The sequence below is a fragment of the Amblyomma americanum genome, chromosome 1, assembly GCF_052857255.1.
Source record: "Amblyomma americanum isolate KBUSLIRL-KWMA chromosome 1, ASM5285725v1, whole genome shotgun sequence".
In the NCBI taxonomy this organism is placed as follows: domain Eukaryota; kingdom Metazoa; phylum Arthropoda; class Arachnida; order Ixodida; family Ixodidae; genus Amblyomma; species Amblyomma americanum.
In genome coordinates, this window is record NC_135497.1 from 74,489,979 (window position 1) to 74,561,658 (window position 71,680).

Sequence of the window (71,680 nt, forward strand, 5' to 3'; positions counted from 1 at the left end):
AATTAATCTAAGTCTTCTAATGAGGGCTGCCTGGGCGTCACCATATTGCTCGCTGGGCTTTTGTGCACCGCAGGCTAGCATGGTGGGTGCGGCAGGGGAACCGATTCTCAGCAGCCCCGAGAGGAGGCCCCTCGACGCCTCCGTCGCGTTATCGAAAGGTCTCATGACGGTCACCCGCCGTACACGTACTGCGCTTCTTTTCGGATTGGCGCATAACAAATTATTCAAAAATCAGTTGCAGTGCACTGCAACTCCGGATCAGTAGTCGAGCGCCCTAACCACTGAGCCACCGCGGCGGGTTGATCCGGAGTTCCCGGGTTCAAACCCGATCGCGGCGGCTGCGTTTTTATGGAGGCAAAACGCCTTATAAGGCGCCCGTGTGCTGTGCGATGTCAGTGCACGTTAAAGATCCCCAGCTGGTCGAAATTATTCTGGAGCCCTCCACTACGGCACCACTTTCTTCTTTCACTCTCTCCTTTATCCCTTCCCTTACGGCGCGGTTCAGGTGACCGCCGATATATGAGACCGATACTGCGCCATTTCCTTTCCCCAAAACTAATCATTATTATTATTATCCTCCCTTTGCTGTAGCTGAAGCCTAAACATTGAAGTAAACGCACGCTATAATTAAAGCGAATCGTCTGAATGTACGTGAGCTAACTTCAGTCCGGGTGAAGAAACTGCGACTAATGACAAACTTCGTGCAGACATGAAGCAAACGGACGTGTGGAGGTCGCCCAGGAAGGCGACGGCGGCCTCATTTATTGAGGGCTGCATGAGAGTAGATAGCTGTGGAGCCGCAGCGGCAGAGTCCGGCCCTGGCCAAGGTCCCGAGCGTTCTCACCACCACGTGCTGGGGACACTTCGTCCTTTTCGGCATCACGCGCACTGCCAGCCGCGCGGGTCACTACAGACGTTTCCTAGCGCTCAGCAACGAGGAAGCGAGAGCGATAGTGACCGTCCCTCCCTCCCGCTCCCTCCTTCAACCCTCAAAGTCATGAGAGCACCCGGCCACTGCAAGGCCACCATGCGATTCGCGTGACCATAAGGGCACACTATGGAGAATGCGCAGCCACGGCGTGAAACCGGGCATGAAGTTGTCCTTTAGTCGGATACAACTCAAGAGCGAAGCGGCAAATGCCCCTCAAAGAATCCCCTCAAGCCAACAGCGTCGACCGAGTCTCCTCCTCGACCCACCCCCTTGGACCTGCTAGTGTGAAATCGCGGGGGTGGCAGATGAATGGGGAATAACCACGGCTTAATCGGATTGACCACGGCGTCATGAAAATCGGTCGACGTCATTGGCTGGAGGACCTCATTGAGTGGCATTTGCAGCTTCGTTTTTGAGTTGTATCTCCACTATAGTTTCCGCAGCATTCACTCGGTAGTGTACCGCATGGCGACAAGGGTGGCTTCCATAATGTGTTTTGAAATAAATAAGCAGCACGCCAACGCATATATTTCTTCTTTTTTTTTATCAAGGAACCGATGGAACCGATTCCTTTTTTACCATCGCGTGACCATATCCGAACGATCCACGCATTAAAGAAAATATGGCGAATACACGCGTAGCAATTTCAAAGATGAACGCTAGCCGTGGAGCCTATGGAGGCACAATTTCACGTCTCAGTCCCATTTATTCGTCGTTCATACCACTTATGCAGGCTGCTCCGCACTTCCTCTCCTCACCCCTCTAATGCTCGGACGCGTGGCTCAGCTCACTGTCCTAACTATCCGGAGATCAGGGCAGGTACATAACAGGTTCTGTACTCGTGTAACACTGCCATTACCTCCCTTTATTTCCCTTACCCTGCACCTCCTTCCTGCAGTATAGTGCTAGGCTTCACTGGGGCTCGGCAGATGACCAACGGGTGGGTTCAGACGAGCGGGTCGTATCATTGATGGTCAGGGCGCGTCATCGCTGTACGCGTGCCACGTGACATGAACGCCACTGTTCTATAGGCGGCCTTGAGCGGGCGGCGCGGTGTTTTCCGGGCCCGGACCGCGGACGAGGTGGAAAAGGCGAGCGCGTTATTCAGTCCGGGGGCTTGGAGGTGGACCGGGATTGTTTTTGCCCTTTTTTTTTGCTTTTAGGTCTGTCAACGTCGGCTCGAGCGCTAGTCTGGCTAGCTATCCGCAGTGAACTCGGCTTTGCTTCATGCTGGCGCCTTTCGTTTTGGCGCGCTTTTCGTCGCATCTGCAGCTCGAGTGCTGCATTGTGTGTCCTCCTTTTCGTGTTTCTTTCACTGCGTTGTCCACTCCGTATTTGCTGCACAGCGTCGTTATTGCGTGTTTTACCGTGTGCGCGTGCGTGAGTGTCCGCTTTGTTTTGTTGTTTCTGCTAATATGAGTGATGTTGGAAAGAAGCGATCATCACTTTTTTAGCGCTCTTTGAGAGCTGCCAACCTATATGGAATATTGAACACGCTGACCACCTCAACATGGCGGTAAAGAACAGGCTGTGGCAAAGGATCGCCACGGAAATGAATGCGCGACATCACGCGTCGGCCCTGTACACTGTCGGTACGTGATGTTCTTTTTTTTTTTTTTTACTGAAACCTTCGAGCTAAGTTTGCTTTCGAAATTGCCCTTTCGATGCATTTTATTTACTTTTTCACGATTCCCTACGCGGTATTCTTGAAGGCGCCGTTTTGAAATAACCGTCGGACGTTTTGAAATGAACGTAAAAAATTCAGAGCGATGAAGAGCGCCCAGGGAGCCGCGCAAACAGCGCAAGCACGCTGGCGGAGAGTGTACGCGCGGATTGTCCGCTGCATTGGTGTGTATGCTCGACGTCCGGACCGACTTGCGGATGCTTGGTCACGTGGCGCGGACCAACCGCGATACGGTCCGCTCCGATCCGCAAGCGCTCTTTTTCACTGGACCTTAGTGCTGGCCTTGAATAAAGTTTTTTTTTTTTTTCTCCGCCTCCTCCTCCGCGTTCCCCATCTTCGAAGCATCTCAATTCCGCCAAAGCCAACGCGCGGGCACTGGAGACCGCTACTGTTTTCGAGAGGTTTAGAACGTCTTCTCGAAACGAAGAGAAAGGCGCCGGTGGGGGAGAAAAGAGGGAAGAAGCAGAGGGAGAAAATGGACGGCGCTGTTGCCCACAGAGAGATTGTCAGAAGAGCGAGCGGCGCCCCGCTCGCAATCGGAACCGCGAAAACCATCGGCCACGTGAGCCGGTCTAATATTCGGTTCTGTGTTTCTCTGTGTCCCCCCGAGCTGCTGCAGCTGGGAAGCGAAACTATTTGAGGGAGCTCAGCCAAGATTTCCTCTGCTGGCAGCTGGAAAAACAAAGTAACAAACTGAAAAACCAGCGCACGCGGATGGAGCAGCAGCCGCTGTGCCGCAATGCTATTGGTGCTGTGGGGGGTGGTGGGGGTGGAAAATATCTTTATTGGAGGGGGACTGGGAGTGGAGCCCTTAGTCCGGAGCCCCAACAGCGCTCCTTCGCCGACCCCCCATCTGGAAGCGGAGCTTCCCGACCCGCCGGAGCTAAGCGGCTTATTGGCCGCGGCCACGGTAGCTGCCTGACGTCTGAAAGAATCTAACCAATGGCAAACTATCCCCTTGTCTACGCAGATGCGGCGGACGGAGGAGGGTGCGAGCATGAAAAAGTCGAAGGGAAGGGCTCGCCAACTTTGACGCCTGATTGTGGGTCGTCTGCTGCGTGTAGAAGAGTATTATTTGGCTCCGGTTTTCATGGCAGCACAATGCAGTGATTAAGTGAGTTAATGTGCTCTCCTCGGAAGGCGTTTCAGAGCCCCTTTAAGACTGTTAGTCACGCTATCGCACTGTGGGGAGGCGGTCAATGGCGACTTTTTTTTCATTAAGTTGAAGAGCGAAGTCCCTGGGTAAGGTGGCTAGATTGGGAAGGTGTGAAGACCGTGGCGCTTTCCGTTGGCCGCGCGTGGCCCCTCTGCGCACCGATGCCAACAGGAGGAATGTGGCGCTGCTAGTAGCGGCGCGGTAAGCTCAGCCGCATCGGCCTTGCGCACCCCGTAGCAGTTAGTCAGTTCTGTTCGTTTCGTCGCCTGTATTGGAGTGTCTGTAGCAGCGTTTTCTCATCCGAGGGCGAGATGACTTCGACAACAAAAAAGAAGACGGAGCGTTTGTGCTTTGCGCCTGGGTGCGGAATGGGATACAGAAAAACAAAAAACTCTCTCTTCTGTGCCCCTGCCTGCCAGGGAATGTTTGCCAAGTGGTCTCGAGCGATCCCAAGTGCCGACAAGGCCGTCAGTATCATTTTACAGTATTGTCACCAGCCTTGAAAACCAACTTGCACATGCGTTCAGCCGAACGCGCTTGCATATCGAAGCTGCGGAAGAGGTATTCTACAGTCAATTAGTGATATGCGCCAAAAATTAGTCGTTTTGAGCATTCTGTTGCGCTGACAGCGTAGTTGTACGTTTTTATTGTCTCACAAGGATTATTTTTTTTTCCTTAAGGGCATAAATCAGGAGGATAGTGAGAAGAAACGGAAAACACTCAAGCTTTGTGTGTTGTAGATCAAATTCTGAAAAATTTTCCCCCTCACCTGCTAATAAACGATTTCATTGCCAGATGTGCTGCTTCATTGCTAACATGAGCGTCAAGATGGCATACATGCTACAGGTTCGCAAGCGGCAACAAAAACCGGTTTGTGCGTTGGGGCGCCTGGTTTGTGCTTTGGGGCGCCTTCATCCTACCCGCCGCGGTGGCTACTAGTGGTTAGAGCGCTCGGCTGCTGATCCCGGGTTCAAACCACAGCGGCTGCGTTTTTATGGAGGAAAAACGCTAAGGAACCCGTGTGTTGTGCGATGTCAGTGCACGTTAAAGATCCCCAGGTGGTCGAAATTATTCCGGAGCCCTCCACTGCGGCACCTCTTTCTTCCTTTCTTCTCTTAGTCCCTCCTTACGGCGCGGTTCAGGTGTCCACCGATATATATGTGAGACAGATACTGCGATATTTCCTTTCCCTAAAACAGAGTTTTCAGTTTCGCCTTCAGCGAATGCGACTTCCCGGGTTCGAACCCGACCGCGGCGGCTGCGTTTTTATGGAGGCGAAACGCAAAGGCGCCCGTGTGCTGTGCGCTGTCAGTGCACGTTAAAGATCCCCAGGTGGTCGAAATTATTCCGGAGCCCTCCACTACGGCACCTCTTTCTTCCTTTCTTCTTTCACTCCCTCCTTTATCCCTTCCCTTACGGCGCGATTCAGGTGTCCGCCGATATGTGAGACAGATACTGCGCCATTTCCTTTCCTCAAAAACCAATTATTATTATTATTGGCGGCCGCCATTGTCAGCAAGAATGCAGAGTTTATTTCCCATTATGCCTTAAAGTCAGCAAACATGCAGAGTTTATTTCCCATTATGCCTTAAATTTATGCACCTTATTTATATTTATTCTTACACTTTAATGCAATGCATGAAGTGCATGCTGCCTATGGCATCAAAAATGATTTTGTTGCAGCCAGACTAAAATAAAATGACTAGAGTGCCAACTCAGCCTTCAAACCTTCACTCTAAGAAAAAAAGGAGTGGTCTTACTCCTTTAAGGGGGTAAATCCACTGACGCTGTGGCGACCCCCTTTGGGTGCAAAGTTACTCCTTCGTCGGGGGAGTAAGTGCGTACGGAGTAATGTTTAGGCTGTTATCGGGGTAATGTTACTCCGTTTGGTCAAGTGTAAGTATACGCCTTTGATGACTAACGTTACCCTTCCTCAGAAAGAGTAACGCTTAGGCCATGAAGGTGCAAACATACGTTTTATTTTCTGGTGCATATTTGCACCCACTCGGAATAAGCTTATGCTCAATCTCAGAGCGTAAACTTATCCTTGCAAGGGTTATGGTGAAGCCTATCTAATGAGCTTACTACAACACTGCTAGAGTACAACTTTGCACCTTATCAATGGGTGTAACATTGCTCGGCGAAAGCATATGGTTTTGCTCTTTTAGGTGCACCTTTACGCCGTGTTAGGAAGGGTAACCTTAAGCGTAAACTTACCCTCGCAAGGGCTATAGTCAAAACCTACCTAATGAGTTTATTACAACGCTTCTAAGGTACAACTTTGCACCGTGTCAATGGGCATAACATTGCTCTGCAAGTGTGCATGTTTTGCTCTTTTAGGTGCATCCTTACGTCTCTTTTGGAAGGGTAACCTTAAGCGTAAACTTACCCTTCCAAGGACTGTAGTTAAATTTATCTAACGAGCTTATTACAACGCTTCTAAGGTGCAAATTTGCACCGCATGAGAGGGCATAACACTGCTCCGCAAGCGTGTATATTTTGCTCTTTTATATGTATCTTTACGACTCTTGCAGAAGGGTAACGTTACCGTCCAGAGGAATGTACTAAACCCTTATTACAGTGTATTGTTACATATTCTCGAAAGAGACGCACAGGCACGTTCACTGTGATGCGAGGCACCCATTGTTGTTAAAAGCAAGGTCGTTTCTGGGCCTGTTAAGGAAACCACTTCACTTTGTAGGTGCGCGCTAATGGTGCATCTACTGCAATGTATAACTCACATTGCAACTAAACTTAGCATTATCATACACCTGTAGAACGAAGCTGCTTGCCGAAAAGGCATAACCACCTCGATGGCCGGCAGTTCAGCGATGTTTTTCTCTCCCACATTCCTGGTTATGTTAGTGTTAGTGCGATAATCTGTGGCGTGCCGCGCAGCACTTCAGTGTGCACTTCTGCACGCCAGTGATAGAACATCAGTGCGCACGACAGGGTTTATTTTTTTAATGAATTTAAAATTGCAACATAACACAGCAGTCTTCGGCCAACGCCATGATGGCATCCATGCTCCAAGTGAACCTGTGTGAAAAAAAAAGATCGTTGAAACATGACGGACAGTGCACACATTTAACGCATGAATTCACCATTAGCGGAAACCTGTCAGTCATCCTCTCTGTGAGGCTTGTTTTCCAACCAAAATATCTCCAGCCCAAACGACACACTCTCATTCTTCGAGCGAATGAAAACTGCGGATGGTCGCAATCTGCCGGCAGCAGCCTAGGAAGGAAAAGGAGGGAGACCGTATTTTGTCATAGTGCTGTGGGGAGTAGGTTGTTCCTTGTTCTGGCCACGGGTGTAGTGGGGTAAAGGGAAGTTAGCGCGAGGGTGTTGTTCAGCAGGAAGTTTTAAGAAAGTGTAGTATGAGGTAGCTCAATACTGCTGGCACAGGAACAAAGGCCCAGTTTCTTCTAGTTCCTGCCTAGCCTCTACTGCAGTGCTACAGAAGGTTGACCTTGAAGTAAACTGGAGACATTCCTGAGTTTACTCAGAAGGGGGAACTTGACTATTTTCTTTTCCTCAAACAATGCGAGAGCGTCGTCTGGAAACGAGACCGTTTGGTTGGAAAACAAGCCTTGCGGAGAAGCTGATTTACAGATTTCTGCAAATGATCTGTTTCATTTATGAAATCAAAATTTAAGCTTCGGCAGTTTTGGCCAAAAGCGTGAAGGTGTATGTGTGGCGTTTTCGAATCGAGCATACTGTAAGGCGTAATAAACAAAAAAAATGAACCCCCTTTGGACACCAAATCATCGCAGTGGCTCAGTGGTTATGGTGCTCGGCTGCTGACCCGAAAAACGCGGGTTTTATCCCGGCCGCGGCGGCCGAATTTTCCATGGAGGTGAAATGCTAGAGACCCATGTACTGTGCGATGTCGGTGCACGTGGAAGACCCGCAGGTGGTCGAAATTATCCGGAGCTCTTCACTACGGCATCCGTCATAGCCTGAGTCGCTTTGGGATGGCAAGCTTCCATAGAACCAAACATATCTGAAATGCAGTGGAAGTTGGGCGCAGCTCCCACTTCGAAATGGCCTAGTTCTTTATCTACAGTGTTTTTCTGGCTTTGATTCAAAAGGGCATACTATGACCCTGGAACATTTTTACTAACAAAAACAAGCTGAAATAAACATTGTTCAGCTGATGAGCAGTAATGCTTTTGGCACAAGCAAAATACAACTTGCGTAATATCAAGCACCCTCTACAATTTTCCAACCGAAAACCCTCAATCACAGACGGAAATCTGACATTCTTCTTCGAATAGGGAGGGGAGATGTCCCTTTATCTGTTTGAGAGGGAAGTTGTTGGAAGGACACAATAGAGCAGGGCTGCGAACTTAAGGAGCGGGCTAGACAGGTACTCGTCAAGGAATGTATTATTAGACGCCTTTAGCATACCGGGAACACACCGGTTTACCCGACCCCTCCTGCGCACGCGCAGTGGTTCCCCCTAATTCCAACAATGCCACTGCGCGTGGGCAGGAGGGGTCGGGTAAACCGGTATACGTCTCAATTATGCTAAAAATGTCTATAACCTTTCGACGACTTCCGTTTATATCTACAAAGATGGTGATGAGCATCGACTTCAGGTTCTCCCACACTAGGGGGCAGTCCCCCTCACATTTTGGAAGAATACAATGGAGGGCGACTGACTCATCTCCCCTCGCGCTAACTCTTTCATTCAGCAGAGCAGGAAGTGAAAACGCGGTTTGAACTAAAACATCTATGGTCCGCCTGGTCGGGTTATTGAGATAGTTAAGAGAAAACTGACGCCAACCAACCGACTAATGAATTCAGAATCCAACCCCCTCGCCGACCACTCCGACCACCGGATAGCCTTCGAGAAGGTGAGCGTCTTGCACCATGGAACCAAACATGTTCAAGAGGCGACATGTTGAGTCATGGCACATCCGGCTCACAAAAGAGGCGATGAATAGGACTCCAAGAACGCTCCCCTCCGCGTACGTTAGTGGACTGTGCCACGTGCTAACAAAGGGAGAGCGAAGGCAGCAACCCGCTGCTGCGGCTGGCACAGAGTTTTTTTTTATATAGTCACCCCTGAAGAAGGGACCGAGTAGGTCCAGAAACGTTGGGCAAAAATAAAAATATTGGTTGGCGTCAGTTTTCTCTCAACTTTGAAAACGTGGTCTGTGAACAAGGGTTTTTGGTTAGAAAACAACTTCCCGTAAGTCAGCTTGCAATTTTGCAAGTTGTCCATATAAAAGGTTCAACTCCACATCTCACCGCCTGCGTGCAACAAAATCGCATGCGCACTGATTCGTGAGTTTCTTTCTGCAACAACTTGCAAAAGTATATGTTAGCTTCTGCAGCAGGATATTTTCCGACTGAAAGCTCTCGTATACAGACAGCAGTCCCGCATTCTTTTTAGAAAATGAAGGTGGGAGAAGTCCCTTATTGCATCTGGTGACCGACTGACGCATTTTGCATTTTGTGGGCAGGGAGAAGTAAGTGAAAATGCAGACTGCGAAAAATGTCGTCTTTGTTGGAAAATATCTTCTAAGCCAGGGGCAAATTTTGCAAGTTGCCAACTGTCATGAGGACTTAGTGACGTGAAACGGCGATAGAAAATTGTTTGCGGGTGAAGCTGAAGCAAGCCCTTAGGGCTTGGAGGGAATGCTAGAGTACGGGGGGAAAAATACGCCGTATTTTTGCATTAAAAGTGAAAATAATCCTGCGCGCGTATCTCAGCTTCATCTGGAACAAAGGCACCAAATGGATTTAGGCCTCACAAAAAGAGGCCTGCACTACAGTTCAATTAATTTACATTTAAACTATTCCGAACAATCATCGGGGTTCCGAAAAGAAAGTAGGACTCACCATTTGAAGCACAAAGTCAATATTAGCTGCGCTCATGCTAGAGGTTGCATGCATTTTGCAACGTACACCCGCCGTAAAGAGTTTATGAAAGGCGACTCTGTCGAAATTAAACATCTAATCGTTTCGCGTTCAAAACTTACTGCTGGAGATATAAGGGTGCACTGCGCAATTTTCACCGTGAAAATTAGTCTGCGTACGGTGGGCACAGCTGGCAAAGGAAAGGGTTAATTGGAGAGACAGGGGAGATGCCTTTGCCCTGCAGTGGACGTAGTCAGGCTGATGATGATGATGATCTATTCTAATGCATGGGAAGACGATGACAAAATTGGATCATTTTACTAAAAGTGCTATTAAAGTTTGACGACGGGTGTACGTGAGCATAAGTAATTTTTCACCCCCGCCCTACTACCAAATACGAGCAGATAAACGTTGGAAAGTACTTACCAAGATTGATGGCGTCATTGCGACCTATGTTAGCCTGTGGCAGGCTATCAAAACGCGTTATTCGCTCGGCGACTGCGCACCACAGATACAGAATCTGACAGCAGATAGTATGACGCATCGTCCAGAGACGCGAAGTGCAAAGCATAGCTGCCAGTACCAGTCAGTGCTCTCTTGTGGCTACATGGGGGAATGTGCTTGGCTTCTGCCAGGTGCCTCGATGCGCGCCCTCTCCCCACTGAGGGTGGTGCCACTCTTGGAAGGGGTCGTAGCTGCCAAAACCGGTTCTCGGGAGGTGCCGCCGCCATTTTCTTGCATTCCGCTCCCACCGTCCCGCCGACTCCCACGCTAGACACGGAAGGCGGCATTCTTCAAGGATGCTCTCATGGGAACAGCAAGCAATGAATATGCCTCTTTTGACAATTCTCAAGGAGTGTGTGAGTGATGGACGGAACTTGATTTATCCGAGCAGTGAAGTGATCCGCACTCTCAAGAACTAGGAGGAATACTTTACAGGCGCTGCCGCGTGGTGTACAATCAATATACACACGATGAAGTCCCCGACGAAATTGCTTACAGAATACTTTTCGAAGGTAGACCGGCCATGCGCAGATCACAAGGAAGCAATAGGCAAAATGCTGATAGCCACCTACACAAAATTGCGGCTGCGCATCCATCTGCGTCAGTCCCCAGCCACACGTGCTGGTGGTCATGGAAGCAAAACTTGTGCTGGTGTTAGTCTCCTGTAATCTGTGTAATCAGACGCTGTAATCAGTGCGAACTTTTCGTCTACATGCACAAAAGCATGAGACAAATTTAAACGTAAGAATCATAAGCTGCATTATGCTTGCAGTGAATCGTCGTTCGTAATCGTTTTGAAGACATTGTATTTGTGCATTAGGGTATTAAATCATTGTTCTTGCTTGCGCCTAAGTCTGTTTTGATTGCATAGTGTATGCATGACACAGTTTTCCGCCATTGCATAATAGTGTAAGTGGACGTAAGCATGCCATGCGTTCGAACTTGAATATGCAGCTGTTCATTTGGCGTACTTCACTTTCTTTCCGCTATATCACACGTAAGCGCAATGATAGCAAGTTCATGGCGCCGGCATGACAACGACGGCGAGCAGTTGCCCGCCGTGATGGCCTATTGCAAAACAAAGATATCCACTATACTCTCGCTAATCGTCTCGAAATATCTACTGCATCACCGACTCTTTACTCTTACTTTTCATCTAAACTAGAAAAGGAATGATTATCAACGGTAAAGTCCAATTCAAGCTCTCACTGCAGGGGGGGGGGGGGGGCACCTCATTCCAGGCGCGTCACGCAGCAAACGCGCACCTTGCGACCAGCGTATGCAAGAAAATGGCGGTCGCCCTAGCAGACGACGCGGTTGTCTGGCGGAAGGACGAAGGAGCGAACCCACGTGTCCCCTGCACCCTCTCTTCACCACCTCTCACCCTTCGGACCTTGTGCAAGCCGATTCTTTATTCTCTCCGTTTCCTTCTCCGAACCGATGTTGCTGGTTCTAGTAACATTGCCCGTGTATGCTTTCTTGGTATTTACTCACCTCTAACGTTTTACGTACCCTTAAAACAGACAAAATGAGGAAAGACAGATGAATTTGTAAAAATATCTTTCCCTTTTTTCCCCACCTTTTTCGTAATGAGCATAGGTACAAACCGCATTCCGTGGTTAACTATCGGCATTAAAAATCGCCTGTTTTCTTTACTTGCTGAGTGCTAAAAATAGTGAGAAGTAGGCAATATTAGAAATGTACACATGCTCTGCGCTTGTCGTCCCTAACATGGCACCACCTTGCACGCTTGCACCACCATGAAGGTGGTTCAAGAGTGCTTTAACATAAGTTTTCGGAGATATTGCACATAAATTAGAAAATGAGCTAGTCACGCACCTGTAGGGACAAGGCATGTTCTCGGATTGTGTTTCTGCCGCTTCTTACGTGTACCTCAATTGCTTTTACTACTGCTAGAAAGAAAACTAAAAGGTGACATAGCTCCATTAAATATTAGATTTGCACACGTTATAGAAAATAAGCAACCGATTACATTTAAAATGACTCCATCTGAAATGAAACTGATTATCGTGGCGAAGTACAGTCCCAGGAAAGTAACTTGGCAATTACAGAAAGGTAATCGACTACTGTTGCGTCACTTTCTTCCCGACATTTATATTACCATAAAGGGCCAACTCAAAGGGCCCTTCCTGGGCGTACGCGCTCAGCATTGGCGCTCTTGGCGTACGCCAGAATCGGTCTGCGCATGCGCACTGCAGGAGACGCCAGCAAACCTCATCTGACCATGCTAGATATCGGCGCCAGCGCACGGGCGCTCGCGTACGCGTCGAAAGCGGGGTCTGGTTTACAACAATAGGAGAGTCGCGGGGCTCTCGGTGGCTCTTTTCTTCATGGCTTTAAGCTTTTCAGGCCCAGCCCCCCCTCCCACCCCCCCCCCCCCACCCCACACACACACACACACACTTTTCTTCGCGGTTTAAGCTGTCCTTTCATCGCCCCCCAACCCCTTCTCTTCACGGCTTGAAATTTTCTCCGTCGGCTCGAGAGGGGAAGAGAGCCTGCGCCACGAAAATGGAGATGCATGCCTCTTTTCGACGCCCGTTCGGCGTACCCCAAGAGCGCCGACGCTGGGCGCGTACTTCCAGGAAGGGCCCTTGTAGTTTGCACTTAACACAAATTTACTGAGACTGGAGTGAACTACAGCGGCCTGCTTGATAATTTGTCCTACGCTGTTAATTTCCGAGAGGAGTTTGTCGAAGCTGCGGTCGATAGCCTTCCGATGTTTCCTTGTGAAGCGGTCAGCTGCTGCACTGAACACGCCCTCAATTCATGCGCTACACGGAAAAGCCGTACTATAAGTTAACATATGAACACCTTGCGCCGGTGTTGGGTGTAAGGGGGGGGGGGGGGGGGTGTACAGGGCGGTCACATGATATTCTCGGGTGGAGAACTCCCGTCGACGGCGGTGGTAACCCGGATGTGGTCCGGACATGATCATGCGCAATGCTTCTCTGCAGCCGGTTCGTTGTCACTCGATCACAAAGAAAACACGTCCCCTAGCACCAGTGCCGTCAGGAAAGCTGCACCGTTGGTTACAACTAATTTTTGAAAAAAAAAAAAATAGCTGATTACGTGTGATGAACTGCAGAAAAAGTAACTGAATTACCTGAAACATCGTTTGAAAGAAGCAATCGATGCACACAAGTTGGGCTTCTACCGCACGAGCCGGATTTAGGGTTGCTGGACGGCGGAACTTAGCTCTGATCCGCCTTATCTCTGATCCGTCAAGACAGCGGTTTGGCCCAAGACCCTTTTCCCAAGCATCTCACCCTATAAGAGCCGAGCACAAGGCCGGGGAAAATCTTGTAGCCATCAAAAAACAGGCGGGTACCCGGTGGCACTGCGGATCGAACCCAGTACCCCCCGAAAGTTAGGCTGATGCTCTACCACAAGGACACCGCTTCGGTACAAAGAAAGCACATTCCAAAGTAACACGAAAATGCAACTGCTTACAAGTAATCAATTACATGTAACGCGTTACGTACAACTTTGGTACGTATCATCAGTTCTTCCATACTTTACGTAGTCCTCTAAGCGCGATTAATTAACGTCCAAGAGAATGTGACAGATGTCAAAAGAAAGCAAATCTCAGGACAGCGAATCAAGCCAAATGTATTAAAAATGCAGGTACTTGTTTACTCTCAGACACGAAGACTTAAGCACACATACATATATTCGAAAAAAGATGTATGAAGAGATGGTCTAATGGACCACAGGATGTGAGACACACAGAGATATGTGCGCTTATATGGACGCATTGAAATTTGCTCAATCAAATCATATATACATTTATGTCAATACATCCTAGCGGCAACTGCATTTGACGTCATCCTCGCGGAGCAACATGTAATTAGCAAGAACATAGATATAAAACATAAAACAGTTTCACAACGTCTATTTCATGCATTGTTTGCACATGATCTAGTATCCACACTGACTTGCGCTAGCATTACACATCAGTCAAAAAGTTCGTAATGCGGGATAACTTCAAACCCCTGACTGTACTCGTACATGTCCAACGCATGATTGTCTAGTTCTTGTCCTGGACGCAAAAGCAAGTCTGTTCCAGACGGCGACACACCATAGCTTTGACGATGACGTGAAAATCCTTTTGTATGAAATTTCTCCAAGCAAAGAAAAAGGCAATTTCGAAAAATCAGCAACTTTTTCACTTCAGCAAAGACAGGAGCTTCATTTTCCCAGCCTATGTGTAGAACATCTGAACACCTGTACGAGCAAGCGTCGACGCTGGCATTTGCCACAGAGAACATTTTCACTTCCTGATCTGTGATGCCAAGTTCAATGCGCACGAACTCTGGTACATCTGCTGGCTTGACCAAGGACGCATGAGAAGTGCTCAAACTGTCACTGACGACCATAGCTGACTGTTCGTAGCATGCTCGCAGCTGATGCCTTTCGCACAAAGTACGACAGATGTTCCTGAAGTTCCTGCTGCGCGTGCCTATAGTCTTGAAGTAAGCATGCTTTGCTTCAAACCGCATGCTCCAGTACCGGCGTGGAGGACCGAACAATGAAATGAATCTTGGGTAATGGATTAAGTAGTGAATCTTGGGAATGATATGCACATTTGGATATCTGGTTCCAAAATTCTTTAAAAAATAAGAAATTTGGACCTCCAAATAACTGCAGCAATCTTCAGGAATTTCTTCTGCTAAGACTATATTAACTATCTCCCGGAACTGAAGATATATCTCCCAGTCAGGGTCACCTTCTGGCACTATGTCGGCGAAAAACTGCGGCAGTAAACGGAATAAGCACTGCTTCTGGCTTGCTGTGCCTTTGAGCACGATGCCCTTCCGAGAAATGCTGATTGCTACTGGGCGATTTCTCTTATCATTTTGTTGGAAACTATAGTTACAAATGTTCTTCAACTGCTCGGTCTTTAGCACACCAGAAGACAATAAGCCCTGGAGCACATGTTTAACCACGAATCCTATTCCTCCCTCCAGAATATCGTGCATACAGTCGGGAAGCAACTGTTGTGTGACGTCGAAGTCAGGGATTTTCAGGAGGGAAGACTCCTCATTAACGCCATACAGTTGCGCATTGTCTCTGTCAAGCGTTACAGCCGTGAGGTGGCTGCTGTGTGCAGCTGCTGTTCGCACAGTTACATCTGCTTCCGACAGTAGTGTGTTCAACTTCTTTTTGTGAGCAAGGCAAAATCGGCAGACCCTGCCGTTTGCAAAAGATGCGCGGAACCCCCCTATCTTATGCAGTGACAGGTTGTCTCCGGTAAAACCAACTACAAAAACACGGAGTGCAATCTCGGAACTGTTGAAAATAAATGTTAAGCCCTCCTCGTAAAGACGCTTTATGTCATTCACTAGCGGAGCGATTACTTGACATATGCCAAATCTTCGCACATCGGTGTATTTGGCAAGGAGCAGCAGGTGAATAGAGCTCAATTTGCTCCTGTATTTTGGGTGGAGATTCAGGATCGAAAAATACACTGCCAATATTTTGTGCGATCCGGCAGCCGAGCCGAGAGGATTGCAGATTTCGAATTCGTCAGTATACAATAACAGAAGTACTGATTTCGCTGAGCCTTCTATGAGTAAAGCGTGCTCTTTAACAAAAGCGCCGTCAGAAAAATCCCGAAGCTTTTGGCTGGAATCAATTCTTGCCTGATGCAAAACTGCTTCAACTACTTCATGAGACGTCAGCAGAGCTTTAAGGGAACGTTCCAAGGGTACATAAAAGCACACACCACAGACTCTCGGGTCAGTTTCTCCTGAAAGTTTAACTTCCTCTAGCTGAACATAATGAAGCCTTTTCTGCACGTATGCCAGAACGGCATGATCACTTTGAAGGTCAGCCCACAGAAAATCGACAATGTCAACTCCCAAAGTTTCCACTTCATCACACAGACTAGTGCGGCCGTTCTGCCCGGCCTTCAAAGTGCGCCGCAGAACTGCAGATAACAAAAGTTGCACAAACACCTTAATATCATCAAATATGTCATGCGCAACACTCCGTGGCAAACAGCGCGTCTCTGTCGTCTTCAAAAAAAAGAGCATCAAATGGCGCTTAACTTCGTCGAGCTCATATTCAGGGCTGTCGTCAGTAGGTGGATTTCCATTTGCTCGCCGAGTCTCGTCGGACGTGGTCTCGATGGAGTGAGGTGATGGGCCTTCGTCCACGCCGGTATCCGATGCTACGTTGTCACTGCCGCTGCATGGCTTGTAAACTTCGGCGGTCTTGATAAATTCAGAGTGCTTTCTGTTGAGGTGCTGGCGGTATGACTTGTAGGAGCCGTAGACGTTAGGACAGCCTTCTATCCCGCACACTACTTTAAAGTTCGGCTCTTGAGAGTGAACCTTCCCTATGTGGTTCACTACGCTCGCGTAGCTTGACGCATAGTAGGGACATCTCTCACAGCTGAAAACCATGACTACTTTAGCATTCCACAGTGCTCGACTTGTACATGCCTGTATTGACCAAAATGATCGTCTCAGCGAAGGAGAAATACGTTCTCATGAGCAGGGAGTCAGCACAGTGCACGGGCAGCAAGGTAATCGCACGGAGAGTGGAGAGCACGTAGCGGGTATGGGGGGTGAAACTAAAATGGCTCCCGAGCTGCGCGTCCGCGTCTCTCTCCCTCCTGTGCTATTCTTTAGCGATAGAGTGCTTTGAATATTCGTTCGTTCTTTATTCGCCCCATCTTTATCGCTCGTCTTTTCTGGGAGATTTTCGGTGTCACTGAAAACTGCTGTTCCAAATGTGTTTTCTCTGGAAAATGTGTGAAGATTGTGAGAAGTCCTTCATCGTGGCGACCAGTTGTATGTAAGTGATTATTTATTTAAAATAACAAAAGGAAGGTAAAAGATGTTTGCTCACCCCGGCATCTGCCATCACTAATCGGTGGCACCTGAGCTGGGGTAGCGGAAATAAAGGATAGCAGGTAGTTTGAAGAAGTGAAACGAAAGAGGTGAGGGGATAGTAGGAAAGAGATAGGGGTGAGGGCGCCAACGAACTTTGCGACCAGTTCTGGGAACAGAAATTTGGCCCGTTTTGTTTTTTTTCCTGCCTAGCCTTGGCTGCAGAGCCACAAAAAGCTGTCCAGGAGTACAATGGACAGCTCGCAAAACTGCAGGAATGCTGACTTACAGGAAGATATTTTCCAGCCAAAAACCATTGTTCAATTACCGCGTTTTCACTTCCTGCTCTGCTGACTGAAAGAGTTAGCGCGAGGGCAGATGAGTCACCCAGTCGCCCTCCACTGTATTCTTCGTCCAACAGGTGAGGGGAGAAACGGAGAGAATCTGAAGCACGACGCTCGCCGCCAGATTTGGAAATAGAGTGTAAAGGCATACGCCAGAACAGGCGTCGAAAAGGGGTATGCATCTCCATGTTCTTGGTGCTGGCTTGCTTCGGCTCTCGAGCAGACGGAGAGGATTTCAAGCCGGGGAGAGAAGGGTTTGGGGGCATTGAAAGGACAACTTAAACCGCGAAGTTCGTGGAACCTGAAAGAGCTTCAAACTGTGACGAAAAGAGTCATCGAGAGCCTCGCGATCCTTCCATTGCTGTAAACAGGACCCCGCTTCAGTCGCGCTGGCGGTGCGTGTCCCCAGGGAGCGATTAACATTCTTTTGTGTCTATTGAATGTGCCACGCCTCGAGTAGAAGCCTTCTGCGCGGGTTATACCTGTGCTACACAGGCGTTTCGAATGCCTCGAATGCCTTCCAAACGAATGTCATTCGACTCGACTGCCATAGCTGCGCTGCTACACGACGTCTTTTAACGGCATTCGGTTCACATGAAATTCGAGTCGACGGAGCTCCGCGGAGACATTCGAAATTTTGGAATGCCTTCGAGGCGCAAGCGCGACTACTCTCCACCGCAGCGTCTTCGCGCCATAGGTGGCAGCATAAGTTTTGAAGAGCAAATACGTTCGTTAAACAATGAAATTCTAAATACTATTTATATACACTACACGGATCTTTTCCAGACGTTTTGTTAGCAAGCAAATATTTTCCGCATACTCTGGAACCCATCGTAGGAAAGAAAGGCAGCCATTTTGGCCCGGTGCCAGTTTTTTCACTTTGTGCTGTTGCTTATGCTGTGTTTTGTCTTTTTATTTTGCGTGCGTGTGCGTCTGTGTGTACATTTTAAGTGAGCTTTTTTTTATTCAGTGAAGTTTATTGCACTTTTTCGTTTTTTTCGACAAACGCAGGAGATAGAGCCCAACGTAGCCAACAGACCGCACACAAAAAATGGCATGGCTATGGGCTTGGGCCTCTGTTAGAACAGAGGCGTTTAGTAATGAATAAATAGTAAAATTTATTAGAAATGACATATTACTTTTAAAAGTAGCAATTTTATAGCGGACTGTAACTATACAAATTAATTGTTGCTGCTATGTTTGTTTAAAACAAAACTTGACGGCAGCAGCGCCCCTGTAGCTTGGCGGTATAATACTGAAGCTTTCGAATGCTTTTGGAATAGTCGTGTAGCACCGTGCGGGTCCGTTCAGCCGAATGCCATTCGAAGTTTCGAATGGCGTTCGACTCGAATGTCATTTCAACGTACCCGTGTAGCACAGCTTCGGTTTCCAGTACAACAGTGCCGTCAAAGTCAATTCGGTGGTCGCATGCCTCGCAGAGGTCTGCCACAGCTCTACGCTGACGGTGCATTTGTCGGACGTCCTCATTGTGTTCAGTCATTCTTTCCACGAAGTTCTTCGTTTCCTCTGGAAACCGAAGCTAACCCGCGCAGGAGGCGTCTACTCGAGTCGTTGCACATCCAACAGACACGGAAGAATGTTAATCGCTACCTGGGGACACTTCCCTCTTCTTAAATCCATGGTTTGCGGCCACTTACCCGGAAGTCTTCAACACGAGGGCTTAAAAAGCCAAGGTGCGCCTCGCCCATAGTCATACCATGAAGGGACCGAGCCGGTCCCGAAATGTCGTGCTTTTCAAAAATTACCCTGGTTGGCGTCAGTCATCTTTCTACTAAATTAAATTTTCCAACCAGACAGACTTCCGTCAAATGTTTTCTGTTTTTTTCTTCAAAGCTTGTTTTTTCTTGCTTCTTTGGCTTAAAGCTTAGACGCCTACCTGTTACTGTCCGCTTCCTTTAAAAATAGCCCCCTCAGGTAGAGCCACATCATAATGTCGCAAGTTTGTGCACGCACCAAATTCGCATTCGTTCGCAGAAAGAACGTCAGCCTTTTCTTTCCTTCACCTCCAAGAAACCTTCCTGCGGCTATCCACACCAAAAAGGGGAAATATTTCTTTTCTGTTGGTGCATGTTCAGATATTGCTGTTCCTTGAACCTCAACCTACCACCTCTTTTACCTCTTTCGCAGAAAACAGAACAAAGGGTTCAGTCTTTTTTTTCCTTCCTGCTGGAGGGTATCAGAAGACCAACACAGGCCTGCATCAAAATGGAAGAGGACGAAGGAGCGTTCGTCACATAGCTGCTTCGTGCCCTCGCCCTTTTTCTTTATCATGTCAAGAGAGGAGGTACTTGAGAGGCTGAGGAAGAAGGTGCAGGAGAAATATGGTATAAAAAGGCCGGTGTGAACGCGTGGCAGCATTCGTTGTGCGCCTCGCCTCGTTCAACAGCAAAATGTCTACAGTCAGATGTCTTGCGATTTTAAATAACCGCAGAAAAGTCATAAACGTTGGAGGTGCGTTCCGAGAAAGCGACGTACTTCAAGCGCTAATGGAATCTGACCTTCAGCAGTTCATTCCAGTTTCAGCGAGAATACAGGTAAGATAAAATGTTATTCTCGTCTTCTTTTGCTTGCAAACGCAAAATAAATGTTTAGCTGTTTAGCCTCGCATGATAAGTGAAAAGATAATAGTTAAAAGCTTGTTCGTCAACTTTAGATGTAGCATGTATTCTACGTATGTAGGCATATTTTACAAACCGGCTTTTCTGAATTCAGGAAATCGTGATAGCGAGGACGAAATGTATATCAAAAACGTTTGTTTGCTCATCAGTGGTAAAGATGCAAAATTATGTTTTTGCAAAATGATTATTGCCGTGTATACGGCCTCTAGTTCAAATTGAAATGAGAGCATTCTTCACGACACAGCCTATTTCCAGCACAGTCACCTTTGTTTTTATTCTTGTTTTGCCTCCGTGCTCAGCTATATGTTCGCCCCTCAGAGCTATTAAGATTCGTAAGCATGCAAACATCTCAAACATCTCTCGTAATGTAGATAGATTTTTATCAGTGACTCCATGACGACTTGAACTTAAACATACGCTGAGCAACTCGGCTTTCCTTTTAACCTTTCCTGTTGTTCTGTGTGTGGCGGGGACATCACGAACCGTAAAAAAAAACAATGTAAAACGCATCTACCGCAGCTGTACGACAAGGACTTTGAAGAGTTCGTTGACATGGACTCCGAAAGCGTTGTGCAAGAGCACAGTAAGCTCAACGTGATAGTCGAAAACGATCTTGGAGATGCCCTCAACATGGAAACACCTCCACCGGCGACAGGTATCAGGTAGGAAAAATGGAAGTTTTTTTTGTTTCTACCGTTAACATCTAAGCTTGTTTATTGAGGCGTAAAAGTTTCGATCATAACACGACTAAATTACAAGCTTAAGATGTGAACTCGCATCCCACGCCGTTGCAAGTGGTCACGTTCACCTAAATGGATCGCGAGAGCAAACGCACAATTCGAAAACACCCCCATGAATACCGTTTCGCATGTTTGTTTTCTTTCATTACAGAGAAACCGCGCGACTTCTGCAGAAGGAGAAACACAACTACTGTTTGCCGGAAATGCCTTACCATATATCTAGGCAGCTTGCACAAATTTCGGAGAGCGCAGAAGTTTCGAGTGATCTGCGCCGCGCCATAATTCGGTGGCTTCACGCAGACCTGCTTTCTTACGGACCGTAAGTTGTACGATTTTGATTCTAAGCTAGACCAGTGGTTTTATGTGATTAGGTGGTCTCACTCTATGTCTGAAAGCAGGAAGCTGACAAACATGCTTCACTGCTTGCCTCTGTAGCCGGTGTCAGAAGTTTAACACATAATTTAGTGGGAGTGAATGATCGAAAAGACTTTAATTAGGCTCGCGATGAAAATTTTTGAGAAGTCACCTCTCTTTTCCGATCTGTTTTCCTGAAGTTAATAGAGATAGAGCCAGCTTGTGAGCCCTTATGGCAATGCGCCCAAAGATGCTACTTATTAGTTTTTATTTCGGTGTTGGTGCTCATGTGTAACAGTCATTCTTCTGTCTTGAAACAGGTACCCTGGAAATTTATACGCGGAAGCAGCCAGACGTCTTGTGATAAAGCACCCAGTGCTCTCTGATAAGACGGGCTCAAGTTTTGTAAGACTATTTTATTCTTTTCAAATTTATGCCAAGTACAAGTGCCGGCTTTTTTTCTTCTTAATCCCAGACGTACGTTTTTCTTCAGCAGAAGGTTTGTTTTGACCATGAAGTCGTTTTTCATCAACAGGGGTCTTGGCAGATAGCGCTCAAATTCCGAACCAAGAATGAACGCCGAAAAATTACAGACGTTGAGGAAGTAAATGATGCAAGAAAAAAGGCAAGAAGAAGTGCTGGAGGATGCCCCATCGTGGCATCAAAGGCGGCAACTAAGAGAGGGGTAAGTTTAGAAATCCAGCATTTGTGATACCATGTGTGCGACAATTAAGAATGCGACGATAGTAATGTTTTGTTTTCTTTAGGAAATCCCCGTTAACGATACAGAGGACGAGCATTCTATCCAGGCGCTAAAAGAGTTCATGAAAAAAGAAACAAAAAAATGTGTGGAGGACCAAAACATTCCCCGCTTGCAAGACGCCATGAGGCGTACTTTTGCAGAAAGAAGAAGATGGATGGCACAAAGCAATGCTACAGTCCTGGAGGTGATAGCCGAGTACCCGGCACTAGCAACACTAGAAGCTGTATGTATCTTTCATCTGTTGCCTTCCATAGCATTTCGCTCACGTGTCCCTTGTTAGATGCCAATATCGCTGTGTAAAGCCCGTGTAAACGTGCAACAGCACGTGACCGCGCAAACATCGATTAGACAGTCTCCCTTTCAATGAGTGAATAGTTATGAAGGCAACTAACTTTCTTTTGTCATGCAGGTACACGAGGAGTTCACGAGAATCACAAAGCAAAACGGAGAAGAAAATCTCCTTTCTTTCATTAATAAGCACGGAGAGAGACTGCTGGAGAGAGCCCGAAAGCTGAAGAGTGCCGCGGCAATAATTAAAGCCCATGACGAAGCCAGCTCACGAGCAATGAGCGAAGAAGAAAAGAAGTGTGAGGGCAATAGACTGTTTCTGTTAAACGTGAAATGTGCTCCACTATTCATACTGACATTTAAATTGTTATTTCCAGATTGCTTCGCAAGCGCTGTGCTGCAGCTGATGCCCTGTTTTGTGAAAGAAAATCCCAAACGGTTTTTCAGCCAGGTAAGGTTGTCATAGCATGAGTATAAACCATATCTACCCAATTACTTTTTTCGTCTTTTTTTTGTGTAGGAGGAGAACTGCAAGTTCCCATCTGTTGTCGCCGCTGGCGATCCGTTCCAGCTATTTCCGCAGGTGGCGGCAGTGGAAGGTCTTAAAGTGGATACCGTAGATTTCATTTCAGCTTTGGCTTGTGTTTTTGAACTCTACTGGGCGTTCAACATACATTACGATGCACAGCTTCGGCAAACTTTTGCTGTGTTCGAGTTTGCGTTTTGTGTTGAAGCGTCGTTTGCGCCTGGAGTTCTAGCTACAAGGATGGTAACTTCAATGAAGTGAGTGTCAATAAATTCAAGTGAAAAGTGAATTGCTTTCTGTCTCCATTTGATGTGCCTTGCAAAGCCTACAAGCGTGCTTCCTTTTCTGCCATGCCTGGGCTGAGCAGAATGCACGTGCTGTGTACGCTACCCTTAATTATTGGCCCAGAGCCAAGCTGCACTTCTATTCTACAAACGGCTTGCTGAATTGTAGCATGGCGTTTGTCTGCTCTACGCGTGAATGGAGTGCAAGCACACTTCCGTAGGGAGGCACTGACAAAGCAAATTGGAGCGCAGGGGCAGATGGCATTTTTTTTTCTAATTTGCGCTAACATCTTCCACGAAAACTACTTCACTGCGTAAACAAGAGGAGCCGCACATCTTTTGCGCGCGCGTGTGGCCGGTCCTTGCGGGTTGCAATGCACTAGAGCGCGATGGTGCATGCCCACCGATGGTGCATGCGCTGACTAGGTTCGCTGACGTAACTGTGGGAACAGTGTCACTCCGCGGCGAAGTGTAGCCCCGACTAGCATTTCTCTGCCACATTTTTCTTCAGCGCTAAAGGACAATTTACCTTAAAAGCTACTTTTTTCCGCATAAGTGATGAATGCGTGCCCTTCCGCGAGCTTCACCGCACCTCATCGGTCGTTTAAAAAATGCGGAATAGCTTACATGCGGCCAAAAACTATTTTCACTAATTGCAGCAGTGACGCGTGGCCAAAGGCGCCTTCCTTTTTCCCCTTTCCTGCCCAGCCCTTGCTACAGAATTTTTTTTTTTGCGAGTGTGATGAGAAATTGGAGATGTAACAAGTTTTGAGAATTCATTTATTGATCATATTTATGCATGACAAGCAGCTTTTATATTTTTCCTCTTGGCGTATTATACCCAAAGGTCCGTTTCAAGTTTAGTGGAGAAATAACCAAAAGATTACATTGCCAGGGAGGAGGAGAAAGTTGCCGAGGACCCACCTTTCCTTCACACAAATCAGAAGTTTCCTCTTCCCCATATCCTGAAATGTTACCATTGTGCATGCGCCACTGAGCATTTCCCTGTTTCGTTCTGTTCCTTTCTAAAATATTAGCTTGGGCTCACCCTCGCCACAGGCCTGCTGTCGGGTGAAAAGGTTGTCGAGTGGAAATTGCATTTACGTTATTTAAGCACTCGTAACATCGTCTGATGCATTATGTAAACCACGAATGTCTGAGTGACAAATGTGAGCTGATGGTGCGAGTTTAATAACCATATTAAATCGGAGCCCGCTGACCTTGCTGTTACGTGCAGTTGAGCGCCTATGGAAATAGTGCATTCCTTGAAAGTGGGCACACATTAAATTCGCAATAGAACGTGAGCGTTGGAGCTGATCGTCGCATGAAAGAAGCATTGAATATTTTTCGTCGTACTAGAAACAGCTTATAAACCAGAAAGCTCCATGTATTTGCATTCCGTTTTAAGCACAGACTTCTAACCTTGATATTTTTACTTTATGTATTTACCACACAATAGAAATCGACCATTTTATACCATCTTTACTGCCCCTCTATGAAGATGGCATGCGCAACGAGACACTCCATACCAAATTAAGGTGCCTCGATGGGCCAGCGCCGCTTTCAGGAAGAGACAGCTCTCGGCGGGGGCATGTTGGGCCCCACCCTCCCGTTCGGCTGCATTCAGTGCAATGCGGCGGCACTCTGTTTCGAAGAGAAAATAGAGGCTGCCGCCTGGAATTAAAAAAAATTGGTATTCTAGCAAGACAGCGTGGTAACAGAGATCGTATAAACAGTAAATCAGAGTTAGTTACTGAAATTATACTATGTTTCGAATCTAATGTGCCGATAAAGTTGGCGCCCTCTGTGCATTCCTCGAACACACGGGCTTGACGTCCCGTCTGTTCTCCGTCAGGTAGTTACACGCAGTGACCGAACGCTCCGCGAGTTCTACCTTGAACGATTAATAACTGGATGCCCCACTCCAGTTGTAACCAACACAGTGCTGTGTGCGTGTGTGATTTAATTCCTCTAAAATGAACTAATCACGCGCACAACCTGGCCACATTTCTTATTGTGTAAATAGAGTGCACATATTACTTCTCCCCCTATCGTCTCTTCCTGTCCCCTCACCTCTTTCATTTCATTTCTCCGTTCTGCCTGCTATCCTTTATTTCCGCTGCCCCAGCTCAGGTGCTTCAGTATCAATGGCAGATGCCGGGGCTAGCAAAAATCTTTTCCTTCCTCTTTATTATTATTTTTAATAAAACCACTACTACCATAAAGTTGGCGCCTTGTGAACAGTCGGTGCGCTACTGCGTGTTGGTTCTCTTCTGTCCCGTTCCTTTTGCGCTGTGTTCCTCCATAATAGCATTATTCCAACGTGCGCAGCATATTCCAGTGCAATCTCTCACTACATTTCGATTACTTTTCCAACAGTCAGGATTACTTATTTCGAGCTGCACTTGCATATTCGCCAAAGACTGCCATTAAACAGCTGCTCGTTCGTCATGAAATCAATGCGAGAAGGCGCCTTTCATGGCTAGTAATTTCAATAATTATGAGGATGCAAAGTTAAGTTTGCATTATTCCTCCGTCCTCAGCAGAAACTGTTCTGGAAAGCAAGCGTTTCGCATGCCGTACCTTGCATACTTTGGAGTTTACTGTTGATTCAGCCGTCTGTCTGGCTTCATCTGCGATTGCCTTTTTTTTTTCGCCGCGTGCTGTCACGAGCAAATCCAAATAGCCAGTGCTCTTTAATAGTGTGCGCAGAACACCCGTGAACACAACAGTGTCTAGCTCATAGTGTGATCTCTTGACTGCTGCGTCACACACACACAACACGAGCTCACTTCAAGCAAAGGGGCGTGGCCCGATGGGCGAAATCGCCTTTTTTTCATCTCGGTTTCACATGTTTCATGCATTCTCAGCCGCCTTTCTTCTCCCGATTGGAGACCCCTCGATACGCGTCGCGGCCTTCTCCCGATTACAGTCGCCTCGGTACACATCGTACGTTCTGCCGCCACGCTGTCAGAAGTAGCATATTTTGTCCACCAGACCACAAGCGCTTGCGCAGACGACGTGGGCCAGGAAAGCGAAAGGCCAGTGTTAAAACCTGCCAGGCCACATCAAGATTTACCGAGCGCCTTCTTCACAACCTGACCACAAAGACGTCTCCCATAAGGCAGCCGTATTATTTAGGCGCTCTTGCGGGTAAGCGAGTATGTAAAGTTCTCGTCGCTGCATTTTGTTCAGTCTATCATGTCTTATCTTAATGTCACGAAGGCATTATAACCCTCCCCTCTCTCTACTTTTTTTGCATCAGCTCACTGCGAATATCCTGGCGCCAAACCTATCTTCTGTGCATCAGTAAGCAAAGAAGTCGTGGCTGCGTGAAGCCAACAAAAGGCGGATTTTTCTCCAGTAATGGTTTATTTGCGTTCCTTTTCGTATCGCTTAAAAAGAAACTACAACTGGAGAAAAAGGCTCTTTTCGTTTCCGCCATGCAGCCACATCAGCAAAATTCGTCACACTTGTTTCTGGGACACAACGTCGTATAGATTACTCTTTTTTTCCCTCAGCTTTCGATGCAGTGGGGATGAGAGCTTGTCAGTCATGTTCACTAGCCAGCGTCTTCCTGCGCGCTTTACCTCAAACGTGGTTTTCCTACTAGCCCAGACCCATCTACAGCCCTGCCTGACGACTAATCGAGTGCGGCAGTAAGCCAGCGTCTTTTAGCAACTGGAGCAGACGGCTCCGCGGAAGCGAGTAAGGCGGCCTGTGTTGCGTCGGCTTCTCTTTGTTAGTGTAGCCTGGCGGGGACAACGGTATTCAAAATAAGTAGTTATCAGAAGCTGATTTGGGAAGTGTCTTTGTGAATCAGTCGATTTGAATTATTTTTCTTCGTGTTTTGGAATGAAAAAAAAATTGTTTAGTTAAATTTCCCTCGAATAAAGCGACTTAGTCGCTTCGAATTACGAAAACGTCGTCGCATCGCATCATGAGTCTACTTGTAGTCAACACCATCCAAAGGGAAACGCAACCATCTGAATTATTTTGTTGCAGAAGAAGCCGCTAAGAGAAGCAGTTAAGAAGATATGGTCATTTGGTTTGAGACGCGTCCTCAGCTTGAATTCACTCCAGAGCAGTGCCACGACGGACCACTTGGAAGAGAAACTTGACATTGTTACGTGGAATACTTTTCACATACAGTGCAGTAATAAGACAAATGCACTTCAGATAAATCTGGAAAAGTGGGTGTTAACTACGCAAAAGTATTACATTTGGCAGGTCATCCTCCGCGTTGCTTGTATAAACGAGAAACTCGGGGCTTTGCGAAAAGTCCGTACGTTCAAAACAACAAAAGCCGCATAATTTAATGGAATTTGGTGACCCTAATATAGTCTATTTTATCACTATCAATGAAGACCAAATAACTGCCGTCGATTTCCAATGCAGCCATTAAAGAAACACAGCAATCCGTCATATCTTGTCGATTGTCATGTAGTTGGAGCGAGTGCAACATGCATAAAATACACTCAAAAGTGCTAAAATACTACTGCCACGAGTGAAACAATTGTGTGCTATTTCCAGTTAAGTCGCATTATTGAAGTCGCCATACGCATAGCGCGCAGTACGCGACCTGCGAGTGGGAAACATGCCGCGGCGAGGGGGGAACGGCGGCGCGGGGTGGTACAAAGCGCGTCCTCACCCTGAAAGCGGAGGTGAGCGGGCGTCCAGGCACCCTACACAAAATGCTCTACGAGCGCCCCGTCGTGACGTACGAGCAAACTAATCTTCCCGCTGTTTTAGGGGCGGGAACGGACGCGCAGTTATCAACACTGGTAGGGAGGGTAAGTAGAGAGTAAGTTTTCTAAAAGGGGGTAAGTGATCAGGAGCATGCTATTGACGGGTGCAAAGTTACTCCTAGGGTCCTCTAAAGGGTGTAAAAGTCTTTTTTACCCCCTTCTCACACCCTTTTTTCTTAGAGTGTTGAAGCGCTGACCGCGAAGGCATAAGATGACGTATGCGCAATGAACTGATTTATCAGCGGTTCCTGAGTTGAATATAGGCAGACATTAAAGGTGGACGGTGGTTGTTATTACGTCCGAATGTTTTAAGTAATAAACTACAACGGACGGATGGATGGAAACAACATTTATTTAAAGAAAAAAAAGAAAGAAAAAATCTTCCAGGGTGGTCTCCTACTGGGCCAGGAGTCCACGGGCTTGTGCCTCACATAAGGCCCGATCCACCAGCCATTTCTGGCCGCTGGGCTGAGCGGTACGTAAAGCAGCCTCCCAGGAAGAATGAGTGGGATTGGGGATGGGGGTACTGCCTGTGGGGAAGAACATTCCCAAAGGTCACTAAGTGGATCTGGGCACACCACAGGTATTACAATGAGGAGGAAAGGTGGGGTGAAAGCATGAGAGACGGTAGGGGGAAACAATACCCGCCGCGGTGGCTCAGTGGTTAGGGCGCTCGACTACTGATCCGGAGTTCCCGGGTTCGAATCCGACCGCGGCGGCTGCGTTTTTATGGAGGAAAAACGCTAAGGCGCCCATGTGCTGTGCGATGTCAGTGCACGTTAAAGATCCCCAGGTGGTCGAAATTATTCCGGAGCGCTCGACTACGGCACCTATTCTTCCTTTCTTCTTTCACTCCCTCCTTTATCCCTTCCCTTACGGCGCGGTTCAGGTGTCCAACGATATATGAGACAGATACTGCGCCATTTCCTTTCCCCAAAAAACCAATTATTATTATTATTAAGCAGCCCGTCTGTAATCCGCCTTTTTCATGTTCCTGTGCTGCCACCTCACGTACAGCACTGGAAGCTCATTGGAAGGGTACTGTGCGCCCAACCCGGCCGGAGTGAGTGCCGCTGCGGAGCACGTTTTGTAGGAATCTGTCAACGATTGCGTGTCCTGGGCAGCACCTGGTGCCTGGAGGATTTCTAGGATTGACTGGTGGCTATGTGCGAAGTCCGAGGCAGGCTGCTGAGCCCACTGAAGAGCAAATTCTTCAGTATCTCCGGTCATCCGGCATGCGATGCGAACGCCAGCTGAGCAAGGGCCGCCGCTTCAAAGATGAAGGCTACATTCGGAACATAATATTCAATGAAATATCCGCGATCAGTGAAAATGGCGTTTTCCGCTGTATATGCCTGCCATCCATGAAAGGTGGATACTACATCGTGCACGCCGTAGCACTGAAAACAACTGGGGACAACAGTTTTCACAATCCCGCCGCGGTGGCTGAGTGGTTATGGCGCTCGGCTGCTGGCCCGAAAGACGCGGGTTCGATCCCGGCCGCGGCGGCAGAATTTTGATGGAGGCAAATTTCTAGAGGCCCGTGTACTGTGCGATGTCAGTGCAAGTTAAAGAATCCCAGGTGGTCGAAATCTCCGGAGCCCATCACTACGGCGTCCGTCATAGCCTGAGTCGCTTTGGGACGTTAAACCCCACTAAACCAAACCAACTTTTCACAAGCAATCGTTGTGCTCAAGTGCTTCAGAATAGCTACACGAGCGATAAAAGCACAAGCGTACTCGCAACATGGCAGCTCTGCTAGCATTTTACTTTATTTTCCTACAGCACACCGCTGCATAGGTTAAACAAGCATGCGCGTCCATAAAGACGTGCGCGAGAAGCGCACATTGAGTCATTCCGACGAAACCACGCAGAACTTTTCATCATGGATATGATGCGAACACACGCATAACGCACCTTCTGCTTCTTCTGCCTCTTAATACATGGCACATACCCACATGGGGGTATTGGCCAAGATGTAGTGGCATAAACAAGGAAATTTCCTTAGGAGATTACGACAAAATTGTAGCACCATGCGTGAATGCTCTCGTAGCTTCTTTTTCGTTGTCCGCTCCACCGCGCGTTGAAAGCGGCTCACAGCACTTGCCCATTTGGCCTTCTTGCTTGAGAAAGCAAAAAGCATCGGAATGAAGTCTGGGTGCCGCGGTGACATTCGAGGCCTTCCTGCCCATCAATAAAACATTTCGTGATGTACTGCACACGCATTTAACCACAGTACCTCGTCCGCACCTGTCACAAAGTGATTCCCGCACAGTCTTGACGGTGCCCAATGGCGGCCACGATCGCCGAGCCGGCGAACGGCTTTTATCCACGCTTCGCGTCGAAGGCGGTCCTGGGAAGCGTTCGGAAAGCGAAAAAATCCGAGTTTGCTTCCCTTTACATATTGGGTAATGCAGTCGTATGCAACACATGTCGTATGCATTGTCAAATGCGTCGCACTGAACGCCCGACGGCTGCAGCAACGCACCCCGCGTAGGAAGCCGGTTTGTTTACACTTCCACGGCCGGTCTCGAGTGGCGCGCGACCCTTCCAATATGTTTCGCGACACCGCCGCCAGGGGATGGGTGCATGCGCAGTCGCGTCGTGAAAAAAGGGGATTGTCGCCATGTGGCGCTGGATAAGGGAGACAAAGTAGCGTGGGGTGGTGGTAATTTCATGCGGCTGAGTTTGTAGAATGCGGTGATTTGATGATATGTGTAAAGGACCGATGGGGCCTCTTGCTCAGGGTTGGGTGCCTGATCGTCCGGGGTCCGGGAGGAGAGTTCTCGGGCCAGCGCATGAACGCGCTCATTACCGCGGGGGTCGAGGCATGCCCAGGGATCCACGACGGAGTAACCGTTCGGTCGAGAGAGGTGGCTGTGGCAAGAATACGTTGTGCGGCCGGCGTCGCCACGCCCTTTAGGTAGTGGTGGTATGCGGCCTGGGAATCTGTGCAAATTTCGGTTATGTTTTTGTCAATGATGGAGTGGGCCAGCGCAAGTACGATGGCGGCTCCTTCCGCCTCTGCAGGAGAATTATTTCGGATAGTGGCGGTGCCCCCCCCCACCCCCCACCAGTGCGGTCTTCATAGGCTGCGACTGCCGTGAAGAATCCTACTTTAGAATTTTCTGCCACGTCGACATAAAGGATATCGGAGTGGTTGCTGTATGTTTTGGTGTAACAGTTAGCTCGAGCCTGCCGCCTACCCTGATGGAGGCTAGCTTTCATATTGCGCGGTAGAACCTTCTGATATATGTGATCCTGCGTGCGCAGAGAAATAATGTAAGGTGTAGGACTTGTAGGGGTGGGGATGAGTGGATTGAGACGGAGCTGTCGCAGTAGGCGTTGTCCTGTTTCCGTGCGACTCAGGCGGACTAATTGGTTGGTGCGTTGAGCCTCTATTAATTCGATCATGGTATTGTGGGTACCAGTGGCCAGGAGGCGTTTCGTGCTAGCCGTCTGTGGAAGACGTAGGGCGGAGGTGACAGCCGTGCGTATTAGGATGTCTGCCTGTTGTGTTTGGCGCTGAGTGAGTATGTGGTATGGGAGGCGGTATGCAATGCGGCTGATGATTAATGCATTGGTCATATTGAGGGTCTCGCGTTCAGACAGCTCATGATTGCGTACTGTCACCCGCTTGATTAGTGCAGCCACCTGTTTAGTCTGTCTTTGCAAGAGCTGAAGGGTGGCGGTAGCATCGAGTGTGTTGTTAATGAGAAGGCCGAGAATCTTCACCTGAGACACAGTGGGCACTGGATTCCCTTACATGTGCAGTTCAATGGGGGGTCACTGGGCAGGGGTTTCAGTTGCATGAGTTCCGATTTATTTGGAGAGCAACGGAGGCCTGTGTTGGATAATTGGGTGGTGGTGATGTCTATGGCAGATTGCAGGATATCCTGGGCTGTTCCAATAGATCCACCCGTTGTCCAGAGGGTTATATCATCTGCGTGTATGGCTGTGTGGAGCCCTGTGATAGCAGCAAGGGCCTTTGCCAGTGGCGCTAGGGCAATGTTAAACAGTAAAGGTGATAGGACCGCCCCTTGTGGGGTTCCCCGGTTAGGCAGGGGGAAAGGCTGGGAGGCGACATCCCCAAGATAGAGTTTTGCCGTGCGTCCCTGAAGGAAGGCCCGAACATAATGCCATATGCGGGTGCCACAGCCGGTGGTGGCTAATGTTGTCAGGATATGGCCATGGCTTAGTATATCGAATGCCTTATGAATATCCAGGGCCAGTACGGCTCGCGTAGCGGCTGTACGGCGCTTAGTGTAAAAGAGAGACTCTTTAAGGGCGAGAAGTACGTCTTGCGCCGAGATGTTTGGACGGAAGCCAAATTGAACGTTGGAGAGAAAGCCTGTTGTTTCTAGGAACGGTTGCAGGCGATTGAGAATGACATGCTCGAAGAGCTTGCCGACACAGCTCATTAAGGAGATGGGGCGCAAATTTTGAAGGGTGAAGGGTTTGCCCGGTTTGGGTATAAATCGCATGCTGGCATGAGTCTAGGCTTACGGGAGCGTCTCAGCGTGCCAGTGGTTATTAAATAAATCCGTGAGTTCCTGAAGCGAGACCGTCCAGATTGAGTAGTGCCTTGTACGTTATGCCATCCGGCCCCGGCGCCGTAGAGCGGTGAATACTAAAGAGTGCTCGGCGGACTTCGGTTAAGGTAATGTCGGCGTCAAGTTCCGGCTTAAGTGGAGGTAGATTGGGTGGATGTGCTGACTGAAGGGATGGCGGTATATAAGTGTCCCGTAGTTGGGCAATTACGTCTGTGCCCTTTTGAAGCTCTAGTTGTATTAGACGTTGTGTGCTTGCTTGTGTCTCAGATTTAGTGGTTTCTGGATATAAGGGAGCGCGTAGGGGGGACCACGTGCGTTTAGTGCTTAATGTACCCTTGAGGTCGTTACAAAAGGTTGCCCAGTTTGCACGGGCTAGGTTGTTCGCGCATTCTTCTGCCTCACGAGTGAGAGCGGCTATGCGGAGTCGGAATTTACTGTTGTGTCGCTGGTGACGCCAGCGCTTGGGAAGTCCCTGTCGGGCCTCCCATAGATGAGCCAGATGCGGATCAACCTGCGGTGCCGCAGGGGTGTTTTTAATGCGTTTGCTGTTCGCCTGGATAGCCTCCACCAGACGGTCTGTCCAGTCGGTGACAGTACGGGGTTCGGTAGAATCAGCTGGCAAGTATGAGCGCAATTTATCCCAGTCAGTGAGGAGCTGTGAACGAGGGCTGAAAATCATGGCATCGTAAGCAATAGTAGTGGAGACTGGAACGTGGTCACTCCCAAGGCTGTCTTGGAGCACCGTGTGAGATTTAACGATTATGTTCGGTGTGGCCCATGTGAGATCGGGTGTGGTGTCGCGGGTGACACTTGTGCCAATGCGAGTGGGTACGGTGGGGTTTGTGATCAGGCCAAGGTTGTAATCAGCCATTGCGGTAGAAATGACGTTACCTTCGTGGGTATCCGAGGTGTATCCCCAGTGCGTGTGGCGTGCATTAAAATCACCCACCACAAGGAGCTTTGAGAGACGAAAGGAGCCCAGGATGCCCGGAATAACTCTGCCTTTATCTTTGGGATTGCTGTATATGTTAAGAATAGTGAGGCCATATGTGTGCTCGGGTGAGCTGAGCTCTATCGCGGTATACTGAGTGTCCGTGCTTTCTGGCGTGTTTGTCGGTGTGCGGTCTAGCACCGGCATGGATGCGAGTGTCAAGATTGCCGTACGTGGCGTAAGGACTGCCGTGCGATAACTGCGGATATGAATGCGATTTGTTTCCGTCTCTTGCAGAGCGATGACATGGGGTGGGGGGGGGGAATTAGGGGACTGGCGTCGCCGCCATCTTTTTTGCGTGCTATTTTTATGTGCCATGTTGCTGGTCTGGAGATACTGGATCAGGACAGGCAGCGTGTTGAACTGCGCGCAGCTTGCGAGGCAATTCCTCATGAGGTACAAGTTCGAAAAGCTTACTGATGCCGGCTTCATGTTTTTCCAAGCATGTGTTGATCATACCTTCTATCCTGTCCGTCATGGACTGTATCAGCTGTGCCTGGGCTCCTATTAGCTGTTGGTGCATCACTCCATGTTGTTCAGCAGCTATAGTGTTTATTATGCTAGTGATTTGTGAAAGAAATTCAGCGGAACGTATGTCTTGCTTTGCCGCCTCTTGAGGTGGAATAGGAATCCCTTCCCTTACGGCGCGGTTCAGGTGTCCAACGATATATGAGACAGATACCGCGCGCCATTTTCTTTCCCCAAAAACCAATTATTATTATTATTTAAATTATTCCGAAACCTTCCGCTTCGGCATTAACAGCGTCCCTCACATCCTGCGCAGCGTCTCGAAATGTGCACGCACAAAACGTGCTTCAGTCCAGCTATGCAATGCAAATTCGGCTTGTGAAGCAGCACATTTCATGAGAATAATGATGCGAGTTGATGAAACACTATTTTATGATAAAGATCCATTCCTTGACACTAGTGGAAAACGCGCGATAAGCAAAACGGGCTCATTTTCTCTCCAGTGGCAAAAGTTGGCCTACGCGATGCGCTCATTTTGGCTGCGCGCCTTACCGCGCCTATGCCGTTAGCGCCGCCGCACGGCATCGGCGCGCTGCGGGGCCATGTTTCCCCGGTCGGTTTTCACACCTTTCCAATCTAGCCACCTTACCCTGGGCATATACTGGGGACAGGTTGCCTTTTGTGCGGTTGATGTTGTTCGGGGTGGTTTGCATGTGCCAGGATTCCAGAAGGAGCCTTTTTTGGTAATTTTTTTCTGTTCCGAGGATGCGGGTGTTGATTCTATGGTCTCAGTCCTCGGAATGTTCGGCTACAGGATTGCGCTCTCTTGCGAAGTTGCGGACGACGTTTTTATGTTGCCGAATTCTTTCTTTAAGATTTTTGGTTTCGCCAATGTAGCATCCGTCCCAGTCGGCGCAAGGAATTTTGTAGATAATGCTTTGGGCTCTTTCTCTCCGCAGCCGCTTTTTGGGAACAGGTAGGCAAAGCGCAACTGTGTTTGTGGGCTTGTGCGCAACCTGTAGACCCCCTTTTTTCAGGATTCGAGCGATGGTTTCGCTGACACCTCCGACATAAGGTAAAGTGGCGTATTTGGTGGTGGCGTTGGTCTTTATGCGTTGATTTCTTGGCGCATGTTGTCGTGTTTTTGACGTCGAATGGTTTTTTTAATAGTCTTTCGGATAACTGTTCATGATTAGTTCTTTGAATACCGTGCGTTGTTCGTTTTTTCTGTCCAGTTCTGTGCTACAGTGTGTCTCAACTATTCAGAACAGCGTCTTCATCACTGCTGCTTTATGGACTGTCGGGTGGTACGAAGACCAGTGGAGATACCGGCCTGAGACTACATCCCTAAGCCGTGCTCTGATAGAGCTGTTGTACGCAAAGTACGAGCACTCCCCTACTACTAGAAATCCAATTAGTGTGTTGGCCGATCTACCACCAGCTGCCTTGCATGCTTCAATCACAATTAGTAAACTACCATCCTTAAGCAGATTGTTGGCAGCAAGGGTCTAAGCGAAGAGGATATGACCGTCCTGGAGAGCCTGGAAAGTGCTGCGGCAGGATCTGCTCTAAAGAAATAGATGCGAATGACACAGTTTTTACAAAATTAACGCTACTTCTGGTGGAATTGGTTATTCTGGCTCTCATAAGGGGAGCCCACTTAGAACAAACATCGGATACAAAGAACGCATTCCATATAAACATCAGATTCGTTATACGTGGGCTGCACTGTATTTTAATATACAAAAACACCCGTGTGCTGTGCGATGTAAGTGCATCTTCAAGAACCCCGCTGCAGAGAAAAATTAATCCGGAGCCCCATACGAAATTGCACCTACACAAAATAGTGCCGCCATGGGAAGGCATGGGGTGACGGGCCACTCCTATGCGGCCCCCTCACTGGTTAGGTCTCGTAAAATTTGTTGGGAAAGCTCGCACCTCTGAATTTTGTGCACCTGATTTATTTTATCTTTATGCGGTTCAATGCCAAAGAGGCATTATGCAATCCCAAAATTACCCCCACCCACTATTCTCCTCCGCGCCATTGGCATTACTGATATTCTGGCGCTTTCCCTGACACAAAATGCTTACCTCATGCGAGAACAGTTAGAACACAAATTTTCATCATCCCTTCACAGATGCTCAGCAGTTGAACATAGCAATGTTCGCACATTCTTTTCTGACAAGCTCTAACATAGCCCATGTGTCGCTTTGGAACGCTAAACAACACCGTTCACAATTCACATAAAAATGCGCGCATGCATGCACAGCTACTTGATTTCTGTCAACGCAACTGCATGCATACGTACTACTTGTGGAGTTCACTTCGGTTGCACACGTAGCTACATGCGCTGGATACGCGCACGCGCGCTGGATACGAGACGCGTGTGCACAGGTGCGTCTAGCGCTGAGCACGGCCGCATGACCATGTGATGCATATATGTACACACTAAACAATTTCTCACCCTTTAGGGTGTAAATCAGCTGTCCCCAGACTAACACCCTTTTCCAATTGTTCGGTGCTAAAAAAGGGTGCAGAGATCAGCACCCTTAAGGAAGGGTGCACTTAATGATACTCTAGAGGATGTAGTGGTTGCACCCTGATTAATGGTTACTATTTTTTAAAACACCTTTACGAATGCATGTTGGAAGGGTGCTCCACATTGATCCACCCATGAAGCAAAAGCCTTGGACAGATTCGCGCCCTCCAAACTTTCATGCTGTGCACCCTTCCTGAAGGGTGCTGATCTCTGCACCCTTTTTAGCACCCAAAAGGGTGTTCGTCTGGGGACAGCTGATTTGCACCCTTAAGGGTGAGAATTTTTTTTTAGTGTGTAGTACGCGCGTATGTACGCGCAAGCACAGATATATACTAGCTGAAACTAACCACACACCGCGATAGCGCAACGAGATTAACGCGGCCCACCAACTCCAGTTTACCGCATAATGGAACAACTAAAATATGATATTCACTATTGTTGAAAGAAAAGCAAGCATACGCACAACTTCACTGCGATGACTCCAAACATAGCTGTTGAAGCAAATCGCGCGCACTACCGGCACGCATCGAAAACATCGGCATACAAGACATCCAGCGCAAGACGGTTCGCATGACCAGCTAGGCGCCTATACATCGTTGAACAGTTTTAGGACAAGGCTCTGTGGAACGTCCACGCTTTCGTCGTTAGGAAGAGCACACTTCCCGACCAGTTTACTTGCGACGCTAGCCAAGACTAGTGAGGCTATGGTAGAACACTAGCGACCACACCAAGGTTGACCACACTTTCGACGCTCGTCTTTTCAGCTCTCACCGACAGGGCAGACAAGGCGCTAAGGCTGCCGATGATGGTGATGACCACTGCGAAGGACAAACCCGGAAAAATCAGCGGAAGGTGTGAAGTGTGTGTTACCGTTTGCTGAGATCGGCTGCGTTTGCGTAGCGGGCGGTAAATTGTTTCTTTATAAGGCGTGCAACCCCTTGCTAGCCGACGGGCAGTGTACTGCACCGCAAGTCTCGTTCGCCATAGGAACATGCGGCTTTCGCTGTCTTTCCGCGCTTCTCTGTGGAATAAGATCGCCAATTATTAAGCATACCAGTAGCATATATAGTTGCCTTTATTTAAAATACATGGCAAGACGTTGGTTTTAAATTTACTAATCGAAAAACAACTGGACAAAGGAAAACGATCAACCCGGCCAGCTCGATAAGGGCACGCAGCTCATGCACCCAGTAGTCAAAAGTCATCGAGCCACAGCGCTGGGGAAAATGAAAATTGGTTTTTGAGGAAAGGAAATGGCTCAGTATTCCTCTCACATATCGGCTGACAGCTGAACCGCGCCGCAAGGGAAGGGATAAAGGAGGGAGCGAGCGAAGAAAGGAAGAAAAAGGTGCCGAAGTGGAGGGCGGAGGTAATCGTGTTTACTAATCTCCCTTTCTTGGTCCTTTTTGGTGCCTATCCAACCATGCACACGCTAAGTCAGAACTGAATTGATGTGTCCTAGACTGAATGTTGCATTAGTTCAAACAAGAAATATAAGGAAGCTGGTCCATCTCGGTGCAGGACTTCTGTTGCGTTTATGTTGCCTTCCATTGCTGAAGGCGAGACTTCGCTACGGATACGGCGTCGGCGTTGTGCAACCACGTAGTACACGCAAGCAAGCAAGCAGGCGCGCGCGCGCACACACACACACACACACACACACACGCACGCACGCACGCACGCGCACGCACACGCACACGCACACGCACACGCACACGCACGCACGCACGCACGCACGCACAGACACACACACACACACACACACACACACACACACACACACACACACACACACACACACACACACACACACACACACACACACACACACACACACACACACACACACACACACACACACACACACACACACACACACACACACACACACACACACACACAGCCGTGTCTTGGTGGTTGTACTACTAGTATTAAACAGTATTAAACCTTTATTCGGCCATAATTGACAAGCCGAGCACGAAGCACCAGACGGGGTGGTTCCCTTACGGGACCTATATGTTCCCAGCAGCTCCTGGCCCCTATCCGTCAGTGCGAGCTGAATCGGTAGGGCGGGGCTGGATAACAAGGTCTCCCGACGCCCAAGGGGTTGGGGATTGGTGGGGTTGGCGGGAAGGTGAGGAGGAGGGTCTTGAGTTATGTGCACTCTGCCAAGACGTGCAACTGGGTGCCCTTTTTTTTCTTTTGCAAAAAGAACAGAGCATATCGTGTTCCGCAGGGTACATGCGGTTCATCAATACGGGATGCGCAAGCGATCCCGCCTTCGCTCGACGCAGGATCGTCTGTTGTTGCCTCGTGAGTTTGGGTGCGATTCTGGCAGTCTGCACCTTTCCTCGAGGTACATCGGGGTAATGTCCCGAAAGCTGGTAACCGGGTGCGGTAGCTCTTCCGGCTCGTGCTCGGCCCGGATTGACATTTCTCGGACATGGTAGTCGGCGATGATGTCACCTGCTACCTGCGAGTGAGCCGTGACCCACCCGAGCTCTATATGTCTCTTCCCGGAGGCTTGCACTTGGATAGAATGGCTCGGGCCGCGGAGGAGATTAACCCCCTGCGGAAGCTTCCGTAGGCTGTCTTTGAGTCGGTGACCACGGTGTCCACGCTCTGCTGCGCGAGTGCGAAGGCCACGGCCGCTTCTTCGGACATTGCGCGGTCTGTTGTCTCCAGGGACGCACTGACGATCAGCCTGTCTTTTGTCGTGGTTAACCACCACCGCTGCACGGTCACTGTGTTTTCGGAGCGAGGCGTCCGCGCACAGGACCCTTCGGTTCTCTTCCAGCTTCCGGGCTATGGCTGTGGCTCGCGCGGTGCGCCTCTCGTCGTCCTTGCCAGGCGTCATGTTCCGGGGAAGGGGTTTGGCCTGAATGGTCGTCTTCCAGTCTTCCGGAAGGGCCGCCTTGATGGGTACCGGCTCGATCTGCCATCCTGCCTTGTGTAGGACGGCTCGTCCGTGTTCCGTGTGACTGAGCCGGATTCTCTGATTAGAGAGGTGGGCTTCGATGAGCTCCTCCACCGTGTTGTGGGCGCCCGTGTATAGCAGTCTTTGCATGGACGAGTATGTGGGCATGCCCAGTGCTTGCTTCGTTGTCTTACGAAGCATCGTGTTTAGGGTGTCCCTATTCCCCTTCGTCAGCTTGAGATGCGGGGCGGAGTAGGCAACCAGCGACTCCGAACGCGCGCACCAGGCGCATGGCATCGTCCTTTTTAAAGCCTCGGTTTCTGTTACATACCTTCCGAATCATACTAAGCATCTTTTCGGTTGTATTCTTGATCTTTGTGACGGCGGCGTGTGCATTCCCGTCGCTCTGAAGTAGTAGGCCGAGAATCCTAATCTGCTGTGTTGGCTTGATGGCCGTTCCGTCGATGGTAATGATCACGTTCGGCGGCAGCTCCTTGGATTTTCCCGGTTGGATCATGAGCAGCTGTGATTTCTTGGAAGTGGAGCTCAGTCCGCTCGACTTTGCGTATTTGTGCACAGTCGTTGCCGCCCGCTGCAAGGCTTCCTCTGTCCATGCATCAGACAAAGCTCAGGCCGTCCACACCCTCAATATCGTCGGCGTAGAACGCTTGGCCCACGCCTTCGAATTGCTTGAATAGATCGGGCAGGGGCAGGAGGGCCAGATTGAAGAGCAGCGGCGACAAGACCGATCCCTGAGGGGCGCCTCTATCGCCGAGCACGACAGGGTCCGAATTCTCCCCTATCCTGATGGTCGCCGTTCGGTTTGACAGAAAATCTTTTATGTAGTCGAATGTGTTTCGGCCACACCAGGTCTTGTTCAGACTCTGCAACACGTTCGCGTGGGACACGTTGTCAAATGCTCCCTTCAGGTCGAGGGCGAGTATCCCGCGCGGCGCGTGCCTCGTTCCCGACTTGACGACCAGTTCGTGGAGTTGGATCATCACGTCTTAGGTGCTGAGATGTTGCCTGAAGCCGTACATCGTCTCCGGCATCTGATTTGTTTCTTCGAGGTGCTCCTGCAGCCGGCGAAGGACCATGTGCTCCATCACCTTCCCCACGCAGGACGTGCGGGAGATGGGCCGCATGTTGTCTACCGTGAGGACCTTTCCGGGCTTTGAAATGAAGCGGACCTCGGCGTCCTTCCATTCCTTCGGCAACTTCCAGCTCTCCAAGGCTTCGTTGATGTGCTGTAGGAGGCCGCGGGCCGCTGTACCGCTCATGTTACCGAGTAGTCTATAAGTTATGGCATCCCTGCCGGGTGCTCTTCTCTTGTTACTTTCATCTATTTCTGTACACAGTTCCGTCATGGTAAACGGCAGATCCAGCTTTTCGTTCTCGGGTCCTCCGCACCTCCCGGGAACCGGGTAATGGTCCTTCTCTGTCTTTAGGTACTTCGCCTTCAGGTCTTCCAGGAGCCTGCGGCCGTCTCCCTTGTACGTGTTCAATACATTGGTGAGGTTGTGATTGGTCGCAGTTTTGCTGCTCAGCAGGTCGATCAGATGCCTCAAGAGACACCACGTCTCCCCCGTCGAGAGCTTGCCCTGCAGGCCGTCGCAAGTCTTCAGCCAATTTTCGCTACATAGTTTGGCCGCGTGCTCGGCGATCTGTTTGTTCAAGACTGCTATGCGCTTGGCCAGCTTTCTGTTGTGTCTCTGACGTTTCCACCACTGCGTTAACGAGTGCCGGGCCGCCAACATGTGGGTCAGGCTAGCCTCCGCGTACGGTACGTGTCTGCGACGTCGTTGCGATTTCCTGGGTAAATTTTTGGAGGGCCTTCTTCTGGTCCCTCGCCCATTCGGTGTAGGTCTGTTGTGTTTCAGCTTGTCCCGATTCTTCCTCGGACGCCTCTTCTTGTTCTTGGGTGAACCTTCTCATCTTGTCCCAATCCGTGATCCGCGCCATCCCCAGCATAGCCAGATATCGGGAGCCTTGAATCGTGATGCCGATCACGCTCTGGTCGGACCCCAGGTCCCCTTCGCTTCTCCAGGAGACGTCTAGCGTGCCCGATAACCACGACAGATCTGGCGTGGCGTAGACCCCTCGCGGCACTGTTACCACTTCTAGTGGTCACGTCCGGCTCGTTCAGGAAGGCCATCTCGTGATCCTCCATTGCTTTGGCCAGTGCGTTTCCTCTCTTGGACTGCAACTTATAGCCCCATGTTGTGTGAGTGGAATTAAAGTCGCCGTGGATCAGGAGTGGCCTTCTCCCCGCCAACCCTTTCGCCTGGCTCATGATGCGGTCAAATTCGTACTGCCGTTGTGACGGCCGGCAATACGCGCTCATTGCAAATAAATTGCCCGAGCTGACAATTTCTCTCGCATGAATTTCGACTAGCGTGTGCCCGCATCCACCCTGCGCCATGACATATTGAGTTGCCGCCACGTTGCTGTGAATGAGCACCGCCGTTCCGTACTCCGTGCGGCCCGCATAAGTGACATAGCCAATTATGCGCCTCCCTCGCCTTAAAATCATTGGAGTCTAGAGCGTTGTCAACGCTAACGCCAATGAACGCAAGAAACGCCGACGGTATATAGCTTCGGCGCCGCATTTCTGCTACAACGTTGTGAATGCCAGCGCATGCAGCGCACATCTGTCACTACCGCCACGAAGCTTAGAGCGCGACTGAGGTGCCCATCAACCCAGGGGCCAGTTATGAGCCTTTCCCTTGCTATCGAAGAAAATTGAAGATTGGTTTAATAATAATGGGTTTTGAAGAAAGGAAATGGCGCAGTAACTGTCTGACATATATCGGTGGACACCCAAACCGGTTTTGAGGAAAGGAAATGGTGCAGTAAATGTCTCACGTATATCGGTGGACACCCGAACAGCGCTGTAAGGAATTTGACCTCTGGCTCACTTGAATGTGAAAACCGCAGGCACCGCGAAATCCTTACGAAATAGCGTATAGTGAATATTTCGCTTCAAAAAAATCTACAGCTTGCAATCAGCTGCTTTCAGTTTCTTCGCGTTTCACCTTTGTAGACGGTCACTATATTTTTTTTTCACATAGGATGTGCGCGTGTTTTGATCAACTGCTGAAATTAAGCGGCAACGTTATTTTGTGCACTTCTTGTCAATGCTACGTAAGCATAATGCCATATCAATGTTACCCATAGATTATACTAACGTTTCTTTGTAACGTTACCTAGTCATCAAAAATAGTGAAACTAGCAACTATCAGGCAATGTTTCACTCCGACATCTGCGGCCATTCAGATAACGTTTCGGCAACATTTCGCGTTACCTGGGGAAAGAGGCGGTACGGGGTCATGACTGCATTCGTTTAGATGTGCCGAAGATGGCGAGCCTCGGCACAGTGAGTGATGGATAAGTTGGAGGGTAAAGACGTTAGTCGAGGTGGAGCTCGAGGTACACCTCTTTATGGGGCGGCGCAGGGATCGAGTCTTCCACCGTCCTTCGAGGGCTTTGTCCAGGGGGTCAACGGCACCCGGTAAAGAGTGTTGCGGGCGAGCTGATGGGCCAGCTCATTACGGTCAATCCCTGAGTGCCTGTAGGGACCCAGCGGAGCAAAACGATGGAGGACTGTAGTGCGGAGACCGCTCGTTCAACTTCCTGCTGCAGTGAAAGGACAGGGTGCGGTTCTGTATGTGGCGGATAGCGGCATAACAGTCTGAATAAACTGTGTACTCTGGGGGAGAGGGAAGGAGGGCAAATGATTGGAGGGCATGCGCGATGGCGAGGATCTCGAGGGACAGTGCGCCCAGAGGGCGCCCGCTGGTGTGGGTTTCAGGTGCGGGTACGTGGGAATGGTATAGGGCGTAGCCACAGAACCTCCAGGAGCCACGAAAGAGAAATCAATGTAGGCCACACCCTGGGTATCAAAGAGGGGGGAATGGTGCTGCTCGGCCGCATGACTATGGGCCGCGTGGAGGACGGGAGACATGTTGGTCGGAAGGGGGAGGTTATGAAGATTGGGAGCCGGAGTGTTAATAGGAGAGGTAAAGATGGTAATGGGAATGAGAGAGATACCCGTCTGAGTCAGGAACCACTGACCCTGACGGGTAAGGGAAAGCGGGGCAAGCTGCGAACCATGGTGGAGAGTGAGAAGAAAACGGAGAGGATGGAAGAGGCCTGTTACAAAGAGCTTAGCGGTAGAGGTAGGGATAGGGAGGTTGAGAGCTGCCTTGTAGAGGTCCACAAGGGCAGTCTCGAGAACGTTGCGCCTGAGTGAAGAAAACATAGGGCACAAAGTACAAGACCTTGTTGAGGGCGAGTGCGTGGGCAACTCTGCACGCATGGGCCTTGTGGAGACCAGAGCGCTGAGTGACCATGCGCTGCAGGAGGTGAGTTACAGAGTGAAAGGTGGTGACAGCGTGGTGGAGAGCTTGCACGTTCTTGGCCGCGTGCAAAGGGAAGCGAACAACTTTGCACTGGGTGACAGGAATGTGACAACCTGGACGAAATGGTTGTGCGAGCGCTGGTATAAGGAATGGTTAAGAAGGAGAAGCTCGGATTTTTCCGGGAGGAGAGAGACCGGCGGTGATGAGAAAGGAGTCGATAAAATCTAGGCCACGTTGCAGGGTGTCCTACAGGGTAGAGCGCGGTAAAATGAGACACTGGGGCAAAATGAGACATGTCTCGTCTAGCGACATCTAGCGCAAAATCTTTTAGATTAAGTAGGTTTCTTAAACCACGATTAGGTGCCGCTAAGTGTCCAATAAATGTATGTTAAAACGGCGTGAACTACAGCGACAAGGTACGTATGTGTTGTTACTGCATCTCCTTGGCTAGCTGTGCAAACAATTACAGTTGCCTTTGTGGTAATCTTCATAAATATATAATTGATTGAGTAGCAGCCTATGGAAGGGGCAAAACGCGACAGTTCGTCGCTCAGAGCAAGCAATTGCAGCCTCTGCTCGCGCAATGTGCATTCTTTAGCTCGGATTTTTTTTGTCTCGTTTTCTAGAATGGTGCGCACGTACAAATGAAAGACTACGAGGGCTGCATGGAGCGAGGCCAATATGAAGAAGGCTCTAGAAAGCGTGGGCATGCGAAAACATCCTATTCGCGCAGCACCGAAAGCCTTCTCTGTGACTAAGGGTGCCCTTCAACGGCGAGCAGAACGACTGGAGACGCATGGTCGATACGTGCTTTGGAACAAGCAGCTTGGATCAAACACACAAGCTACAGCCACTTTACGTAAGCTCTTTCAAAGCCTTCAAATGCATGCCGGGAGTGGCATGCTGAGCAACATTGGGAGTCGCATCACGATGGAGAATGTAGGTGAGCTGGCAAGCAAAGCCTTTGAACGATCCGGAAACATCAGGAACTTAACCAATGGATTTCGGAAGTGTCGTGTTTGGCCATTTTCTCGTGCCCCGCTAGATGATCCTGTGTTCGATGAAGTACCATTGGCAAGCACAGCGGGACATCAGACTTGCGGTCAACGCCAAGAATCCCGCGCTAACTGCTCCCCGCCTACTTCTATCGAAGACAATGAAGCGCCCGCTCATAGTGGCACGACCTTTCAAGTTCTTTCTCCTGTGCCTGTTATAGAGAAAGCAAAAAGAGGGAAGTCGAAACAAAGCACCGTTTTGACCTCATCGCCTTACAAGGCGAAGCTAGTTGCAGCAAAACCTCCCAAGGAGTCAGATATGGCCTCAAGAAAACGAAGCGGGAAATCGAATGAAAGGGCTGTTGGTGGCAGTGTTCAATCTCAGGATATCGCACTGAAAGGAAAACGTTCTGCGAAGTGATTAACAAACAACAAATGTGACTGGGAGTGCCTCGTGTGCAAATAGTTATGGAGCAACACAGCGTCTCGTTCTGTGTGGATCCAATGCACGATGTGTCACGAGTGGGCTCACGAAGAGTGCGCAGGGCCCCATGGATTGTACTTCAAGTGCTCTGAGTTCCCGAACTGATTTTGTTTGGTTTTGACAGTTTCTCGTTTTGTCCCACCTTCTGTCTCGTTTTGCCCCGTGGGTCGGGGCAAAATGAGACAAATAGGACTTTTTTATAATTTATTAATATTCACAGTTGTGATGTTGCAAGCTTTCTGAGTTTTGCTGTCCACTTAGATAAGATGCCAAGGAAGGCTCCTGTACAACTTTTCAGGATTTTGAAATAAAAGTATAAGAACAGTATCAGTTTGCAAATTTTTTGTCTCGTTTTACCCCGCTCTACCCTACGTGACCGGGAAAGGCAGCCGACCACCAGAGAGTGTTGTCGTCGGCGTAAAAGATGTGATGCAGGTCGGTAATTTCGGCTAGCTTGGAGGCGAGAGGGACCATAGCGAGATTGAAACGGGTAGGAGAGAGCGGCACCTTGAGGAGTGCCACGGTTGAGGTGTTGAGGATCGGATAGATGGGTGTGTACGTGAAAGCGAGTCATTCGGTTAGAGGAATGAGCGGATATAAAAGAGTGCACGAGGGAGCCACAGGCCAGAGAGGCGAGTTGAGAAAGAATGTGGTCATGACACACACCGTCGAAGGCCTGGAGGGCATCGGCGGTCACAAGTGCGTGAATTTGGGTGAGGGTAGGTGATTGAAAGATGTGCTGAAGAATCAGAAACATCTCCTGTGCACAGACGCGGCGTCGGAAGCCGTTAAGATAATTGGGGAAGAACTCCCTCGCCTCGAGAAAATTAGAGAGCCGAGTGAAGCCCATTCGCTCAAGGGTCTTACCAACGCACGACGACAGGGAGATTGAGCGGAGGTGAAGAGAGGGAGGGAGGTTTGCCCGACTTTTGAATCACAGAAATGAGGAAGGAGGTCCAGGAGCTCGGCTCGCAGCCGCTGTCCCAGGCTCCATTATAAGTCTGAAGGAGGAAATCTAATGTGTGTTTCCTGCTCTAGCTCCGCTTCCGTGAGTCCCAGCACCTCAGGGACAGTGGCGCCCTCCCTTGGTTGTGGGACCAGTTTCCCGCAACCGAGCACCAAGTGTTCCTTTGTCTCTGGGTTTCGCCGCAGGCCCTGAAGAGTGCAGCTTGGGTATCGACGTCCAAGTCAAAGCGTCGGCGATATTCCACCGTGCGCAGCGCTAGCGGCCTCGAACGGCAGCCCACTTCCAACGCTCCGATTCCTGTCTTGAACTACATGTGATACAAGGTCAATGATGACTTGGCTGTGAGCGTTTGTCACCCTGCTTCCTCACCCTCGCTGACACGTTTGCGCAGCTCCCGTGTCCACGCTATGCGGGAAGCCTCTTGTATTGGTTTTCGAAGCAGGTCGAGCTTCAAGATTCTGCACAGGCGTCTGGTCCAGCTTCTGCGGATGCACGTTGTGACGAAATATTCGAATACTCTGCGAGCCCATCTTTCACGGCTCATGGACTGTAGGCGGCCTCGGTAGGCCAACTTGCTTAAGGATTCTCGCGCCTCGAAGGATGAGCAACCGAAGACGCCTTGGATCGCATCGTTGGCCACTAGTTACGCCGTGGCATATGACTGCCTTGCGCCCAAATTCTCGTTTGCGCCGCTCCAGCTACCCTCTTAATTTTCTCTGACAGGAGACAGACAACTGCGTTTGTGAGGGTGAGGCCCGGGATGTGAACCAACTTCCAGGGGTCTCGGACCATCGCGAACCGATTATAGCCCAAAAGCACAGCGGCGAAGATTGCACGTACTGTGCCCGAAGGGCTGTCTGTGGTATATCGGCAACGTGTTGGTGTATGTCAGTCTGACAGCATACAATGACTCCCAAGTATCTGTATTCCATGCCTACATTAAGAGGGATCCCAACACAGCGTCAGAGTCGTGTCATCTCTGGTGCCGGCCAGTTGCCCAACAATTGTTTTCCAAATGTTGAAACAGAGCCGCAGAGCGGTGATATCCGTGCAGCAGATGTCCAACAAGCCCTTTAGGTCGTGAGTGTCCTCAGCCATCAATGCCATGCCGTCCGCAAAGGCCAAAGCTGGGAGTAGGCGCTTTTCGTCGAGCCCGCTCATGGTGTACTTCAAACCGAACCCAAAGGTCGACTAGGAGTTTCTGTTCTAGGTATACCACTTACAGGAGGTGAGACAGGGCTGCCCTAAGTCCCTTGTGCATCCGAATCTGCTTGGTTTGTACGTCTCCAAAATATGCGACGACCATGTTTTCATCGCACGGACGCCTGATAGAGTCTCGAGAGTAGGGTTGGCAGCACCCCCAGAGTCGACAGGCGATCAAAAAGGGGGGCGTGTTGCACGTTGTCACATGCTTCTCTACGTCTAAGCAGAAACAGTGCAGCTTGTGACCTTCCTTCGCGCGATTTCAGCACAGCGTGTGTGGACGAAAAGGCTTTCCTCAATGCGCCAGTCGCAGCGGAACCGATTTTGGATTTCTGTTAGGCGCCGTTCAGCCACTTAGCCAATATTTAATCACTTGCGTGAATATGCGGTGAGACTAATGACCGTGAGCGGACGGTAATCTTGGAGTACCTCACCCTGCCACCACGCTTGGGGATGAACGTCACCCTACCCCGTTGCCAACCCCGTGTATGTCAGCTGTACCACTGAGGATGTTCGTGGATATGCCGGCAAGCTGGGCTCTCGACTCGGGCCGAAGTTATTCACCAAGGAACTCGGAATGCCGTCCAGTCCATTTGCCGAACGCTTCCGGAGACGGTCAATAGTGCGGCCGAGTGCGGCGAGGGTTAGCTCCCACTTCGGTTCCGGTGTATTCAGAAGAGAGGCATGTTCGGGCGAACATTTCTACCTGGGGGGGGGGGCACAGAAGAAGCTGATATGGCATGCCTTGGTAGACTCACTTCCTTGATGTGAGCCGTGACGTAGTCTTTCAGGTCTGACACACGAGCTGTCCAGTTCTTACCTACGATATCTGTGTCACAGTTTCGTCCCTTCTATAGAGGGATCTCACGTATCATTATAACTTCATTGCCGCATATTTTTCATCTTCCTTCAGGCTGCGCATAAACCGCCTGTCAGCCTCTGCAATTTTCGCCTGCACTAGCATCTACATTTTCCGCTCCGAATGGACGCATCGTCGCCACGTATTTTCTTGTTCCTCTGTCCACGCCCTCAATGGTTCTCCTATGCTGGGGGTTTGCCGCTCGAAGCGCTCGATCGCCACTCCACGGCCACCTCCTTGTCCCACCATGGGTTCCACCTAGCAGGTCCCTCCTTGTTCTTTACCACATGGTTGGAGGATAGAGCGCAAAACTTCCCCGTAATCCTCGCAAGTTTGGGTTTCATATCGAGCGCTGCTTGCCTCACACTGTGCAGCGATGGCTTCCATTGCTCGTGTTGGAAGGTGCAGCCCACACTTGCCTTGCTGTGTTGCTTCCTCAAAAGGCGATGCTTACGGCTGGTGAAGACTAATCGGAGGCGATTGTGATCGCTGCTCAGGCCATAGATACCATCGTCGATATCGAGGTCCTCGAGAAGGCCCAAAATGCGGGAAGCTCTCAGTGGATAATCTACGCACGTTGCGTTGCCCCTAGAACATTATGTGAATTGTCCAACACAACATGCATATATATACAGGGTGTTTATTCTAAGGTTTTAGGCAAATTTTTAAAAATAAGCTTTTTGAGTTAGAAGAGCGTTTTTTTCTGCCTAGCATTGTAAGCGGTGCAGTTCATCAGAATACGCACAGCTAAGACGGGCTAACTACGAGGCTGTTTAACCAATACTGAATAACTATTACTGTCAGGCTCCCTAATTATTGAGAGCCGTACATATACATATCATTTTTGAATTTAGAAAACGCGGTCACCCTCGGCGCTGTGGTCCAACACATTTTAGCCACATTGCGCCAAAATACATGCGCTGTCGAGAAGCGCGCAGGCAAAGCAACCCCTCCAGTGCACGTAACTTGCAGAAATAGCCAAAATTAGCTGCGGTGGCTCAGTGGTTAGGGCGCTAGGCTACTGAGTCGGAGAACACGGGTTCGATCCCGACCGCAACGGCCGGATTTCGATGCAGGCGAAACGCAAAGGCGCACGTGTGCTGTGCGACGTCAGTGCACGTTAAAGTTCCCCAGGCGGTCGAAATTATTCCGGAGCCCTCCACTACGGCACCTCTTTCTCTCTTTCTTCTCTCAGTACCTCCTTTATGCCTTCCATTGCGGGGCGGTTCACGTGTCCGCCGATGTGTGAGAGAGATACTGCGCCATTTCCTTTCCTCGAGAACCAAAAAAAACCAATTTGTTCGACCACAGGGGCGAGGGTAACCGCGTGTTCTAAATTCTAAAAACTGATATGGATATTACTTGCGGTGGGCTACACGCCTGTCAATAACTAAGGAGCCTAACAGTAACAGTTTAAAAGTTAACTAATTAGTTTACCAGTGTACGAGTTACCCCGTCTTAGGTTATTCTGATGTAAATCTGCGTCACCCCTTTCTAGGGCGCTAGAGTGACGTACTCCCCTGCACAAAAAGTGACACCTCGTCGCACCTGCTTGGTTACGGAGGCAACCATTGTTAAGAAGCGGAGCCACAGCGGTGTGTAAGCAACTTGGGTGCCACCACTTTACCCGGAAATCATAGGCTGCTGTAAAATTTAGTTTTTATTGCCTTGTATGCACTGCTCGAACACTCTACACACAAGGGTGATGCAGACTGCACTATACCGCTGACAATGCTATGCCAAAAAAGGGGGGGAGGGGGCTCTTTTAACTTAAAAGGCCTGCTTTTAAAAATTGTGTAAGGACTTAGGTGAAGCACCGTGCACACGTTTACAATGCTTATGCGCAGTAGGTCCGCCAGTAACAGGCGATTATGTGAAATGCAACGTGAAGCCCAGACCCAGCTCGAGTGGCGACATCGGACACCCCTGTATCCATCTGCGCATTGTCATTGGCTCAGAGGATGCGCTGCCAAGGCATGTCGCCATGGTGTTGTCGGTACAGAGGCGGCACAAGAGGTCTATCCACTGCCGTGGCATATCTGCCTCTGCCATACAACGCAGGATCGCCTCGTGTGCCAGTGTCGTATGCACCCCAGGGGACGTCGAGATTCTTGGCGGGCCACCCCGATGCCCCGAGTCAATACGAGGAGGTTCTCTTCGAGGCGACGGTTGCGGCGGAAACCGTGTTAGCACAATAAAGTTAAGGAGCTCCTGTCGCAGAAAATTCAGTGTCGTCGTCGGCGTTGACCGTGTGCGAAAAATCCGCGAAAAATCCCCAGAGAGCAACCTAGGAGGCAGGTGGGCCACCTATGCCAACGTAACCTAGTGGTTCATCACAATATTCCCTCCTTAATGTGAGTAGACTGCGCACCGTGGCAGCTAAATTAATGACTAGTCGCGAGAGTTTGCTCAGGAAGAGCAACCTGCAGCACACAAGCCTCACTGGTGGCAGCACGTGCCACCGGAGGGCAGAGGCGCATCCCTTAACCTCAGCACCACTGCGCCATGACTGGCGTAGAGACTACCAGGAATCTATGAATGTTAAGTAGAGAATGACTAAATCTGCAATCATGAATAACCTCCTAAAGGATATCGGATCATACCCATAAGACAGACCGTAAGTGTTCCCTCCAATTTCTTTCTTTTTTTAGCTTCGCGCTTGCTTCAGCTCAGTCGGTCATCCATTCCTTCACCAGGTGAGCGAAAATGCGGTATATCATACTGGTTACAGTCAAAAGTCTGTAATTGCAGAAGAAGCTGGCGTCTCCGCCTTCCTTTGGTATTAGGAAAACTTTGCCGCTGAACCAGTCAGATGGTACAGGGCCTCCCGCAATAATACCGCAATAATAAGAATCTCCCGCGTTCCCTCCCCAAAGCATTTTACAAGCCCTTCAGGGATACCACTGAGGCCTTGGGCAGTCTGCGAGCCGATGCGACCATTTTCTCGCCCATCATCATCATCATCATCATTATTAACCCTTAAGGGTTCCGTACGGACATTACAAGGAGGGGAAGGGGGATACAAGAGTGGCGAGCAGTCATACATACACATGAAAGGACTAAGCAAAAAAAAATTGTAAGAAATTTAAGTACGCAAGCAAGCACACAAATTGTGATCCACTCGCGCTTCGTGTCACCGTCCACGATGGCGAATCTGTATCGGTATTTTCTGCTTCAGTAGGTGCAGGTCGCCATCTTCTAACACGCTGTTCCTTCCGAAGGTAAGTCATACACCCCTCGGATATGTCCTGTGATGTTAAGCGGAAGATTGCAGATCGCTGCGCCGGTGCTTTCGTACCATAGCGTTTGCTGCGGTACTTTTCAGTCGAGCCGATACAACACAAACTTGTCGTCCGTTTCGCCCTGACGCCGAAAGTTCCTCCAGCCGCATGTGGTCGTTGTCTGCAATTTCAGAGCGCGGAACTTGGGCGCTTGTTCCTGTGTTCCGAGTCGTCGGCGTCGTCGGCTCATCCGGTTGTCCGAGTAGCCGAGCGAAGCGCCACCTGGAAGGTGGCTGCCACGGGAAAATCCTGAATGGTGGCTAGCAGCGTAACACAACACCTGCCAGTGATGGCAGGCGGCGTGTGAAGACCTGCGCTCAAATTCCGCATTATATCCACTATGGTATAATCGGCTGTCGATTTTTTTTTCGTTCGCTGGACAACGTGCAGCACCCGCCTCTTGCATTTAATGTAATCATGCCACGTCACTCGGCATGCGCATTCATCGGCATGGAGTATCTTCTGTTTGCTTGTCTTCGAGCTTCGAGGGCGGCTTTCACTCCCGCGTCCCACCAGATTTTACGTTGATTTTTGCCGCGGGACCTGATTCGAATCTCATGTATGCGCATGCTGCGTCGTAGCTCTTCGACGTTCTCGCCGTACGTAAATGGCCGGCTCCGCGTTCAGTACGCTGTACAATACTTGCTTGGTGATCGACTCGTAGGCCGTCACTAACAGATATCGGCGTGCTGGCTCATGGCATGCTGACCCGACTTCACATCCGGCAAAAGCCGAGAAAGACAGCCTGACGCGATCATGCTCGTTCCCAGGCTGAACCTCTTTTCTTCGTCAGCGTGCACTTGCCAAATGTGAGTGGTCAGTCTTGGGGAAACTAACGCGTAATCTGTGCAGGAGCGACTACTACAAGCACACCAGATGAACTAGCCGTCGCAGTAAGCACGTAGGCCAGCAATTTCAAGGGAAAGTTCTTGTGCCGCATCGATCGCGAGCTCTCCGTTGTAATCCTGTCAACCGTCGAGGGCCTCGGACACGTCTCCATCCCGACACGTCTGCCCTGATGCACTAGAGTATGCGGTGTGCCGACTACCACCGGTATGCCTACCAAGTTTCTAGTCACACATGGGGTCTCGGCACGATCCAGCCTTGGAGTGTATCCCGCGCGGCGTCCTGTCACAGCACTCCGATACCTCCACCTCTACGCTGTCGTTCGTCCCGGTTTCAGCCGGCCCACTTCCAGTCAGGGTGAATGGGGCGTTCTTCCAGTGAGCGAAGGTCAGTTTCTGCCTCGGCGTACATTACCATGGCCACGATGTCTAGCATTTGGTACAGCTCTTAGCATCTGGACGCCCTCCGTGCACCATGTAGATTAATAAAGCCTACATTGGCAGTGGTCGCGCGATTGAGGTGTCGTGGGCGGTAGCGTTCACGTGCTGGTGGAAGAGTTGGCTGGCGTTCATGAGGTGGTGTCGCACCAACTCGCCAGTTGTAGATGGCCGGAGCAATGGGCTGCGGGGTCCAATGATGCAGCTGGGCCTGTCCACACAATGGAAGCATGGGTGGCAGAAATGGTTCTTGCGGAAGCACTGGTCGACGTGGAGGTCCTAGGGCACCTGACTTTTCGGGGTCTGCCTCCGTAATCTAGTTTGTCACTTGTGCGTGGCTGTGGTGACGTTGAGGTCAGGAAGTTGTCCGCCGTGTGTGCAGTCATACCAATTTGAGCCGTCCCTCAGGTAGTACGCCTGTCCAGCAGCTCTTGCCTACATACTGTCCACTGCTCTCTCAGAGGTAATTTCCAAACCGGACAGCCCACCACCCGGGGTACTCCGACAGTCTCCTGCACTGCTTCGATTATTCTGCCCACATTGTCATCGCCAACCAAGACAACTTCCCTGCTGACGTTCGGATCAGGATGGATAACTCTGTGGGATGGAGCAACGTTTATAGATACTTTTTTAGTTCCATAACTCCTCGCAGCGCCCGTAGGGAGCGGGTGGCCTGTCGCCGTCCCAGCCACCGCGGCGCTGCAATCGTGGGTTGAGCGGGGAGAGCGAGAGTCGTCTGCTAGCGTGCAGCGTGCTAGCACGAGCACTCGCATTCGAATCATCGCTGCGCGACGGCTGTTTTTTGTTTCCGGCTCTTGCCCGGAGGTATTTCGTAACATATGTGTGCTTAGCGCGTATGCGAACTTAATAGCGGTATTCTGAGCAGTGTCGCAGACGGCCGTTTTGTACAGGCAATGACAAAATGCATGCTTCGATTCTGCATCCCGTGAGATGAACCTAACCTTGCTACTTCAATAGGTTCGGATTATCCGCCGAACCACATTTTCGCGACTGGCTGTTGTGTCATGCATTTCGAGCAAAATTACTTTTAAGTTTTATTACAGCAATACTGGTGCAACTAAAACCCGCTGCTAGCTGTCTCAGTGGCGACGGCCCGCGGCTGCTTTCCCGAAAACCGCGAATTCGATACCGGTGTGGGCGAAATGCAAGAGTAACTCAAGGCCATTGGCATTGAAATAAAAAATTTTATTCACAAATCCACTAAACATCGTTGCTGACAAATTTGCTGTCCATTAATTTGTCAGACAAGCTTCGCCTTCTTTCGCTCTCTTTGAGCTCTAACGGCGCTATTATTTTCCAAGCACTTTGCTCGCGCAAAGAAGTGCATGCGCGTCACTAAATAAAAGTAAATTAATTGAGCTGCGAACACCTCAGCATGCTGTGGACAACCAACACCATTCGTGCCTTTTTTACAAGAGAATCCAGCACGTTCCAAAACAGGTCGCCAAACAACTCGCCCTTTCTAGCCTGTCTTATAGTGCCCTCTACCGTGCTTACACAGGCAAACAGCTTTTCGGAAGGGTACGCGAGACTGCCACTGACATATTCACACTCAATAATGAGCATAGCCTCACGCGGCAGAGAATCCTGCGTGCCAAGTGCGTCCGCTTTGCAGAGTTCACATTGCGTTTTCTTTTTCATTTTGAAAGCCACATAGCCTGCCAAATAGTACAAGGCTGTTTCTTCTGGTGATGGAACACTGCATCTTTTGTCGTTGGAAGCATCGGAGAGGTCCCTGAAAGGTATCGTCATCAGCTCCTGCCAGACCTGTTCTTTCATAGCCTTTTTCTGGATAAGGGCGTCGCGACGCTTTTCTCCGAGGCTCTTGAAGGCACTAAGTAATACACGATCAGTTCCCTTTCACACTGGGGGTTTACATGAGCCCGACATAAGTCGGGTTAAGTCGGCTGTCGGGTAGAAAACCGGTTGTCGGGCTCATGTATACGCTAGGGGGTCGAGATAAGTGGTCGTCGAGTCGAGCTGGGCCAGCCCGGCTGCAGGGGGTGGGTTGACTCGTCCCGGCGTTGGCCAGAACCGGTTGAAAGGACCATGTATACGCTGCCGCATCGGCTTAGCGCCTCCTCTCCTGCAGCCTCTCTGGTATGGCGGCGCTGCGCAAGCCTGGGCGCTCCTCCTCTTCTTCTAGCATCCGCGCGTGGTTTGCTTGCTCGACGCTAGGGGTAGCGGCGATCTCTGCCCGACAGAAAATGGGTTCATATAAACGCTGTCGCGTCGGGTGGTCAGCCCGACATCTGGCGCGGCCCTACTCGACCCGCCGCTGTCGGGCTCATGTAAACAAGGCTTGCTACTTCAACAGGTGTGTAAAGAGAAAGCAGCCTAAATAATTGGCTAAACTTGGTCACTGTAGGGTGGTCTTCGTCACCTCCAAATGACCTCACTAGGCCAAAGAATCTCAGGAATAAAAAAAAAACATTATATATGAGCATTTCTAGGCTTATTCAACGTGCCAGTCTAATTACCTCAAGCGGGTCTTGGTTTAACTTCGCTGTGAGAATATAGCTGACGCCCTTGTTGTGCAGGAAGTCTGTAATGGATAGCACTGACATCAATGTCACCCGCAGGGACTGAACGGTTTGATTTGATGCAATGAGTTTGATATTTCCTCTTGCTTCCGTCCGGTTCATTATGTCGAGGAATTCCTCCAAAAACTGAAAAAAAATGTGTGTAGATGAAAAATAAATAAATATATTAAACTACAACAGAAATGGTGCAATATACTATAAAAATTTTTTTTCTTCCCACATTAAGAGATTTCTGATTGATTCTTTTAAACTGAGTACACAGAAACTGATTACCTTAATTTTAGGAGAGCCTTTTCTTATTCCAGCTTGAGGAATCTTGGCATTCAGGATGTCAAAAAGATCATTTAGCAGCAAAGTAACTTTTTCAGTCTCTGCGCTGTCGGTAAAGCCAGGTACTTTTAGCTGCCGGTAGACCTTTAACCCCGTGGCCACACTGCGGCTGAAAAGCTGAAAAACAGTTTCCTGATTTTACTACAGCTACAAGTCAGCAAGCTTCAGAATATAGAAGCTTAACATATTGTTTGCCAATCAATAAACGTTGCCCACACTGGAAATATGAACTGTCTGTGGTAGGAGCGTGCATACGCAGTATTTAATCTGGAAAGAGTAATAACATGTTGGCAGGGAAAGGCATCTGAAATATCGTACTTGTGTTGCCAGGCGAACATTCATGGTCTGAAGCCTCTGCGGCTTGACGTGATACTCTGTCAGTTTTGGCACCACTTTAATCTCAGCCTTTTTTTCCTCCTCATAAAGCCGCTCGTAGTGATGGTAGTTCACTCGATGGTCCCCGATCTGCAATAAAATTGCCACGTTTGAAGGGAATAAAAGCAAGGCACACATGCTCATTCAAAAGAAACAATTCTCCACATAATAAGAAGGCGTGGTTATAATAACTTACCTCTCCATACTTGTGCTTCATCAAATGATTTCGGACACACTTGATTATGTGCGGCATGTCGCATATGAAATGCAAAAAATGCACCGTCAGGGAGGCATGGGTGTTCCATCCTGCATTGGGCCTCGCCAAGCTTTCCGCTGACCCCAAGGTGCTTCCACATTGACTTATTGTTTCCAGCACCATCACTGATTACAGCCAAGACTTGGGCGCCATGCTGGTGAAGCTGCAGAACAGAGTTTACTACTATTTTTGCCAGCACCCAGCCTGGTGCTGCTCCCTTTGTGGCATAGCTTGCAATGGGCTGAACCCACGAATCGAACATGGGATTGAACATTATAACTAAAGCATGGTCTGCTAGTTGTTCAGAATTCGCTTTGGCAACATCACCATAGTCGATAAATCCATAAAATTTGCAAGATTTCTGTTAAATTCCGTTGTTTCCCGCAACTTCACCTCATCATTTATTATACAGCCATAGGTTTGATGTTCTGGCTTTCCTGTCATTTGAAGCTGAATGCTTTCGAGGGCAAATTTGTTTAAACCGTACTCACACGGCAGACCCCTCAGCAGCTGCACGAGGCGACATGTACTTGGAAGGGGAAGAACTTTCATACTAGAAAGGGCCTTGTAGCCCTTCGGGCTTGTTAGCCGCAGAAGTAAGCAGACCATAAGCCAGTCGGCTGTGTATCTATGACCACGGGGCGATTTTGCTGCCTGCTGCATTGCAGCTGCTCGGAGGGCCATTTTTTGTACCTCAGGCAAATCTTGGGTGATTTCATCCAGGGTTCCTGTCAACGCATTCTTCAGCTTCTCACTGAGCCGCTTCACTTGCTTTTTTCGTTCTCGTGCTGCAGTGGCCCGGATTAGCCGCTTTCTCAGCACACTTGCTGCCACAGGCACCTTTTTCTTCGGTCGTGTCGATGTTGCCCTCCGCTTCAAACATTTTGCCAAGCTGGTGCACATAGCACACACTTCTTTGTCTGCACTTGTCAAAACAGTGCAGTCTTTGGTAGAGCGTACTTCTAGCATTTTGGGCCACGCTCCTGCAGCTGGGGACATCGAAGTCAGAGCAACCACGGCAAAATTGCTTTGTGTGCACGATCTGCAAAATTGCATCTATATCTTTCAAAGAAAAAACCTGAATGTCCGCATCCCACTTGTACAACAACCTTCCATTTACTTGGACAACGTAGGTCAGGTCCTCAGGAAATACGACACTTTTAAGGATGGTATAAACGCCTTCCTTCATCCCGGCGTCATAAAAGACAACCTCTTTGTATTTTCCCGCCTCCTCCTCAAGGGCCGCCATTCTCCAGTTTCTCGGAAGCTGTATCGACGAGCTCTTTTCCACAATCTGTGCGAAATCAATGCCTTGCACGGGATCAGACAATGCTTCAGGAATTTCTAGGTGGGACTCCGCAAATGTGGCATTAGCAGGGGCCGCATTGATAGGTACGCTGGGTCTTTTTTTTTTGGCGACCGCCGTCTCTTGCGATTTCTCGATAAATAGCTCGGAACATTCGGGAATTGGCACGGAACTGCATCAGGCTTCAGTGCCCAACACCCCATCTCGACAATCTGACCGTCAATGACATGCTTGTAAGTCTGCACAATGTCATCTGCCGCGTCACACACCTTGCAAGTCTTGCTGAGCACTTTGTCTGCACGCGGAATACCCACCTTCCGAGAAGCTCCGGATCGGATGGCGGGGCAAAAAAGTCTCCTGGTTGCTCTTGTACCCGCTAGTACAGCCGGGCACGAAGCAAGTTGGCATCGTCGCGCTCGAAAGCTGCTTCACGGCCAGCAGCGTTTGTTGTTCTGAGTGCACGATGGGCACCACGTGTTCGCAGAGCGCACAGGAACACAAATGAACAAAAAAAAGGCAACGACAAACGCGTGCACGGGCTAAGTAGTAACGGCGGGAGAGGGGCCGCGCTAGCGCCGGCGACCGCGCAAACCTCGATTGTAGCGCCCTCTCACCGCCCGGGTACAAGCAGCGCCCGCTTTCAGCGGGGGAGTTTGGGAACTAAAAAAAGTATCTATAAACGTTGGGATGGACCTCATTGGTTGCTGTTTACAGCTGACAGACACGCCAGTGCCCTTGCCGGGAACGTCGCTTCTTAATTGCATTCATGTTGTTTGCGGTCAGTCGCCTTCCGAGCATCGGGAATCTTTTCCTTGATCACCTCCAACGTCACGAATGCGCGTTCGGCTTTCTCTTCATCGCTCGTCTCGTATTCTAAGCTCGGAATGCGGCTAGACCTTGGGCAACCACGACTTGAGGTCATCGCCGTCGCACGGCATTTTTTTAATCGTGTGCTTGGAGATAAGGCGTCTATTAGTGACGTTCCGCGGCTCATAGCACTGGGATATTAACCCACAAATGATGTTCAAGGCATGGTCACACAAGGTTTCCCTGTCAGTGGCACATTACTAGAGGCACGAAAATTTCCCAATGGATCATATTCGCAACCTAGAAGAGGCTCTCATGCAGGGTCTGCCCTGAAAGCAAGGAGACTGAGTATATGGTACACACTTCGAGAAAATCGTTCAGTTCCCCTAGTATATGCGTCAAAATACTGACCTTCGGCATCGACACAGCCAGCCCAACGAGATTCCTACTGTTTGTAGGAGTCTTGGAAGACCAATGGAATCTCGTTGAGCACCTTCGCTGAGACCATTTGCACGTCTTCAACGGTGTACTTTCAATGCCAGAAGCTGGAAGAAGTTACAGGGAGAGAGGTCGGGGCTGTATATGCTAGCTGGGGAAGCGTATACTATAGGCCTTTTCAAAGAGCTACATCAGGGTGCCTTGGAACGTGAAGCTCCAAAATAAAATTAGATTTAATCTAAAATTTAATTTTAACATCGGCTATGTGTGGTAAGTCTGTAGAAACAGTTGAACACCTCATACTTGAATGTGATAATATCCATCCGGATGTCGATGCAGGCACAGCCACCCTCCCTGAGGCCCTAGGATTTAGATAACAATGGTTATAGTGCCTAGAATATACTGGCTAGTGTGCCGACCGTGGCCTTCCTGGTGGCACCGCGAGCGATGAATGCCGACGGCCGCCGCATGGAGCGCTGCAAGTCGTGAGGGTGCCGCCGAGCCGCAACGCTCTCGCAACATCGGCAAGAGGACTAGTGCATTTTTGCTTTCGTTCAGCTGTAATCGACCAAAGCTGTCATGGAGGCAGCTGACTATAGGTTTCAGGGTTTGTTTTGAGTCTCTGTCGAGGAGCTGCACATTTAGCACTTGTCGCTTGCGCGAAAGCTGCTGTGAAATTCAGCACAACTTCGTGTTTCGAAACACGAAACTTGTGCTGTACATAGATATCTTTTATATATATATATATATATATATATATATATATATATATATATATATATATATATATATATATATATATATATGAAGTACTTTTTCGGTAATATTTTCTCTAATAAAGTAGGCGAAACGCTTCGGTTAATTTTATTGGATTATATTTAGGTGTTCTCGCTGTGTACGTACATTTGCGAACAAGTAAACACATGCAATGTGAATAACGCAGGAAACACAGTCGTGCAACACTCGTTTTTATTCGCGTGCAATATCAATCGCGGACATGTTACAGAAGTACAGCAAGCAGGGCCCATATGTGCACATGAGAAGCATTTATTCGCAGCGACGCAGTTTTAAAAACTTATGCCGCTGCCTTTGCGCTTCGCTCTCATTGTTGAGGCCCTTGACAAAAAAAAAACGAAACCTTAAGAGAACATAAAACTTAACAACGGTAGATAAAACTGCCTTTTCATGCTCTGAGCAGCCAAGTTGAGGAAATGACAGTGTCTGTAGCTGACTCGAAAATTCAACTAAACTCATTTCATGGAGCTTGTTTTTACTAAAAAACACAGTAAAGGCATCTTCCATGGCCTTTACAGCAGTTGACAAGCTCTGACTGGGGTACACTAGCCCCCATTGTCAAAATGGCTAGTAAAGTACGAAGCGGCGTCGGCACTTGCTTCAGCTTTGCTTACACATAGGCAGCCTGCACACTGTGGACAACAGTTCTTAGTAATGATCTTTCTTGCCACGTAGCCTGTAGTGTAGTAGATCAAAGCACTGTGGCTCTTCTCTATGCACGATGCATGGTCACTGCTAGACACGACAGCTTGAACTACATCTTCAGCTTCACTGACGTTTCCGTGGTCAAGAAGGTCATCTATTTTGTCTGAAAGGAACTTACTCGTAGTTTCACACACCTCCTTTGGGCTCAGCAGTGCTTTGATTACGTCTGGGGTGCAGTTCACTCCTCTAGGTGGCTTTGCCAGGTTGTAGAATGCGAGTAAATTCACAGTCATCACAAACTGTGACACTGTCGGATGGTCGTTACAGCCAGACGACTGTCTAATTATACCAAAAAGGTTTTCAAGCTTATCCTGGCTTAATCTGGATGTTAAAAGATACTTGAAACCCACAGTCGACGTCAGGTAGGACAACAAGCCAAGTGTACTCTTGATGGTAACCCTTAGCCCAGCAGACGTGCTTTCTGTAAGAAAACCACCACCAGCTGGTTTTGCAGTTTGCTCCCATTCCTGCGGATACTCTAGGAAGCCTTTCAGAAATTGCACATTTAGACTGTCAGGCTTGAGTGCCTTCTCGCTTGTTCGCGATGTCATAACACGAATCAGGCGATTAATTTCTTTTACGAAATCTACTGTCGGCTGCACGGTCCTATGTGAGGCTTCAATGTGTTCTCTATAAATGAAAAGTCCTTTGATGACCTGGTCGCTGAAGAGCTGAAATGCGATGTCCACTTTCATTTTTTCAAAGCAGTTTGGCTTAAGGTGTACATTTGTCAGGCTTGGCATAACTTTCAGTGTAACATTTTCTCGATCCGCTTCGAAGGCTGCTAGTACAATACCAATGTGAACATGCCCAGCTGCTGTCAGGTATCCTTTTCCAACAAATTCATTTCTCACATTCTTCAAAAGGTGTGGAAAATCTGACAAAAAATAGAGCTGCCTTTTAGGATCCACTGGGTGTTTGGTGCTGCTCCGAACGTGGCTTGGAGAACCTTTGAAAAAAACAAAAACAACTTGTGATCAGTTTCTTCATCACAATATTTAAACATTAGAAACATGAAATCTGCACTAGCACCATGCACACTGAAAACAATCTTGCATTTTGCGTGAAATTACAGCCTTACCCTGTATTCCAAACAGCCGCCACATGCTCCTGTTCCAGCTGGCGCCGTCGCATGTTATGCAATCCACGAACAGACCAGCCTTTTCCGCAAGGACTGTGGTTTCCAAAATGATTTTCGCCAGTGTTGGGGCCTTCACATTGCCCTTTGAGGCAAAAACACCAAGGATTTGCGTCCATTTTCCTGCGGAAAGGTAATCTCTCACAAATGTACGTGCGTTTTATGTATAAAGTTGCGAACTGTAACCAAGAGAAAAAAAAGTTTACCAGTAAATGGCTGAAACAGCACAATCATCCCATGGTCTGCCAGCACATTCTTCTGGTCAGCAGGTGTATGACCTTCGAGGTCAACAAAGCCTTCAATATCACCTGAATTGTAAAAAAAAGCACAGGAAAAACACCTTGTTTTATGCGCAGACATCTCTCAACACAGATCAGAATATGGCAAAGGCGCTAAACCAGCATAAAAAGAAACACGTGCTAAAAGACTTGACGATCGAATATTACCAGAGCACTGCACGGCTCGAGCAATATTGTAGTGCTTAGCAGAACATCGTATTTTTCTCATACTGTAAAAGCTCGCTGATTCGTGCTTCAATGGACCGGAAAAAATGTTCGCATAGTCTGAAATTAAGTTCGAACTATCGAATGACCCCGAAAAAAAAAAACTGACAAGAAGCGCTTGCATCGCGGTAAATTTATTTGGTGAAAGACTTGGCAGTAGTTGCTTGTTATTTTAGATGAGGACGGCGCAACAATCACTATTTTTAGCGGTGGAGCTCTGCCGCTAGTGCATCGCACGCCGCAAGCGCGGAAGATTCACCGGCGATGAATACGGCATTGCTCAGCAGCTCCGAAGCGCCAAGAAAAAAATGTGGATAGGGAAGATTAGCGAAGCAGCCAACCAACGCTATAAACGGCGCGTAGCTGGGTTTGGCTGGCTGGCTAGTGCGGTTGGGCGTACATTTCAGAAAAGCAAAATCGAAACTATCAGTGTGTCCGCTCTTGTAGATGAGGCCGTCCGTCCGCCATCACGCCTGCCGTTCAGCGCAAGTCAGAGGTGCGCGAGTGATTCTGCAGCACAGAATTCAGCTTTGAGGGGGGCTATTTGGACGACCGCTTGCCGAACCGATACCTGTATGTACACAACCTCCTTTGGGAGCCCGTTCGAATTAACCGGTGCGAGACCCGTAGCTTCCGAAACAGCGAGCGTGCAACGCCATAGACTTGCATAACGTTGGCCGGGACCGCGCCGGCAGTTCGAATTATGCGGATTTTCGCATTGCGGGGTTTGAATCAAAGAGCTTTTACCGTATACACAGAACGGTCAAAGAATACATTGCAGCTATACTCACCAGCTGATTTCACATTTAGGTGCTCCGAAAGCTTTATTTCGTCAATGACGAGGCCACCGTGACGACTGTAAGCATCCATGGTCTTTGTTTTTTTCATTTAGGGCATCGAAGACCTTTGTACTGAGGCCAAAGCCACCCTTGAAGCGCTGTAGGTACTTTTTCAGGCAAGTTCGCCCTGGCAGAACCATAATAGACTGTCTGCGGAGATGTTCATACAACTTCGGGCTTCGCATCCTCATCAGCATACATTCTAATATCCACTCATCATCGTATCGCATTCCCTTGTGTGATTTTCGCCTTGCAGCAAGGAAACAACTCTTTACAACCAGCTGCTGCTTTGAGGGAAGAGATTTAATTTTGCTGTTAAATGTCTCTTCACTAAGAGCCTCATTTCGCTCTTTCATGTGAGCCACCTGTATCCTTGCATTTGCCAATCTTTTCTTGGTTCTTGACAGGCTTCGAGAAATGTTCCTGCACTGTTTCTTTTCATCAGATTTTCTGGCAATTTCACTTGTGCTTTGCTTTTTTCTGCACGCTTGGTTTTGAGCCAGAATCCTTTGGTACTTGCAGAAAGCGCAGGATTCACCTTCAGACCTCACAGATAATGAACACTTCTCAGAAAAAATCATGCCTTTGTAGAAGGCGTGCTTTCCTGAGGCCGGCTTTATGCCGCATCCATCACAAAGATTTGTCAAGGCAACTTCCTTGATCAAAGTTTCGGCCTCTTCGCAAGTTGTGACGATGTGTTTTGACTTTTCCCTTCCCCTGAAGTAAACCGTGGCTACCACTGATTTTCCATCAAGTAATGGCTTTGCAAATGCTACCATCTTTTCACTGAAGAGGTTAGCGAAGTTATTTTTTTCAGCCTCACAATAGGCGTACGCTAATGAATCGACTGTCACGGATGGCACTTTCATTCATGTCACTGGAATAGCGACGTTGGAGAATGGATGGAGACGATCGTTGGTTGTTCGTGGTCGTTCGTCACCAGCATTTTGCGCTTCGCCAGCACTTCCTTCTGCAGAAACACAGCGTAGGGTGGTGCACCTTTCAGTTACTGCAGCTCCGCTGTTGGTGTCAGATGCTTCCATGCTCACCGATTCAGCATTATCAATGCCTGAGCACAACTCGGAGGCTTCCGACGCAGCACGCCTGTGACGCTTTGCTGGAGGCTCTTGCTGGCACAGATTTCTAGTTTTTCTTTTAGCTGACACTTTAGGCAGAATGTGTTCTGGGTAATGCGTGAATATCGAAGGCACGGCGTCGGGTTTCAGGGGAAGCTCGCTGGTAACACCATTTACGCTGACACTGAATGTGCGCTCGATACAACTGCTCTCAAAATGTTTCTCGCAAACCAAAGCAGCTGGCGTCAGCCTTCTGTCCTCTCTTTTGATGTTTCTTTCCCATTCTGCAAGCCGCCTAGCATCAGATGGTGCAGTAAACATGGAAACACGTTCCTTGTTCGAGCGGTAACCGCTTTTACACATTGGCGCAAAGGAAGTCTTCTCTTTGCACTGTCGCTTTGGCTTTGACATTTTTTGTACAGTCACATGTAGCACGTTTAGTGGTGGACACGGGAAAAAAACAATCGAGAGCTCAGTGCATGATTTGACTACACGGTGAAAGCACGCAGAACGGATGCACGCACGCACAGAACGCGCGCACAAAACCGACGAAATCACCACAGAACTGCTCGGAGGAGCGGATGCGTCGACTTTCATGTGCAAGGAGCCACACAGGACAACATACACTGCACCTCAGTCAACAAAATTTCGTGCACAAGCAGGTTAATCGCGCACGCACAAGACCAGGTCGCTGCCTTCCGAAGCGAGAAAACCGCGTCGTCTGCTGCGACAGCACCCTCCCGACAAGCAGCGCCCCCTGCCGCCATCGGTGGGCTTTCATTGCAAACGGTGCCACCTGCTCCCGTTGCGCAGCGCTGGCGCTCGGCACACTAGCCAGTATATTCTAGGCACTATACAATCTGCGGTGGAAGTTAGCAAAAAGCGAGTCGAATGTTGGTGGCTCAAAACCAGAGAGGTGAAATAAGGTTTGAAGCATAGGACTGAAAACGTATTTAATGAAAATGGCGAATTTTAAGACCAATTTATAACACAGTTAAATAAAAACAAAAAAGCGAAGCATGGTGGCAACTGGCACCACCCCGTTTCCTTCCTTCCACCCACTCATCCATCTATAGGGTGCTCTCGCCATCATCAGTGCTGCGCTGCCTCGGCTCGCGACGCGCTGGCACTGGCTGCACGAAGCCGGTCTCTGTGCAGCTGATTTCTCCCTTATCTTTTACTTTCTGTAACCGTTACGGAAGTCTCCTTTCGAGTTGAGGAAAGGTAAAGGCAAGGCCGGCTTGTTGTGAATATTGTGGTTAGGGTCTAGCCTCAGACTTGCACTGATATTCACTCGCTGCTTGCCAGTATAAGGCAGCAGCTGGTGCTTGCCATGGAAAACAATATTCAAGCACAAATGACCACAAGGAAGCGTTTGTTTCAACTTTGAATGAAGCATACTTAAGTCATCACATTTATTGCAAAATAAACAGGATGGCAGCTGTTAGGTTCATTGACACACAAAGCTGACTAATGTGAGAAATGCACGGAGAAGGAACCGTAGAGAGCACTTCCAATTACACCTTCTTGCGGGCCCTCTTTGCGGGTGGCGCCTGCAAAAAACAGAACAAAAGAAATATTGAGTGATAAAAAAAGGAAATTCACAAATCTGACAAAAAATATTTCATGGGCTGAGCTAGCTCAAAAATTTTTAGAAATGGGCATAATATGTGACACACATTATGGCATCCACACTGCTCTCGATACTCTATGTCTTGATTACATTTGTTTCAAAACCTAAACTGGCCAGAGCAGCAGTGCATATAAGTGTGCTAGTCTGCCACTCATGATCGACTGTCTTTCGGAACTGGAGATAATCTTTTAAAGAAAGATTGCATATCCCATCAGGCTATGAGATTTAAAAAGATCAAGTAAACTACCATTCAAGCATCTTTAGTTTACCTGACTTTACTCACACCAAAAACCAAAACTGAAGCTGACCTGAGTCGATATGACTGCGGCATTCACGCGACAAAGAGGCCACTCTCATCGAAAACGGGCTTCTATATCGTTGAAAGCTTCTATGAAGAAGTGGAATTGGCAATGTACAAAGTAAAATCACAGTCAACTGTAAAAGGTAGACATGAAGCAGGCTGGCGACCAGGCGGTAGGCGACTATGGGATAGGCTCTAGGAATAGCAGGGGAGAGTTAATTGAGTTCGCAAATAGAAATAATTTACGAATCATGAATACCTTCTTCCGCAAATGAGAGAACAGGATTTGGACGTGGAAGAGCCCCAATGGTGAGACTAAAAATGAAAAAGACTTCATGCTATGTGCTCACCCTGGCATGCAGGATGTGGAGGTTCTGGGATAGGTGCACTGGAGCGACCACAGAACGGTAAGGCCTCTAGTTAGCCTAGATTTGAAGAGGAAACGAAAGAAACTAGTGGGGAAGTCTAATAACAAGTTAGCGATATGAGGGGAAATAGAGGAATTCAATATATCGCTGCACAACAGATATTCAGCCTTAACTGAGGAAGACGATCTTAATGCTCATACAATGAACGATAATTTGAAATCTAACATTACGGAGTGTGCAGTAGAAGTAGGTGGTAGGACGGTTCGACAGGATGCCGGCAAGCTATCTCAGGAGACGAAAGATCTAATTAAGAAAGGCCAAAGCATGAGAGCGTCTAACCATACATACAGAACAGTACTAGCAGAGCTATCGACGTTAATAAGCGCAAGAGAGGAGGAGGGTAGCCGAAATATAGAATTTCAATATGGAGAGAATCGAGCATGCTCTAAAGAACGGAGGTAGCATAAAAGTGATGAAGAGGAAACTAGGCAGAGGTAAAAACCAGATGTATGCGCTAAGAGAATGGAGGGCAATGTGATTAGCAATATGGATAATATAGTTAAATTGGCCGAAGAGTTCTACACAACTGTTTGGCTAATCCAACTGTCTTATCCATATTGCTATGATATTGCCCTCTTTGTCCCTTAGCACATATATCTGGTTTTTATCTGTGCCTAGTGCCTAGTTTCCTCTTCACCACTCTTATGCTACCTCCTTTCTTTAGAACATGGTCGATTCTATCCATTTTGAATTTACTGAATTCATTATATATATATATATATATATATATATATATATATATATATATATATATATATATATATATATATATATATATATATATATGCACACACTCTCGAGGTACGCTTTCACCCTATAAACATAAATACCCACGAGAGCAGCAGATTGGACAGCCGTCGCCGTAGCGCAGTTGGTAGAGCACCGGACGCGGTATTCGGAGGTTGTGGGTTCGGATCCCACCGGCGACATGGTTTTTTTTCTGCTGCTTTATAAGTAATTTTCTTAATGCGGTAGATTATTCCTAGCATTATTATCCAACTGATTAGCACAACACATTAATAAAATTAAACATTCCCCTGTGCAAATAGGTTTCGGTGACTGTTGGCTCCCTTCATAAGTTTGTCAAACGAGCCCCTCATTTCCTTTGCCTTGTCTGCTAGCGCACAGCAATAGGTAATCCAGCAATTAACTAAAGAGGAAGTAAAGGAAGCCTTAGGGAACAATGCAAAGGGGGAAAGCGGCTGATGAGGATCGGGTAACAGCAGATCTGTTGAAGGACGGAGGAGAGATGGTGCTATAAAATCCAGCCATCCTGTACACGCAGTGTCTTATGACCTCAAGTGTACCAGAATCTTGGAGGAACGCTAACATTATCTTAATTCCTAAGAAAGGAGAAGTCAAGGACCTGAAAAACTACAGACTGTCCAGCTTACCATCCATTGCCTACAAGGTATTTACTAAGGTAATCGCTAATAGAGTCAGGGCAAACTTAGACCTACATTAACCAAATGGCCAGGCAGGCTTTTGTAAAGGATATTTCACAATAGACCATACTCACATTATCAATCAGTTGATAGAGAAATGCGCAGAATATAACCAACCCCTATATATACCCTTCATTGATTATGAGAAAGCATTTGACTCAGAGGAAACATCAGTAGTAATGCAGGCATTGCGTAATGAGGGTGTAGAAGAGCCTTATTTGAAAATACCGGAAGATATCTATAGCAACTGCACAGCTACCATAGTCCTTTATAAACTCAGCAATAAAATTCCAATAAGGAAGGACGTCAGGCAATGAGATCCGATCTCGTCAATGCTACCCACCGCCTGTTTACAGGCGGTATTCCGAGGCCTGAATTGGGAACAGTTGGGGATACAAGTTAATGGAGAATACCTAAATAATCTGCGATTCGCTGATGACATTGCCTTGCTTTGTCACGAGATGAATTGCAAAGCATGATGAATGATTTGCACAGGCAAAGAAAAACAGTGGGTCTAAAAATGAACATGCAGAAAACCAAAGTAATGTTCAATAACCTAGCAAGAGAACAGCAGTTCACAATTGGAACCGAGGTGCTAGAAGTGGTAAAGGAATACGTCTACTTAGGACAGGTAGTGACACCTGATCTGGACCATGAGACGGAAATAACTAGAAGGAAAAGAAGGGGTGGAGTGCATATGGCAGGTTCTCTCAGATCATGAATAGTGTACAACAGCTGTATCGTGCCGGTACTCACCTACGGGGCAGAAAAGTAGAGGCTGACGAAAAGGGTTCAGCTTAAGTTTACGGACAACGCAGCAAGCCATGGAATGGAACATGATAGATGAAACGCTAAGAGACCGGAATCGGGCAGTGTGGGTGAGAAAACAAACTCGTGCTAATGACATCCTAGTTGAAATCAAGAGGAAGAAATGGGCTTGGGCAGAGCATGTGATGCGAAGGCAAGACAACCGCTGGTCCTTAAGGGTAACGGAGTGGATTCCAAGAGAAGGCAAGCGCAGCAGGGGCCGGCAGAAGGTTAAGTGGGCGGATGAGATTAAGAAGTTCACAGGCATAGTGTGGGCGCAGCTGGCAAAGGACCGGGTTAATTGGAGAGACATGGCAGAGGCATTTGTCCTGCAGTGGGTGTAGTCCGGCTGATGATGATGAAGAAGCGCTTTCTTAACGTGATTCAGCTTCGTAAAGTGTACCACTTGAGGTGTGCTCATGATGGTGCATTTTCGAACGCTAACATATGGCTGTTAGGCTGTTGTGTCTTACTGCTACACTAAGTGTGCATGCATTCCATTTTGGTTCTAGTACTTCTTAGGCCACATTCTCACAGCCGGCCTCCTCTACGGCGCGGCGGCGACGGAGCCGAAAACCGCGGCAGCAGCGGAGCGGTGCGGTGTTCTAGTCGAAAGAGGCGCCGGACACCGGCACACCAGTTGTGGTGAGCGCTCGCTCCTCCAACGTGACTGTACGATCTCGCAAGCGGTGGCAAAAGTTTGAAGTTAGTTGAATAACTTTGAGCAACTCCAGAGTTTTTACAGCGAAACACCACGCGTACAGCACCAAAACGTTTTATACGAATATAGCAAGCTACTAATAAAGCGCTGCGCGCACTGCAGTCACATTATTCTGGCCAATATGAACGAAATCGAACTCTGTTATCGTTACAGGAATGGTTTGCCAGGGCTTGCTAGATTAGTCTTTATGCTAACGTTCGAGAATTAGGCTAGCAAAAAAGTTTGGAGAATATTTTACCAGTATCGGCTAATACACATGCAGATTTTCGCATTTTTCTCGATAGCAGAACTCAATGAGTGTCTGAAAGAGATAAATCCGTCATGCTAGTAACATTCCATACTGGATTGTTTTGCTGCATTCCTGTCTGTTTTAATGCATTTTATTCTGATATGCATCTGTGTGTACAACCATGTCTATCGCAAATGCTTGTACTTTACAGCTGCGTATTTACTGTATGTGCTCGAACTAGTCAATGTTTTGTTGAGTAAAGGGATGAATTTTTGCCCTACGTTTCTCGCTCTCTCGGTCCATGTAAATAGAACAGGTGCCCAGCTATATGTATACCATGTTTATAACAATTGAAGGAGTGTCCTAGGCGCGTAAAAAGGTTTGTTTGTTTGTTTGTTTTACGGGGGTTTAACGTCCCAAAGTGACTCAGGCTATGAGAGACGCCGTAGTGAAGGGCTCCGGAAATTTCGACCACCTGGGGTTCTTTAACGTGCACTGACATCGCACAGCACACGGGCCTCTAGAATTTCGTCTCCATCGAAATTCGACCGCCGCGGCCGGGATCGAACCCGCGTCTTTCGGGCCAGCAGTCGAGGCGTAAAATGGGTTCAGTTCGACTGAGTGTCGTGTGGCCTACTCTGCCGTATCTATTCAAGGGAAAACTTGACTTTCAGCCCGGTGTGCGTATATGACATTGAAGTGACCTTCGCACTTAGCGATTTCATAGCAACAGCTTTAAGTCAGATGACAAGCATATTTTGACTATGGTTAATGCGATGGTGTCTCTAAATTAGACCCGGGTCGTTTCCTAAATGTTGAGCATCCCACCTCCGAAATTTGACCTTCATTGATTTGGACCAAAATCTATTTTCAGGCTAATTTCAATGTGCTCAGACAAACAGACGATGACTGTCTGTAAATTTGACACGGGCCAGCCCCGAAATTTGACCTCGGCCGATTTAGACCAATCATAACTGAGCGTTCAACCATATTGATCGTGCCCAATACGATGACAAACTCTAAATCTGGTCCGGGCCATTGTCAAAATGCTTTCGCTTGACCTCTGGTATAACCATGATTGAACCCTGCCTGACTTTCTTTTTCGCACTGCACAGTCGATTAATTAGTTTAGGCTGACTAGCTAGCTTTTTAAATATTAACTTCTTGTTCGCAAAAAGGTACCATTGGAGTAATTTTTTCTTCAAGCTCTAAAAGATAGCGCGAGAAATACAAATACACAAATGGCACCCCTGTATTCCCCTTTCACCCTAACCGACAGGGTCCCTCTATTCTAAATGTCTCTAGAGACTGTCATTTCGTAACCGCACAACATGCGTGAAACGTGATTATTCAAATTAGACTGTGGGCAAGCAGCTTTCTGTGGGGACGGTGCACCCGTGTACAATGAGCGGACACCACCAGCATTGATCAGCCTCGGGTCCCACATCCTCTTTGCCTCACTAAAAGGAAAAAAAAGGATACACCAATACAGCCCAAGGAAATAAAAAAAGGGGGAAGGAGAGGCGGCGGCTTAGTTCATTCAAGCCTGTACCCAAAAAACCTCACATGCATGAACACAGCGAAATGGGTGAAGAGAAGGTTGGTGTTAGAGTATAGTATTAGGAAAATATCCTGGTGCCAGGTGGAGCCACATCGCAAGAGTCAAACTTGATGCGTATTTTCACCTTATCCAGAAAGTATACACAACACTTTGAGAACATAGCAAACGCACAACACAGGCTCAATATTGACGAAAATTTTGCCGTAACAATACAGAAAGAAAAAAGAGGAAATGTTGCAAACCAAATATCGATACTATTTTTTTTAAAGTACGCAACAATAAAGAGCAACATGCTTAAAAGTTTAAGATTTTTTTGGATATTTACCACTCCCTAAAAAAATGAAAGCTTTAATCGACAATCTGTCCGCAACATTTCCTCACACTTATCAAACATGAAAATGCTACCGCAAGCCGCATAAAATTTGGACAAATTTAGATGTGCTAGAGCTTCTGAAAGTGCCCATGTATTCTCTATGGCAGCTCGCACTGGTGAACCCTCTTAAAGCAGTCACACGGACTGAACATTCTGACACAACCCTTGAAAATTTCACTCGCTAACTGTACAGCTATGATCTGACACAATGGTGTTGACATCAGCGGAACCTTCCACACGTGCCGCTGTCAATCGCCTTCAGAAACGAGGGGTGAGCTCTTGAACAACAGACATAGACCAGCATGAATTACAAAACCTACTACACCTGTCATGCCAATACTCGCCCTCCTGGCCAACAGGACAAAACACACGCATAATTAAAAGTACAGTTTCTCAAGAACCATTCATTCTTTATGGCAACGGACATGGTTCAGAAGGCATGCATTCCCTCATCTG

The 71,680-nt window shown here is 48.6% G+C and overlaps 2 protein-coding genes and 1 non-coding gene across 4 annotated transcripts in view; 2 read left to right on the plus strand and 1 right to left on the minus strand.

The window, feature by feature from the left end:
- Positions 1-20,607: 20,607 nt before the first annotated feature.
- On the plus strand, positions 20,608-27,902 carry LOC144106953 (uncharacterized). Its single transcript, XM_077639954.1, has 9 exons — positions 20,608-20,651; positions 20,881-21,048; positions 21,404-21,488; positions 21,619-21,768; positions 21,851-22,069; positions 22,256-22,433; positions 22,512-22,585; positions 22,655-22,750; positions 27,873-27,902. Exons 1-9 carry the CDS (start codon positions 20,620-20,622, stop codon positions 27,900-27,902), a joined length of 1,032 nt encoding a protein of 343 aa, XP_077496080.1. The 5' UTR covers positions 20,608-20,619.
- A 37,244-nt stretch (positions 27,903-65,146) lies between these two features.
- The window catches only part of LOC144113031 (uncharacterized), a 23,730-nt gene continuing 17,196 nt past the window's right edge, over positions 65,147-71,680 (minus strand). For both annotated transcript variants that reach the window (XM_077645914.1, XM_077645913.1), the window contains one exon: positions 65,147-65,279. In XM_077645914.1, the coding sequence (XP_077502040.1) occupies positions 65,244-65,279 (36 nt within the window). In that variant the 3' untranslated portion in view covers positions 65,147-65,243. The remainder of the gene's footprint in view (positions 65,280-71,680) is intronic.
- Positions 66,945-67,017, plus strand: TRNAP-CGG (transfer RNA proline (anticodon CGG)). Its single transcript has one exon. It is a non-coding gene; the product is annotated as a tRNA-Pro (tRNA).

What these genes read in the sequence shown, in the direction of transcription:
- LOC144106953 (XM_077639954.1), top strand. Translation starts at nt 20,620, where the DNA reads ATGGAAACACCTCCACCGGCGACAGGTATCAG. An exon ending in CCACCGGCGACAGGTATCAG is followed by an intron (nt 20,652 to 20,880) that starts GTAGGAAAAATG and finishes CTTTCATTACAG; the next exon opens with AGAAACCGCGCGACTTCTGC. An exon ending in GACCTGCTTTCTTACGGACC is followed by an intron (nt 21,049 to 21,403) that starts GTAAGTTGTACG and finishes GTCTTGAAACAG; the next exon opens with GTACCCTGGAAATTTATACG.